The sequence below is a fragment of the Diceros bicornis genome, chromosome 6, assembly GCF_020826845.1.
Source record: "Diceros bicornis minor isolate mBicDic1 chromosome 6, mDicBic1.mat.cur, whole genome shotgun sequence".
Classification (NCBI taxonomy): Eukaryota; Metazoa; Chordata; class Mammalia; order Perissodactyla; family Rhinocerotidae; genus Diceros; species Diceros bicornis.
This window is the reverse complement of record NC_080745.1, coordinates 77,526,018-77,595,409: the sequence shown is the minus strand read 5'-3', so window position 1 is coordinate 77,595,409 and position 69,392 is coordinate 77,526,018. Positions and strand designations below refer to the sequence as shown.

At 37.8% G+C, this 69,392-nt stretch overlaps 1 protein-coding gene and 1 non-coding gene across 5 annotated transcripts; one reads left to right on the top strand and one right to left on the bottom strand.

Annotated features, from left to right (window-relative positions):
• Positions 1-9,834: 9,834 nt before the first annotated feature.
• On the top strand, positions 9,835-59,658 carry CCDC186 (coiled-coil domain containing 186). 4 transcript variants are annotated; one of them, XM_058544045.1, is made up of 17 exons: positions 9,838-10,007; positions 16,084-16,221; positions 19,113-19,808; positions 24,510-24,636; positions 30,955-31,083; positions 36,484-36,696; positions 37,647-37,766; positions 43,551-43,655; positions 44,381-44,479; positions 44,649-44,735; positions 45,615-45,757; positions 48,533-48,788; positions 49,429-49,618; positions 51,003-51,083; positions 52,663-52,870; positions 54,947-55,166; positions 55,850-59,658. In XM_058544045.1, exons 3-17 carry the CDS (start codon positions 19,126-19,128, stop codon positions 55,931-55,933), a joined length of 2,745 nt encoding a protein of 914 aa, XP_058400028.1. In that variant the 5' UTR covers positions 9,838-10,007; positions 16,084-16,221; positions 19,113-19,125; the 3' UTR covers positions 55,934-59,658. The 4 variants fall into 4 exon arrangements, with proteins under 4 accessions (XP_058400029.1, XP_058400028.1, XP_058400026.1 ...); XM_058544043.1 differs by having other exon boundaries at positions 16,084-16,224; XM_058544044.1 differs by lacking the exon at positions 16,084-16,221.
• Positions 59,659-65,071: 5,413 nt separating this feature from the next.
• On the bottom strand, positions 65,072-65,176 carry LOC131407756 (U6 spliceosomal RNA). The gene has a single exon (XR_009220622.1). It is a non-coding gene; the product is annotated as a U6 spliceosomal RNA (small nuclear RNA).
• Between the last annotated feature and the right edge of the window lie 4,216 nt (positions 65,177-69,392).

Genomic DNA, 69,392 nt, shown 5'->3' with positions numbered 1-69,392 from the left:
CACGCCCAAATTGAAGGGTCACACTGAGAACTACAATATTGGATGCAGTATGAAAAGAGAGAAATATTGTGAAATTACAAAAGGAAAATAACATCCAGGGGAAATTGGGTGGGGATACGAATATTGAGTAACTCGAGACTCTACAAGAAAGGTAAAGAACATGTATTTAAATATTAGGGTAACTACCACAACAACAGAAACAATGCATAACTTTAAAATCACAGAAGAAAAAAATGTCAATGCAACAGCAAAAGAAATCAAGCATGGTAAATAGAAAACATAAATAAGATGACAGAACCAAGCCCAGGTAATCTAAGTAGCAATGACTTACTCTCAATTAAGAGAGAAAAAGAGAGACCTAGGAAGAAAAACATCCAGCTAGACTTTATGCACAAAAGGCACACACAAAACAAAATTCTATGGTAAGGCTGAAAATAAAAGAACTAAAACATGTGCTATGCAAATAACCAAAATAAAGGGGGAATGCTAATATTAACAGCAGGCAAAATAGAACTTCAGGCAGAAAATATTGGGACAAAGAAAGATATTTCACATTGATAAAAGAAACACTCCAAGGAGAGAGAGCAGCCAGAATCTTTGAATCACAATAATGTCACTTTGAGATGTATAAAGCAAAAACTGACTGAAGGAGCAGAAATTCAGTCCAAGAAAGACACACCTGCCTTAGACACTAGTCAACAGACAGAAAACAAGCACTGATAAATATTTTAGTAACATAATAAACGATCTAATAGGGACCAACACAACCAAGAACATTCATTTTTCCAACACTGAGCATATATTGGACTAGAAAGGCCACCTCAACTAACTCCAAAAAACTAGTAACATACAGACCACGTTCACCCATCACACTTTAAAAATCTCCATCTCAGATTGTGCTTCCCAGAGAACCAGCCTGCAACAACCACACTGGAGGGTGAAGGGTTTCGTTTCTGTTTTTCGTTTTAGTTTAGAAGTGGTAAAATATCACCAAGGAAATTATAGCAAACATGATGATATAATCAGCCAAAAACTTACAGAAAACACTAAAGGGGCCAGAAAATAAGTATTATTCAATGACAAATTTGATACCTTCCAAAAAGTGGGTAAAGAGTAAAAACATACTGCAGCAGACAGACACTGTGGTTGACTGACCCAAACACCATCTTCTACCACGGATTTGCCAGCTTGAGTGACTCACTACATATTGGCCAAAATCAGAGTTCTCCTCGGCGGAGCTTCTCAGAAAGCTCTGTCCTTTCCTGAGGAACAGGGACAGATGTGGCTAGCAGGGTTCTTCGCCCCTTTTTTCCTGCGATATGGACCTGAGGCCTGAAGATATATCATCCATATTGCGATCAGAAAGCAATAAGCATAAGGAAGAAAGCACAACCTAAGAATGGTGGAGCAGAAAATGAAAAGAGCCTGGTGTCCCTGGTGACGTCCTAGAGTTGTCACACCAGCCCTGATCTACCTATGCATAGACGTGCTGTGGCATCAGACAAATAATAAATAAGCAAAAGCATGAACAGAATGCATAGAAAATGACAATTAGTTGATAAACATAAGGGGGAAAACAGTCAACCTCATTTGTAATAAAAAAATTCAAATTGAAATAATTGTGTATTATTTTCTGTATAGCATGGGTGCAATAAAGGACACTCATTACTGAAGGGAACATAAATTAATATGCTCTTTCTAGGAAACAATTTGGAAATATATAAATACACATATTCTTAAAAATGTTCCTAGCCACTCACCTGGTAACTCTGCTTCTACAAATCATACCATTAAAATAATTCCGAACATCAAAAAATCCTGCACAGGGGCCGGCCCCATGGCGTAGCGGTTAAGCGCCCGCGCTCCGCTGCTGGCGGCCCGGGTTGGGATCCCAGGCGTGCACCAAAGCACCGCTTGTCAAGCCATGCTGTGGTGGCATCCCATATAAAGTGGAGGAAGATGGGCACAGATATTAGCCCAGGGCCAGTCTTCCTCAGCAAAAAGAGGAGGATTGGCATGGATGTTAGCTCAGAGCTGATCTTCCTCACACACACACACACACACACACACACACACACACACACACACACAAAGTCCTGCACATATAAACGTCCATTTAAAAGGGGGAAAAAAAAGGAAAAAAATTAACTGTGATGCCTTTACTAGATGGAATATTACACTACCATTTAGAATCCTAGTTTTCAAAAACATTGTAAAATGTCTTAGAACAGCAAACGAAAAATCAGAAAAACACTGTACATTCAATATAATAACTGCAAAAAACTCCATGTAAAAAAGATGAATGAAATACATTAAATTTTAAATAACAATGAGTATTCTGGGGTTGACAGGTTGATGAGGGGATCTTTTTCATTTTCCAAATTATGTTTAAGGATAAATGACTTTTACAGGGAAAAGAATTTAAAGATTAAAATCATTGCATATTAAACTTTTTTTCCCTAAAGCGTGGTTAATTCTAAACCAAGTAAAGGATCATAGTAATATTTAAACCACAAAACTAGGGTATAGTCATCTTCTCAGGACACCAGTGGGATCCTCAATATGCAGCATGCAACTTTGTCCTAAATAGTGAGGCTGACAGTCAATCCACAGTCAGCTCCTTACTACCCTGTATTACAGTTACCCACAGACAGTTATGTCTGTCTCCGGATTATTTCAAGTTGCTTGAGTGCAGGCACCACATCTTATTAAAGAAATTAACAAAAAAACCTCTGATTTCCCATAGCATCTACCACAGTGTTTTGCACAATGAGGCATTCAAAAGATATTCATATGATAAAACCACTTAAAATGCACACTATTGCAATGTTTTCACGAAAACCTGGACAGGGAAAAAGAAATTCACTGTCTGAAATTACATCTGGCAGTCTTAAGTGGAGAATTACATCAGAGCCACGAGGTTTACTGAAATTTAATAGCAAATATTCATGTCTTACATCAACTCTTCTCAAGTCCCAAAATCAGTCAACATGTTTGACTTTGGGAACAACACAATCAGTCTTAGACCTAATGTAAAGTTTAAGCAGCAAATAACAAGGATTTAAGCTTAAAAGAAGCTCCACCTATGGTGGAATATTTAGGTTAGGACACCTCACCTGCCTCACCCTATTCAGGAATTTTCATTACAATGCTCAGGGCTTTTGGAGTGGCAGCCAGGACAACGGTGAGTACACATAAAGCTTGCAGTCACCTAAAATCTTTCTGAACGTAATTTTTTTTTAATGTGTAATTATCATACCATAAAATTACCTTTTTCTTTTGATTTGCAGTTCTATGAATTTTAACACATGTATAGATTTATGTAACCACAACTGGGATACAGAAAAGGTTTTTAAGGCTGAATTTCAACATTAAAAAAAACACCTGTAAGAATCCGCATTTATGCCTACTTGGTTTCATTCTGTGTCCGTCACTGGGCGTACTTGAATCTGGAGTGGGCAGGCCCTACACCATAATGCTGTGCTTCCCAACCTCAGACTGCAGACTCCTGCTATACAGGCACAGAGGTGTGACATATTGCTGCCGAGGGTCATGATACCTCACAGGCTAACCTCACCCACTTTTAAAACAAGCAGTTTCCCCCACATATAATCTATTATTTTTTACATGTTAATGGTGATGAATAATAATATATTTATAATCATCCTCAAATCCACAGAAATGAGCTGTTTCCTTAACTAACACACAGGTTAATTAGAAGGGTCCTCAAATGATGTAATAAAAGAGCAGTAGAATGGAAGCGACCAGCTTCTATAGTTCTACAGGCAAAAATAAAGCTTCAGCTTTGTATTGTCCTTCTGTTCTGTGCTTCATGCTTTCAATAAGACTTGCAACTCCCTAAGGGGCAAACCCTTTCTTTTACTCCCTTGGACTCCTGCTCCCCATTCCCTACGTGGCCAGGAGCATCCCAGGATACACTGCAAACAGTGACCTAGACGCTTTCCTTTCCTCCCTGCAGACCACAGCCTAGAGGCCAGGGTAAGCCCACAGTGAGTTACTCCTTTAATACCAAAAGTGCATGCAGCAGGTACTGAGCTGCAATTTTTTTTCTTCTCTAATGTTTACTTTTGTCTTCCGGGTAACCCCATTTATTCAGAGAGAATGGCTACTCAAAAAAAAAAACCAAAAAACAAACCACTCAGTTTTAAAGCTCTGAAGCTCAATGGTTCAGCAGAACATGAGCTTAGAAGCTGGTCAGACCCCAGTCTGAGCGAAATTTCATCTTCCTCATGCAGCTATGCACTCAGGCAAATCGCTTCATCTTTCTAGGATTCAGTGATTGTAAAACGTGGCCAGTAGTAGTAACGTCCTCATAACTCCTAATCTTACTAAGCACTTACAAGGCCGCTATATTTCTACTTTACTTTTATACCAGTCCCACACACAAAGAATTTCTTCCACTCATGTGGAACTAGTTTGCACACTGAAGATGGAAATAATTTGAGGATTAAAGTATTCCTATTTCTTTATTCCTACAGATAAGGAAAGGAGACCTGAGGTGAAGTAACTTGCCAACTCCCCCACTCCACTCCCATCCCTGGGCCAGCGCCCTTACATAGCTGAGATGAAAATCCAGGTCAGATGCCTAGCCCGCATGATTTCCCATTCAATACCCTGACGGCTCACTAAGGGAACTAGAACCATCTTCCCTACAGGCCAACAGAGCAAGCATATTTACAGCAGGGGCCCAAGTGCCAAAAAAAAGTCACTGGCACACAGCAGACATGTTAGAAACACTTGAACTAGTGCTGGCTTACCCCCATCTAAGCGTAAGCCATAGGGCATCTGCCTTTTCTGGATGAGGTAGAAGGCAGGGAAAACCTCTAGTAAGTATTAATATTGTTGGCATTGTAGCTTTGAGTTAAACAAATGCACTGAATCCACAAACTAGTTTCTTTTAGAGAGAAGGGGAAAGAGGTCCTCCAACGGGATGCAATTCCCACTTCTCTTGCCCCTCGCCCCAAGACAGGATCCTCTCACACCAAAATCTCCAACCCTAGACCTGCCCTTCCCAGCTGAGACTCAAGGTCTGCTCCATCCTTCTAGCCTCTCTCCACGTCCAGGGCCCTTGTACCGGCTCAACGCCCGACCTCAACGTCCAGCGCCGAACGTCCAGACCCCAACGACCGAAGCCCGGTAGCCCTCACTCAGTCCCTTTCCTTCCCCAATGCGCGTGGGAACCCTGACCTGGAAAAAGGTAGAAGGGTCGCCGACCCCTACCCGCATCTGAAGCCTGGCTGTGGCGGCGTCTGCCCGTACCCGGGAGGCCAGCCACCAAGGAGCGCTCTCGGCGCACACCTCGGCCCCGCTGCTCAGCCGGTCCTCCCGCGCCAGCGCGACGCCTGCGCAGTCCGCGCCCACGTGCGCCCAGCGGCGCCCACGCGCGCTCTCGCGGCAGCTGCGCTCTGGCCGTGGGGGCGCGTCTTTGTGCTCCAAGGGTGGTACCCGGCTGCGGGCTCAGAAAGTTCCTCTGCAGAAACTGAACGCAGCTGTTGTTCTAGTTTCTTCTAGAAAGGTGTCTCTGGAGCTCGGAGGGCAAATTTGAGCGCAAAGACATCGACTTTGTCTCACAAAGGTCACGGGTCGTATTAACCTCTTAAACAAGGTTTTTCAAATTACTCCATTGCTTCTGCCTGGTCTTGGAAACTAAACATCGTGATCACTTTTTTTTTTGTGACTGAGAGGATGTGATTTTGTTGCTCAAAGAAAATACTTAAAACTTTTTTTAAACTGTGGACTTTTCAGACAAATTAAGAAGGAAAATAGTACCCCCGTGTACCCATCACCCACCTTCAACATTTTCAATTCATGGTCAGTCTTGTCTGCATGTGTACCCCAAACACTCTCCCCGCATTATTTTGAAGCAAATTCCGACTTGTATCTTTTTAATAGATTTTATATTTTTACAAGTTTTAGATTTGTAGAATAAATTGAGAAGATGGTACAGAGAGTTCCCACATAAGCCACATTCAGCTTCCCCTATTATTAACGTTACATTAGTAGGTTATGTTTGTTACAATTAAGGAACAAATATTGATACATTATTGCTAAAGTTCATAGTTTATTGAGATTTCCTTAGTTTTGACCTATTGTTCTTTTTCTGGGCCAGGATCCCATTTAAGATACCACATTACATTTAGTTGTCTGTCTCCTTAGGCTTTTCTTGGCTATGGCAGTTTTTCAGACTTTCCTTGTTTTGATGACCTTGACAGCTTCCAGGAGTACTGGCCAGGTGCTTTGTAGGATACCACACTGTTGGAATTTGCGGGATGTTTTTCTCATAGTAACACTGGAGTTGTTGGAAGGAAGATTACAGAGGTAAAGTGCCGTTTGTATTGCATCATATCAAGTGTATGTCGTATAACGTGATTTACGACAGTTGATGTTTTCCATGATCACCTGTCTAGTGTTTTTAATGTTTCTCTATTATAAAGTTACTCTTTTTTTTCCCCTCCCTTTCCCATACTATACACTTTGGAAGGAAGTCATTATGTGCAGTCTACACCTAAGGAAGGGGAGTCACACTTCCCGTCCTTAAGGGCGGAGTACCTACAGAAATTAATTGGAATTATTTTGCATGGGAGATTTGTCTCTTCTCCTGCATTTATGAATATATTCATTCATCTACATATATATCAGTATGGAATCATGGATATTTATTTTATACTTTGGGTTATAATCCAAGACTACTTTATTTCCTTGCTCAAATTGTTCCAACTGTGGCCGTTGGGAGCTCTTTTGGCTCTTGTTCTCCTTTGACATACTCCCATCAATGTGAGGTTGTTTTTATTTCTTTACTTACTTATTTTGAGCACTTTCTTACTTTCTGGGACATTGTATCTTTTCATCCATACTTATTTACATTTCTTTAAAAGATTATGACTTTTCAAAATTATCACCAAAATTTATCCCACCTTTAAAACTAATAATTTCTTAATATTATAAAATTAGTATTTAAAAATTCCAGATAGTCTCAAATGATTTTTAATAGTTGATATGTTCAAATCAGGCTCCTATATTTGAGATTCTATATTTGTGTTCAGTGATATATTTTTAAAAACATTTCTCTTTTAATCCTTTCATCTTCTTGCAATTTATACGTTGAAGTAACTGCAGTTTTTCTCCCATTTGATTTTGTTGGTTGCATCCCCTCTGGCAAGAATCCTCCACAGGTGGTGGTGTGTTCCTCTATTGCATCACATCAGAAGATAGTTAATATCTAGTTGTTTTTCTCTGGGGGATATTAAAATTGATCTAGCAGGTTCAAGTGTTGTCAGCCCCATCATCCATCCACCATAAAGTTTCCCATCAGCTTTTTTTTTTTTTTTTTGCGAGGAAGATTAGCACTGAGCTAACATCCAATGCCAACCCTCTTTTTGCTGAGGAAGATTGGCCCTGGGCTAAGATCCGTGCCCATTTTCTTCCACTTTACATGGGACGCCGCCAAAGCATGGCTTGACAAGCAGTGTATCAGTGTGCGCCCGTGATCTGAACCCAAGAACCCCGGGCCACTGAAGCAGAGTGCGAGCACTTAACCGCTGCACCACTGGGCTGGCCCTCCCATCAGCTTTTCATCCAATGATTTTAGACTCACTAATGATCATTACCTAGATCCATTATTCCATTATTTTGCAAAATAGTGATAGTCTTTTTTCTGCATTTATTATCTGGAATTCTATAAAGAACTTTCCCACATCAACTATATGATTGAGATTCAGTTTGTAACAGGAAAGGTGGAATGCTTGATTCTTTTATCAGATTTCAGAATGTGATGATTCCTTGGCATCCTCCAAAGGTTGACCAATGACGTTTTAAAAAATCAACACACTTGTTGATTTTTAACATAGTAGATATGTTTCAATCAATTGCTATTATTTTTTATTTTTTTTTTTTGTGAGGAGATCAGCCCTGTGCTAACATCCGCCAATCCTCCTCTTTTTTTGCTGAGGAAGACGGCCCTGGGCTAACATCTGTGCCCATCTTCCTCCACTTTATATGGGACGCCGCCTCAGCATGGCTTGCCAAGCAGTGTGTCGGTGTGCGCCCGGGATCCGAACCAGCGAACCCCGGGCCGCCGCAGCGGAGCGCGCGCACTTAACCGCTTGTGCCACCGGGCCGGCCCCAATTGCTATTATTTTTGAATGCTAAAATTGTCCCATCTTTGACCAATGGGAGCACCTTCAAATTGGCTCCTTAGTCTTTTTGACACAACTCTTATTATCTTTGCTTTCTTCTTTGCTTTCTGGTACAAGCAACATGTCCTAGGCTTCCTTGTACATTTCTTGCCCCACCCAGACTTAGAATCAGCCCTTGAGCTCCAAGAGGAGCCCAGGTGACTTTTAGTGGGAAATTATAGATAGAGATGATAGTCTAGAGAATAGGGGTGTGGCACTGAGTTGATCACTGTTCTAGGCCTTTTCAGTGGACAGACTTTTTTTAATAAAAAAAATGCACCATGGGTTCATACTGATATTTCTAATTTCAAATTGCAGTTTTTACTTAATTTGATTTTAGATTTGTATTTCCTTTCTCCAATACCAAAAATCTTGGTTCCCAAAGACATAATTACTTACATCCTTTTACTAATATATATTTTAGAAATAACAATATGAATATTATTACTGACAATATGAGTATTGAAAAAAGTTTCAAGTTTGATTTTTTTTTTTCCCTTTGGAATAACATATCTCACTACGATTGGTCGATTTACTGGTTTAAAGTCAAATCATTTCTTTACTGTGACAGACACTTGAACTGCAAAGTGTGTTGTAATGCAGTATCTTCATTTAAGGAAGGAGGTGCCATTTCCTGTTAAAAAGGAAAGAGGAACAGTTACACAATGTTGTATTTTTTTAACTTTTTTTTTTGCCAGCAGTTAGTATCAAAGAAGTTTAACAGAACGGTAATAAGTTTTCTTTTACAAACTCTTGCATTGCTGACTCGTCAGAATTAACTATTTTCACTCATGAGTTGTGCATAAGAAGTCCTACACCAAAGAACATCACTTCACCGGACAGAGTAGGTTTGCAGAACCTCCACAGACTGAAACTGCTCTCCTTACCTCTCTGGACTGGATTAGGCAACTGTATTCATTACGCCCCCCGACCCCCATACACTTTTTCTTGCTAATTATTGAGAGCTCCTGCGTGTCAAACCCCACGCTGCGTGCTGGGTACCCAGCCGGGAGAGGACACTTCCCGCGCTCCAGGCGCTCACAGTCCGGTGCCAGAGACGAACGCAGCAACGCTTTATTATTAAACAGTGGCAGGAGGTGCCACGCGGTGGACACGAACGCGGTGCTATGGAAACCGCCAGAGTTTCTCCCAGGGATAAATTGTCAGGCGGGCAGGTAGGCTGCTCCTGCTGACTCCGCCCACGTCAGGGGCAAGGTTTGAGTTTTAGAGCTGAGAAGTCACAATTTCGAATTCTTTTATTGCTTTATGCCTATGACTAATGTGAGGAAAGGCCAAAGGGCGAGGAGTGATTATATCCAATGAGCGCGTCCTACGGAAAGAAAGAACCTGCTTGGGTCAGGGAGGGGCAGGAGAGGCAGGACAGGACTGTGGGCTGGAGAGCCACCTCGCCAGGTCAGCCAGGGCGTGGGTGCCGGCGAGTCTCGGCGCCGGGCTGGGAGCTCGGGCGGCCGGAGGCGGGGCTGCGCCGGCCCCGCCCACTGCAGACAGGTTACTCTGGCTCCAAGGTGCGTCGCGTCACACCGCCCTCGCCGCGCTGATTGGCTCCTCCAGGGAGCCCCGCCCCCTCAGCTGTAGCGGGGCTAGCTTTAGCGTTGCCGCCATCTTTGTTGATGTGTCAGCTCCGCGGGGCTTTTGGGAAGCCGCGACCGAGCGAGCGCGGTGTCCGCCCTGTTCCCCACCGCTGCGCCCCACACCTGCTGATCTTCTGGACCCCGCTATGGCGAAGTTGTCCCCTGAGCCGGAGCTTCAGCGGCCTCGTTAGGGCTGCGGCGTGAGGCTCGGAGAAGTGGGGTGAGTGCCCGAGGGGCGCCCGGGGCGGAGCAGGGAGTCGCGGTGGCGGCGCGGCGGGGCTCCCCCTCCCGCGCGTCTGCAGGACCCGGGGCGGCTCCCCGCCTGGCTTCTCTCGGGGGCGATGCGGGGAGGGAGCGCTGGGGGACGGAGTCCCTTCCTCTGCCTGCCTCCCTCCCTCGGACCCGGGCCGCCAGGGGAGGAGGCGGCCGAGAGGAGTCGGCGGGGTCGTGGGGGCCGCGCCTCCTGAGCGGTGCCTAGAAAACGGCCGAATTTGGGCCGGTCGCCTGGTCTCCCTGTATGAGCTGCAGCTAAGCCCCACCTGCTCAGCGATCTCTCGTAGACTCAATCGCCTTTTTCTCTTTTCGTCTCTAAGCTGACTGTGTGTGTTTGATGTTTACTGTTGGTAGCGACTTTTTACCCTCTTCCATGCACTTCCCATCACTGTGATTTTAAGTAACTTAGAAACGATTCTTTGGGATCGTGGATGTGAGAGATACTATTTATGGTTTTTATGTTGCCTTTTCTCTCAAGGCATTTGATAAACCTTGGCTGGTAAGGATGATCTTTCAAATTTGTGTCGCTATCAAGTGTGTAAAATGGTAAAGCCCCTTGTACATATGTCCGCTGGTGGCAAGCCTGGGGAACAGTGGAGGTGTAATTACTGGTCAGCTGTTAACAATTTAATAACTTTAGCTAATATTCACATATTGATTTTGTTTAGAGGAAAAAGGCCTGGATATGGAGTCGGAACATCTAGGTTAGAACCTGCCTCTGTCACTTGATAGTGATGGGAATTAGATAGGGTAGTAAAAATATGCCCAAGTACAGTCCCAAGCGTTTTGCACTTTTCTCCGTGTGTGTCGTGTTCCCTTGATGCCCAGCTCCTTTATTTCCTCCAAAAGGATAGGCCGGGAGTTTTTCTAAGGAAAATGTGCAGTAAATCAGTGAAGGTGTTTCAAGAGGTGTTCTGGTAGTCCTCCAAAAAAAAAAAAAAAGATCTGTTAAGTGTTTAGGTATGCTAGTTGTGGGTGTAGCCTTCCCAGCTATTAACTACACCTTCATGTTGGCAGTGTGGATCTTGTGGGAAAGATTAAGTTTCAAGAGACGTTGATAGTGAACCTGAACTATCTGCTTGTGTATAAAGTGTATTGTTCTCTGTACACCTACTTTTCACTTCTTTATCTGTCGTTACACAATTAGAAAACAGTGATGATTGGCCTGGTTGTTTTTTTTTCTTTTTGGTCTTTCATGTTGTAAATTCAGCGAAGGTATTGTGTTAACTTTTTCAAGATACAAATCTTGTAGTATAAAGAATTAAAAGTTTTTTACATTATAATAGGCAAGCATGTATAATTACTGAAGAATCTACGTGGAAATGCCTGGCTTGTGTTTATAGTGGTTTTATTCTTTTTAAGACCTTGTCTAATTCAGAATACTTGCATATAAATTTAGAGGTTTCTTTAAACAGTGGAGATTCCATAGTGCCTCATCAGTATTTCAGAGTCTTATTTATTGCCAACACAAAGGAGTTGTGTAGCACAGTAACCACTCTTTAACCTTTTAGTTCCTTTGCCTGTAAACGCAAGAGTTGTCCTTTGATGCTATACAATGACAGTATAGCCCATGATGATTGCTTAGTATTTTCCATTTAAAAACATCCGTTTACAGCTACATGCTGACATCATTGGGGTGAGGGTAAAACAGTACTCTTTAGGGAGAGATGATAGGTCGAAGCAGCCTTATTTAGAGATTTAGAAAAATCATCTTTCCCTTTAAGGGCAACTAGTAACCTGCATTAGTTTTACAAATTCATCTAACGGTTTCATGTTAAAGTAATAATCCTTAACCTGAAGTTCTGGTTTTTTTTCTTTCAATAAAATTTAGGTTTTTCTTTTATCCCTTATCTCGAGCTTTAAATAACTAAAGCCGATTCCTGAATTTCTCATAAACATGTCACTGGGCTTACAGTATTGCCAGTGTCACATTTAGTATTCATTTCAGGGCAACAGTGGGAGCATAGATAATTTCAATTTACACATAACCCTCTAATCTTATATTCTTTCAAACTTCTCCTTTGACCTTTATTTCTCAGCTACTGAGATTTAAAAAATCTGTTTGGGCTAAGAAGTAAACAAAAGGAATAATATTGGGAGTGAAGGGGCAATAGACACGAAATGGAAATCAAACCCAGCAAAGGAAAGTATTGGTTGGATTGTGAGTGTATTTGTCTGTCATTAAGATGCATGAACTGATAGTCTGCTGTAGGGATGATTATGTAGTCAGTGCTAATGAGTAATTTAATTTTTTTGTAAACTACATCATACCAAATGAACCAAGCCCAGGCCAAAGGTGGTTTCAAAATGTAAACATTAACCAGAACTCCTTAATATAAGGCAGACGTACAACTTATTTTTAATTGTTTTTTCTTTCTTTCTTTTGTTTTTTTTTTAGTTGTTAGCCTTCCGTTTTTTTGTGTGTGTGTGTGAGGAAGGTTAGCCTGAGCTAACATCTGTTGCCAATCCTCCTCTTTTTGCTGAGGAAGATTGGCCCTGAGCTAACATCCATACTGATGAACTAAAGGCTACTTTTAAAATTTAGTGATATGTTTCATGTGAAGGAAACTCAATGTATTAAGTTAAATTTTACCCAAAAGCTTAAGTAGAATTTGACTACTTTGCAAAATTTTTCTTCCTTTTGTTGGAACAAATCTAGAGTTCTTTTAAAGAGCCAGCTCAGTCTTTAATCTTTTAAACGTAGAATTTGATTTGCATAAATTCACCTTACTTGAACTTCAGTGTAAGATATTTTTATTATATGCAACAGGGTTTTCGTGTTTCTTACACAGGTTCTTTTCTATTATTTTATTCTGTTTTTAAAACTTTATCCAGGAAAGTGTTTGTGTTTTAAAGTTAATATCTATCAAAAATCAGTTACTTGGGAGTTGTGACCAGATTGTGTTGGACAATGGGTGCTTTTTTGATTTAATTTATTCCTTCTGACTTTAATTGCCATATCAGAACCTTGTTAGAACTGATCAGAAAGATAAGTTGTTCTTTTGTTTATGCTGCTTTCAAAGTGTTTTTGGGGAATATGGAAAAAAACTTTTGGATGTACTTATTTTTCCTTCAAAGGACAGTAAACCATTATATTGAAGAACAAGAGTGCTCTCACAGGCTCAACTTGCTTATCTTAACGGACGTTATTTGAGAAGTATACAGCTGGTATTATTTGAGATTCAAATGGTACAGTTTGTAATTTAAAAATTTGTAGTTTATTGTAAATAATATCTATGCTGAACTGAGTCAGATTTTTCTTTTGGACTTAAACCACTTAGGCATATCCTATATAGCTTCTGATGGAACACTGACAGACCTTCAAATTAAAATACCATAAACACAAGGAGTAAAAGGTTTAATGTCGAGCTATTGTATATTGGTCCATGGCCCTGGAATATAAATTCCATTAGGGGTGTTTGTGTCTTTCACTGCCCTGTTCCCAACACGTGGAACAGTGCCTGCACGTAAGACACGCTCAGTACATGTTTGGGGAGTGAATTAATATCTAGTTTGGAAATGTATTTCTGACTTGGTACTTTTGTATGAGGCTTGTTTGTTTGATAACCTTTTACCAAATATCTGTGGATTAGATTCATTTGTATCTGCAGTTTATTGAATAAGCTTGTTTGTTGTTGTTGTTTATACTGCTAATTACTGAGAAAACAAGAAATAGTACTAAAAGCTGTTAAAGACAATGTTTTCATTTATGTGGCTTTTGTATGGAAATTATTTTGTAGAAATGTGAGCGCTTTCGTTAAGAAATACAGTCCAAGGTGGATGATGGTTGGCTTTAAGGCAAATAAAAAATGTTTCTTGACCAGTTGCCTGCAGCTGATGAGCTCCAGTAAGAGCGAAACCAGTTCTCACTCCACTGAAACAATTTTGGAATGTGAATTGGTCCTGTAGTACTGTGTCAGAAACAGAAACAACTCTGAAAAAAAAGTGCTTGAATTAAGAGGAATTTTGTGACTGTGCTGTTTTAAATACTGTATTTTCCCCTAACGAGTAAGAGTTGCTAAAAAGTCAAGTAAGCTGTTATTTTTCACTTCAAAAAAGCAACAGATATTTTAATTTATAACTGTAATCACTGTATCTGTATATATGAGTGTGACTTTGATTTGTACAAGCACTTAGTAATTAAAAATCTTGTAAACAAATGTCTAGTTTTACATCCACCCTCTTTAATCTACTCCTAGGCTATTCCATCTGCAGTAGCTTTGATGACAACTCCCCCTTCAACCTGCCCCAAGAAGAAACTTGGATAGCAACCAAATTGGCCTACATCAGCCTTGCCAGCTGGAGGCCCACAAGAGGACTCAGCTGACTGTTTTTTCCCCTGGTTAATTGTGGGCATAATCAAGCTCATGGTGACCCTCCTCCCCCCGAGATTCTTGTATGGTTATTTAATCTTCAGTGATGGCTTTGTGACATACATACACATAGCTCTTCATTAATCCCTCTCCTTTTCCTTTTTTTATTTTTTAAATGTGTTTTTGTTTGTTTGCTTTTGTGAGGAAGATTAGCCCTGAGTTAATATCCGATGCCAATCCTCCTCTTTTTTGCCAAAGAAGATTGGCCCTGGGCTAACATCCATGCCCATCTCCCTCTCCTTTATATGGGACTCTGCCACAGCGTGGCCTGACAAGCGGTGCGTCGGTGCACGCCCAGGATCCAAACCTCTGAACCCTGGGCCGCTGAAGCGGAGCTCGAGCACTTAACCGCTACGATACCGGGCAGGCCCCCCGTCTCCTTTTCCTTTTGCTTCCAGTCAGTATTCATTTGAGCATCAAAAAACTAAGTTTACGAGCTGAGTGGTTATCAGATGCCAATTTATATGAAGACTTTTTCAGAGGTCATGGGCATATTACTGAGCAACAGTGTAGAAAGTACTTGTCTTTTGAGGTTAAACAAGCCCTCTTTAATTCACAAGAGGATAATATGTAAAACAGCCTAAGCTGAGGTAATTATAAAAACAGTTTGTTTTTTTTTTTTTACCTAGATGAATATCCACCAGAATGAGACAAATTTTTTGTTGTTCTGCACTGTCTTGCACATTGCAAGTCTTCTTACAACCTGGTTTCCACCTTAAATGCTGTTCACTCCCCCAGATCCTGTGTAAACCCAGTGGGTCCCGCCCTTATGGAGAACCACTGAATAGCATTTGCAAGAATGAGTGTAAATGTAGTAGAGAATATATTTGTTAGATTTATTTTTCTATTTATTATTACCATTATATGCTTGAGATTTAAGGAGTTTGATTCAGTTGAAAGTGAGTTCTTCCTCTTTGCAAGTACAGAGATCATTTAAAAGGCTGAAGACTGCCTTTTCAGAAAGGTCATGAGGAAGGCTGTGACTGTGTGCTTGATGGGTATAAATGCGGTATGTTTTCATTTACATGAGAGATTATTTTTGTACTTGGGATGAAGGAAAATTTGGAGGAAGATGTGGTGTTAAAATCAGTTTTTAAATATAATTAGGCTCTAGATAGACTAAAGGGAAGGACATTCTAGATGGGAGCAAAGCCATGGAAATGTTAATGTGCAGATTGTTTGGAGGAATCTTGAGTAGACTGGTCAGGGCCTGGTAGAGTATAGTGAAGTACTGGGATTTTAGGAATGTGTTGAGAGATAAGATTGGAAAAGTAGTACAACTGGTTTACTGAGGGATCACAACTCTGAGGTATAAACTTGAAATGGTTTTATTTTTTCGTTAAAGGATCTCCAATTATACTGTGTAAAACCCCTCCATCCCCTCCACTTCCCTCTGAAGTGCAGTCCCTTAATAACGTCTTGGTTTGATGTCATAACTTTTCAGCTACTTTTGATTACTAGAGAAAATTTACTTCAGAAATTAAGAAAGGTTTCAGTCATTTAAAAAACAAAAACAAGCAACAAAAAACATTAACCACAAACTTACTTTTCTCCCTGAAGAAAGGTTGAAGCTGTTAGTTCCCAGCTGCTTGGATTAAAGAAGAGGAGGTGTAATTTGTCTCTAAAATATATTCCCTCTCCTTTCTCTAGCTAGCCCTTTTGGAGTTGGGGGAAGAAGACCAGCCAGTGGAGGCAGAGTTGTCAACTCCTGAACCTCTCAAGAGGGAAGAGATAGTCCTGGCCTCACTCTGATTCATCTGGTTGCATTTGATGGTGGTCTCTGTGGAGGTGGTATGTGTGGATTTTTTAGGGGCAGTGTTGTAGATCTCTAGCCCCTTCTGCCATTGAGGACTCACTTCATAGGGTAGCTCCTGTGCCCCTGTGGCAGATCCAGTGTAGTACATACTTCAGCCTCTTCTCTGGATTGGGTGACACTTGCCTTGGTGCTGTCTCAGGTCATCTGCCCTTCCATTAACCTCTTTGCTCCTTCACTTGGAGTTGGAGGAAGGAGAATAGGAAGGAGGAATGAAGTGAGATTGAGAAACCAACAATTCACGTGTTCCAGGTGTGAAGTGGTCTGGCCTGGGTTGAGTTGCAGGTAGGGACAGTGACAGTAGGAGAGAGTATAATTGCAAGAGACATAAAATTGGTAAAAGAATATGAGGGCAAAGGAAAGGAAGGAGTCATGTCTAAGAAAAATGATACCATTGACAGAAAAGATTAGGGGTATACAATTACAGGAGCTATAATTATGATTTTGGATTTAGCCATCTTGAGTTTGAGGTTATGGTGGAACATCCATTGGAAATGCCTATATTCAGGTGGAGATTTTAATATAGATATGGAGATAGAATGATGGTGAAGAGATAATTCATTATCTGTAATTCAAGGACACAGGACTGAAAATAATTATTGTGGACATCAACTATGAGTTGTTGGTTCAAGTTATCAAAGTTGATGAATTCTAAGAAAGTCAAGTTGAGGACTGAACCCTGGGGAATATGAAAGTTGGATGAAAGGATAATAACCAATATTTGCTTAGTGCTTTTCTGTTGACAAAGTATGGCATACAGACAAGAGCCATAAAGTTCTCAAGTGATAAAATTTCTTCTCACTTGCTCTTATCTATGCTGGAAAGTCACAATGCCTTTATAGACTTATTCTCTTTTAAATAGGTTCTTTATATGCTGCCCATTATATTTTGGTCAGCTCTGAGTTCAACTTCAGTTGATATAGTGTTGACTAGTTGTGATATTTAAAACTACTCCCTTTATTAGGTTTTAGATTGATTTCTAAATTAAGATTTCAAATTTAGCAGCAACAAATTTACAAGTTATATCTTAAAGTGAGTCTTTGGGGTAGGTAATATAGATGGCTAATGCCCCTGTTTGAGAATTGTTTTACTTTATCTTAGATTTTGGAATAAAGCATACTTATGAGGCCTTTTATTACCTTACTGCATTTGTTTGTATTGTCTAAAGCAAGCCTTTAATAGTACTAGTGTGGGCTTTGTCTTAGTTATATATATGCAGCAGGATAATAATGATAATTTCTGTTTGGTTGTTTGGAAATATGTTATACAGATAGGTAACGTATAGTAGTAAGGCCAATGTCTATATTAGTTAATGCCCCAGACGGCAGTTTAGACTAAAAGACAGGATATTTAACAAATAAGCTGGTCATCTTTTTCTGTCTTAGAATTATTCTTCCTATTTTCTGCCTTCCTAGAATAATGTTTCTCAAATACTAGTTTTATCGTATCACTTGTGTGCTTTAATTAGGCATATATATGAGAACCTACTATCTGCTAGAAACTCTATAGTGTAATCAAGTATACAAGTCTATCATGGTTTATTGTCCTTTAACAAAATTTACTCCTGCATATCATTCTGAGGATTCTACTTGACCATCTTCTCTTACCTTTTTTCACCATCCTCCGACCAACACCTCCATCACATGACTGAAACACATATCTTTCTGTTAATTCAAAAATTTAATCTTCCTGTTTTGTTTTTCGTAAGTACACCTTCCGTTGGGAATTCTTTCTTTCCTAGTTTCTGTTAAAACTATGATCCGCCCACTTTTTTATCTAACCTCATATGACTGGTAACTCATCTACCTTATATGTGCTTTGTTGACATTTGACCAAAGAAGTTGACAATTCTTTTTCATCAAGATTCCTGGAATATTTTATATGTATCTGTCTCAGGATAATTTTTGGTGTTGACTAATTTTCAGAAAATAGCTAGAATAGTAACCCTCATAAACAGTATACAAATGTATTCTAATGTTGTTGAATTAGTTTTATATATGTTTCGTTTATGACCTAAGCAGTGCATATGGGTTCCCTTAGAGTTGCACTGAACATTGTTTATTCTTGATGAGAATGTTTGGAAATCACCATGGTGCTTCCTGGATTCCTGCCTGGATGAAAAAGGGATTCCTGTCAGGGATCCTTTACACCCTGACTTTTTTCAACTCAGCTTTAGGTGTCTGGGCTTTAGGTAGCTGTGTTTTGTTATTGTTTGGTTTTCCTTCTCAGTAAATTTTTATCATTCTTAATGTGCATTGTTGTATTATCTTGGTTTGTAATTTCTCTCCTAGTGTTTTCGTTGCTGTCTTATTTCCTCAACATTTTTCTAGTATTGTTTCATACCCAACATCTTTTTTTTTTAAAATAATTTTATTTATTTATTTTTTCCCCCCAAAGCCCCAGTAGATAGTTGTATGTCATAGCTGCACATCCTTCCAGTTGCTGTATGTGGGACGCGGCCTCAGCATGGCCGGAGAAGCGGTGTGTCGGTGCGCGCCCGGGATCCAAACCCGGGCCGCCAGCAGCGGAGCGCGCGCACTTAACCGCTAAGCCACGGGGCCGGCCCCATACCCAACATCTTTTGGGGGTGATTGGGGAATGCCAAACTGCGGCTGAAATGAAGTTATATGACTGAAGTAAAGGAGGAAAGAGAATGACACTTTGTAACACCTTACTGGTTGTGGCACACTTGAATTGGCTGTTCTGGTTTTTTTGTTTGGTTTTCCCTCAAGGAAAAGCTTTTAAAAGGATTATCAGTGGTAAAATTTGTGGCCTTAGTTATTCTACATCATGGATTGTGTGCAAATGTATCTGGGGTCTTGGTTTAAAAAAATATTTTTTAATTTTGATGTTTTGATTTTCTTAGATGTAAAACGAAGATGAGTAAGAGATTTGAAGAAATGCAGAGTGAATTGGTGCCAGTCAGCATGTCAGAGACAGAGCACGTAGCCTCCATTTCCTGTGATAAAAATATTGGGAAAACATCTGAAGTAAAGGAAGACTCATGCAACTTGTTTTCTGGTGATGAAAGCAACAGCCTAGAAAATGAGTCCAAACTGTTGTCATTAAACTTTGATAAAACTTTATGTCAGCCTAATGAACATGATAATCAAATTGAAGCACAGGAAAATTATATTCCAGATCATGTTGGAGATGAGGATTCTTGTGCTCAAACAGACACATACACTGAAAATTCTGAACAAATAGCTAATTTTCCTGGTGGAGATTTTACAAAGCAGGTTTCAAAAACAAATGAAACAGAACAGACAGTAATACAAATATTGGAGGAATTAAAGTCATCTACATTTACAGAAGCAGCTAATCAAAAGACTTATTCAGAAAGTCCCTATGATACAGACTGCACCAAGAAACTTATTTCAAAAATAAAGAATGTTTCAACATCAGAGGATTTGTTGGAAGAGATAGAATCTGAGCTCTTATCTACAGAGTTTGCAGAAGAACACCGAGTACCAAATGGAATGAATAAGGGAGAACATGCATTAGTTATCTTTGAAAAGTGTGTGCAAGATAAGTATTTGCAGCAGGAACACACCATAAAGAAGTAAGTTTTTATATTTGAGGGTGTTTTTCCCCACAGGAATTAAAGATTGAATTTTTTGAAGGACGATATCGTTTTGTCCACTTTTAATTCCACAATAGAGCCATGTACATAGTAGTTGATCAGCAAATATGTATTTACTGAATAATTGAGCAAATGTCAAATTTGTCTAGTTATTTAATATGTCTAAAAGAATAAATCTTTAATTAAACAGAGTAAGTTCATTAAAGATCTAGAAAATATTTATAAAGACAATTCAAATTTTTCAGTTTTGAAAGAACATAGAGCGTAATATCGTCAAAACTGAGAGGAATTCAAAAGGAAATGAGAAATCATAAAATTCCAAAAAATTTTCTTAAAATCCCCATTGTGAATTTATTAGTTAAAAAAATGAGAGGGCCAGCCCTGCTGGCCTACTGGTTCAGTTCAGCTTGCTCTGCTTCAGTGGCCCAGGTTCAGTTCCTAGGTGCGGACCTACACCACTCATCTGTGGCCATGCTGTGGCAGCGGCTCACATACAAAAAGAGGAAGATTGGCTGTGAATGTTAGCTCAGGGGGAATCTTCCTCAGCAAAAAAAATTTTTGGATTTAGAGAAAAGAAGAATTATCATTCAGTAAATAAGAACATAGTTGGATTTGTGGAGTTAATTTCTATTTTATCTTTTCTTATATCACCCTGTACTTTTATTCTAGGTTTATATATGTAAGTGATGCATATGTTTAGGTACTCTATTTTATAACCTTTAAGAAAGGAAAATAAAACACGCTAGCCGTCATTAAACTACAGACTGATTCTCTTTTTAAAAAATGATAATTTAAAAAAATTTTTGGAATAGGAGGTGTGTGTGGTGAGTAAAGGGGAAGAGGAAGTCTACATATCAGAGGAGGATGACAGAAAATATACCATAATCCAAACATTGCTGGATGTGTCGTTGACTTGTAATGATCCCCTTGCTTCTAGTCTTTACTCTTCCAGATTATCTTGTTAGTGACCAGTCTTCCCCAAACCAGCTCACCCTTCACTGGTTTATCTAATGAACTTTAATCTCTTAGTATCCAGAGCCCTTCTTTTTTTCTTTTTTTTTCTTTTTTTGTGAGGAGATCAGCCCTGTGCTAACATCTGCCAATCCTCCTCTTTTTTTGCCGAGGAAGACGGCCCTGGGCTAACATCCGTGCCCATCCTCCTCCACTTTATATGGGAGGCCGCCACAGCATGGCTCGCCAAAGCAGTGCGTCGGTGCACACCCGGGACCCGAACCAGCGAACCCTGGGCCGCCGCAGCGGAGCGCGCACACCCAACCGCTTGCGCCACCGGGCCGGCCTCTCTTTTTTTCTATTTTTATTTTTATTTTAAATTGTGACAAAATACACACAACATAAAATTTACCATCTGAACCATTTTTAAGTGTACAATTTGGTGGTGTTAAGTATATTTACATTGTTTTGCAACCAATCTGCTTAGCTTTTTCATCTTGCAAATCTAAAACTCTGTACTCATTAAACAATTCCCTGTTCCCCCTTCTCCCAGCCCCTGACAACCACCATTCTACTTTGTGTTTCTGATTTTGACTACTCTTGATACTTCATATCAAGTATTTACACACAAAATATGATACTTCATATCAAGTACACACAAAAAGTATTTACCTTTTTGTGACTGGTTTATTTCACTTAGCAGATGTCCTCAGGGTTCATCCATGTTGTAGCATGTGTCAGAATTTCTTTCCTTTTTTTTTTTATGAGGAAGATTAGCCCTAAGCTAACATCTGTTGCCAATCCTCCTCTTTTTTTTGCTGAGGAAGATTGGCCCTGGGATAACATCCGTGCTCACCTTCCTCTAGTTTATATGTGGGATGCCTGCCGCAGCATGGCTTGATAAGCAGTGCATAGGTCCACACCCAGGAGCCGAACCTGTGAACCCCGGGCCATGGAAGTGGAGCGTGTGAACTTAACCACTACGCCACCGGGCTGGCCCCCAAGAATTTCTTTCCTTTTTAAGGCTGAATAATATTCTGTTGTATGTATATACCACATTTTGTTTATCCATTCATCCATCAATGGACATTTGAGTTACTTTCACCTTTTGCCTATTGTGAATAATGCTACTGTGAACATGAGTGGACAAATATCTCTTGAGATTCCAAGGCCCTTTTTAATACTACCCCCAAACTGATGGCTTCTATTCCTACTCATACCCTTACTGGAATGCTGCAATTATGAATAAATTATATGATTTTGTACTTGAACCATTAGTTCTTCTGACATCTTGCTTTTTAGGGTAATTTCCTAGTTTTCCTGCTATTTGTACCTTTCCTTGAGACCTTCCCTTTGAGATTATCCCCGATGCTTCTTTCCACTTTCCTTAGATCTGGACTCTTACCACTTTCCTGCCTCTCTTGTAAATCATAAGGTGTTACACATTTAATAATAATAGCAGCAAACACTTATATGCTGTTAGTTATGTGCCTGGCACTTTACATATATTAACTCATGGAATCCTGACAACAACCATGTGTGGTGTGAATTATTATTATTATTCCCGTTTTACAGATGAAGTACCTGAGGCACAGAGGGATTAACTTGCTTAAGGTCACATGCTGGTCAATGGCAAAGTTAAAATCTGAACCTTGTTAGTCTGGCTTCAGAGGATTTTTAATGTGGTTATCTGAAATGAATTAGTTACAAGTTGTTAAATTTATCTAAAAATATTAAGCATACAGTAGAAAATTAATTATTAATTCCTCTTTTTTGCTCCATGTTGTCAGGACAGTGGCAGCGTGGTAGACTAGGGTAAGCACAGTCCTGGGCAGAAGCTCAGAGTTGGAAGATTCCCACTGCCACTAGCAAGCTCTGTTTCGTTGGCCAAATCAACCTTTCTGAGTCAAAGAATTTTCCTCTGTCTGAGGGGGATGATAGTTACCTGATGGGATTGTTTTGTGGACATTAAGGCATTATAAAAATGTCAGTTATCATCATTTTAAATCTAAGTTAATCTTTTGTTATACACATAATGTTTTTAATTCCAAGTAAATGCTTTGTGACTCAGGTTATGTCTAAAACAACTAATTTTTTTCTTTTGCTTTCATTTAATTTTCTATAAAGAAAACTACCTTTTAGTTCCTGTGGCTTAAATTTTCATGAATGCATCTATTTCCAAATGTTTTTGTTTATACATCCGTTTCCCTATTTTCTAACATCAATATTATTGTCCAAGGTCCCGACTAGAATTCTTAATTAGGAATAGTTATTTGTGTATAGGGTGTGCTTTTTGGCTTCTGAGAATAAGTTTGAGGGCTTGCTGTTCTTTGCTTCTCCCTTCCTAAACTGTTTACTTGTGAACTGTAGCCAGGATTCTTGTGTTTAACGTAGTCCTCTGCAACAAATTGAGTTATACACCTTAATCACATAATCTAAGTTAAACCACTGTGCCAGAAAAGGCTTAAGTAAACTCGCATGCTACATTTTTCTCTTTCCCAAACATTTGCATAACTTGCTTCTTCACTGCATTCCTGTGCTCCTCGGAGAAGCCTACCCTGGCTGCCTTATCTAAAATCACAGCTCAAGTCACTCCCTCTGTCCTCTTTCCCTCTTTTAGTTTTCTTAATAGGACTTAGTCACTACCTGACATTTTATTATATATATTTGTTGTTTATTTTAGATTTCTCCCTTAGAATGTAAGATTCATGAGGGCAGGGACAGTTTGCTGACGTACTCCCAACATATAGAATAGTATAGGTACATAGTAGGTACCCAGTAAGCATTTGTTGAGTGAATGAGGGATCTTCAAAGTAGAAGATGGAAAGGCCTGGGCTATGAAGTTAGACCAGGGTCCAAATTTCGGTTCAACCGCTTACTAGTTGTATGACCTGGAACAAGTTCTAGGCTTCATTTTTTTTTTTTTTTCAATTCATAAAACAGATGATAATAATTTCATAGACTTGAATATTAAATGAAATAATGTATGTAAAGCTAAACTTAGTAATTGTGCAATAAATGTTAGGTAATAGCTATTAATAATCCTAAAATGATAGCTGTTAACCTTCTTAAGTATCTTTTTTTATAGTTCTGAGTACTTTGTGGGTAGTTTTTAAGGTTTTATTTATATTTTTCTAGTGGACTCAATGAAATTTCTGCTTAAACTTTTATTTTACATTTACTACTCTTTTATAACTATTAGAATATTATTAAAATATTCTTAAACTCTAAAGCAAGATTTCTGAACTCAGCACTTTTGAGATTTGGGGGCAGATCATTTTTTGTTGCTGGTGGAGCTGTCCTCTGTGTTGTAGGATGTTTAGCAGCATCGCTGGCCTCCACCCGCTAGAAACCAGGAGCAGCCCCCACCCCTGTTGTGGTAACCATAAAACGTCTCCAGACAAATGCCTGGAGGGGCAAAGTTGCTCCTGGTTGTGAACTGCTGACCTGAAGGGGTTCAGGTGCTGACAGGATGAAGTGCACAGCTGAGATGCTTGAAGACATAAACTTAAAGAGTGTGCTTTTCTTCCTCTGATTATATTTCACTTGATTTGAAATATACAAATTTCTAGGAAAAAGTTTGCAAAGTATAATCTATCTTTACAAAAGGGCTATTTAGAAATGTTGATTGATGTATCGTAAGTATCTACACCCTAATCTGCAAACAGGTTATATTCCACATCTCCATTTTTCATTATGTTTTACTTATACTGCCCTTTTTATGTTTAGGTTAATTAAAGAAAATAAGAAACATCAGGAGCTCATCTTAGGCATTTGTTCAGAAAAAGACAATTTAAGAGAAGAACTAAAAAAAAGAACAGAAACAGAGAAGCAGCATATGAACACAATTAAACAGGTAAAAAGACAAAAATCTTTAAAGACTATACTTCAGTTTATAAAATAGTATAAATACGTTCCTGAAAATCTGTCTATAAATTGGAGTTCTGTAAGTTAAATCGTATTTTAAATACAGAGGATTGCTTGGTATGTAAAGCATTCTCTTTTATGAAGTGGGAGTTGTAGCCTGATTTTTTTTCTTTTATGTAAATTTGTATTTATATATGTGTGTGACTATATTCTGCTATATATATAGTAATAGAAATCTGAGAAGAAAAGACGATTTGATTTGGCAATCAAATAGGCTGTTTTTACCAATTAAGGGAAGAAGCAATATATACCTATAAGTTTATGTCTTGCATTAGAATATTTTTAAGCTCATAGTTGAATATGGTTTCATTATCAGTATTTTGTGAACTACACTGTGAAGATTGCCTCTCCCACTTAGATTTTATCTGTCTAGCTGGCTTCCCCAGCCTCGCCTTTCCTTTCCTTTTCTTTCTTTTTTTTTTTTTTTTTAATGTACTATGATGTATGGATCAAGAAAGTGAATATTCAGACTGGTGGCAAAACTGAGCTGCTCTTTCTCTTTCTGAGCTGCTTTTCTTCTGTGGACAGAAGTAGAATCATTCTGGCCTTAAAAAGTCTTTCCTTTTGGGCCAGCCCCGGTGGCCTGGTGATGAAGTTTGGCAAGCTCCGCATTGGCAGCCTAGGTTCAGTTCCTGGGCACAGACCTATACTACTTTGTTAGCGGCCATGCTGTGCTGGCGGCCCACATACTGAAAAACAGAGAAAGATTGGCACTGCTGTTAGCTCAGGGCAAATCCTCCTCAGCAAAAGAAAAAAAAAAAAAAAAAGTCTTCCCTTTTGTCTCACCTTCCCAGAAAGCTATATAATGAAAATAACAGTAAACAATTGGTAATAATATAATAAAAAATTAAACTAAGTTTCACTTACTTGTGCCTTGGTATACTTAATGAACCTTTGCACAGTTGGAAGGTGACTGTATTTGTAAAATTTTACATATTTAATCTTGATTTTTTTGTGGCTGAGGAAGATTGGCCCTGAGCTAACATCCATGCCCACCTTCCTCTACTTTAAATGTGGGATGCCTGCCACAGCATAGCTTGATAAGCAGTGCATAGGTCCGCACCCGGGATCCAGGCCTGCAAATCCCGGGCCACCAAAGTGGAGCGTGCAAACCTAACCAGTACGCTACCGGGCCGGCCTCTGTTTAATCCTGATTTTTATGTGCTCTGGGACCACCAAATGTAAACCGAACTTAGAGTTTTAAAGTTCGAGGGAGCCTTAATATTAGGCTGAATCCATGTTTTGGTAAACAGATCACTGCTAATGACCAGAAACTTCAGACTGAGTAGATGGGAGAGGGCCAGAGCTGTTCCTTTCCCGAGCTTGTTAGTGGTTGTGCCTTTTTTAAAGAGAAAATTGGACTCACCTTTCTTTTGCTGGCCAGTATAACAGGATTTTCTTAATTTTATCTCTAGATCTGCACAATTCAATATGGCAGCCACTAGCCACATATAGCTATTGAGCACTTGAATAGTGGCTAGTCCAAATTGAGGTGCTGTAAGCGTAAAATACACACTTAATTTTGAAGACTTAGTACAAGAAAAGGTAAAACAGCTTAATTTGAAATGATATTTTGGATACATTGGGTTTAATAAAAACATACTATTTATTTCACCTGTTTCTTTTTGCTTTTTAAAATGTGGCTACTAGAAAATTTAAATTACACCTGTGGCATGTATTTCTATTGGATAGTGTTGCTCTAGATAATTTTGTCATGAGGAAAATTAGTACACGTACTGTAAGCTAACGTTTACGTTTTTTTAACAGCTTATTGAGATATAATTCCTTACCTACCTTACAGTTCACCCATTTCAAGTGTACACTTCAGTGTTTTTTAGTTGTGCAACGTTTATCACAATTTTAGAACATTTTCTCACTCAAAAGAAAAACCCTATATCCATTAGTAGTCACTCCTCATTTCCCTCCAACCCCTCTCCTCTCCCTTCCCTGAGCCTTAGGGAACAACTAATCTACTTTCTGTCTCTCTATATCTGCCTGTTCTAAACATTTCATATAAATGGAATCATACAGCATGTGGCCTTTTGTGTCTGGCTTCTGTCACTTAGCATAATATTTTCAAGGTGTTATTCAAGTCATAGCGTGTATCAATACTTCATTTCTTTTAATGGCCAAATAATATTCCATTGTATAGATAAACAATGTTTTGTTTATTCTTTCATCAGTTCATGGATATTTGGGTTGTTTCTGTAGTGTGGCCATTATGAATAATGCTGCTATGAATATTCATATACAAGTTTTTGTGTGGACATATGCTTTCATTTCATTTGGGTATATACCTAGGAGTGGAATTGTTGGGTCAAATGATAATTCTATCTTTAACTTTTTGAGGAGCTGCCACACTGTTTTCCAAAGTGGCTGTACCATTTTATATTCCTATCAGTAGTGTATGAGAGTTCCGATTTCTCCACATCCTTGCCAACACTTACTATTATTGGACTTCTTGATTATAGCCATCCTCATGGGTTTGAAGTGGTATCTTGTGGTTTTGATTTGCATTTTCTTAATGACCAGTGAAGTTGAACATCTTTTCCTATGCTCGTTGGCCATTTGTATATCTTAAATAGATATTTCTGTGGAAATATCTAAGTCCTCTGCCCATTTAAAAATTTTTTTTATTGTTGAGTTGTGATAGTTCTTTTTATATTCTGTATTCTAAACATTTATCAGATATATGATTTGCAAATATTTTCTCCCATTCTGTGGATTGTGTTTTCACTTTTTTTTTTTTTTTGGTGAGGAAGATTTGCCCTGAGCTGACATCTGTTGCCTGTCTTCCTCTTTTTTTTGCTTGAGGAAGGTTAGCCCTGAGCTAACATCTGTGCCAGTCTTCCTCTACTTTATATGTCGGACACCACCGCAGCATGGCTAGTGAGTGGAGTAGGTCTGTGCCCGGAAGTGGAGTGTGCAAAATTTTAACCACTCAGCCATGGAGCCAGGCCCTGTTTTCACTTTCTTGATGGTGTGCTTTGAAGCCCAAAAGTTTTAAATTTTGATGATATCCACTTTATTGTTTTTCTTTTACTGCTTGTGCAATTTGTGTCATATGCAAGACTCTATTGCCAAATCTAAGATCATGAAGATTTACACATACGTTTTCCTCTAAGAGTTTTATAATTTGGCTTTTATATTGAGGTCTTGATTCATTTTGAGTTGGTTTTTGTATATGGTATGATGTAAGGGTCCAACTTTATTCTTTTGTATATGGCTATCCAGTTGTCCCCGAACCACTTGTTGAAAAGACTATTCTTCCTTTACTGAATGGACACTCAATTCTGTTTCATTGATCTGTATGTCTGTCATCATGCCAGTACCACACTATCTTGATTACTGTTGTTTTGTAGTAAGTTTTGAAATTTGAAAGTGAGAGTTCTTGAATTTTGTTCTTTTTCAAGATTGTTGGACTATTCTCAGTTCTTTGCGTTTCCATATGGATTTTACTGTCAGCTTGTCATTCAACAGTGAAGCCTGCTGGGTTTCTGTTAGGGATTGCTTTGAATCTATAGATTCATTTGGGGAGTACTGCCATCTTAATAATAGTAAGTTTTCCAATTCACGAACATGAGATGTCTCTCCATTTATTTAGATCTTTAATTTCTTTCAACAATCTTTTGTAGTTTTTCGAGTGTAAGTTTTGCACTTCTTTTGTTAAATTTATTGCTAAGTAATTTATTCTTTTTGATGCTATTGCAAATGGAATTGTTTTCTTAATTTCATTTTCAGATTGTTAATTACAAGTGTAGAAACAGTTTATTTTTTTATATTATATCCTGTAACCTTGCTGAACTCATTTATTAGTTGTAAAAATTTTTTTGTGAATTTCTTAGGATTTCCTATATACAAGATCATATTATCTGCAAACAGAATTTCACTTACTTCTTCCTTTCTAATCTGGGTGCCTTTTATTTCATTTCATGACTATTTGCCCTGGCTGGATCCTCCAATACAATGTTGAATAAAAGTGGCAAGAGTGTGTATCTTTTTCTTATTCCCGGTCTTAGGTTTTGAGAAAGCATTCAGTCTTTGACCATTAAGTACAGTGTTAGCTGTGGGTTTTTCACAAATGCTCTTTATCAGGTTGAAGAAGTTCCTTTTTATTCGTAATTTGTTGAGTGTTTTTATCATGAAAGTGTGTTGAATTTTATCAAATGCTTTTTCTGCATCTATTGAGATGATTATGTGTTTCTAGTTCTATTGATATAGTGTATTCCCTTAATTGATTTCCACATGTTAAATCAGCCTAGCCTTACTAGGATGAATCCCTTTTGGTCGTAGTGTATAATTCTTCTTATATATTGCATGATTGGTTTGCTAGTATTTTGTTGAGAATTTTTGCATCTATATTCATAAGAGATATTGGTCTTCTTTTCTTGTGATGTCTTTGTCTGGTTTTTCTGTCAAGGTAGGACTGACCTCATAGAATAAGTTGGAAAGTGTTCCTTCCTTTTTGGGGAGAAGAGTTTGTGAACAATTGGTATTAATTCTTTAAATGTTTGGTAGAATTTACCCATGTGGTCAGCTGGGCCTGAATTTTTCTTTGTAGATAGTTTTTTTTAAATTTTTTGATTACCAATTCAATCTCTTATAGGTGCATTCAGATTTTCTATTTCTTCTTGAGCCACTTTAGGTAGTTTGTGTCTTTCTAGGAATTTTCCATTTCATCTAAGTTAAATTGTTCATAGTATTCATTCATAATTCTTTTCATTTCTGTAAGGTCAGTATGTCCCTCTTTCATTTTGATTCTAGTGATCAATCTAGCTTAAAGGTTTATCAATTTTGTTGATCTTTCCAAAGAACCATTTTTTGTTTTGTTGATTTTTGTCTATTTTTCTACTCTTCATTTCATTAATTTCCTCTCTAATCATCATTTTGGCCTTCCTCTTGCTGGCTTTAGGTTTAGTTTGCTCTTCTTTTTCCAATGTCTTAAGATGGAAGTTTAGTTTATTAACTTGAGATCTTTCTTGTTTTTTAATATAGGTGTTTATAGCTATAAATTTCCTTCTAAGCACTGTTCGGATGCATCCCATAAGTTTTGGTGTGTTGTGTCTTTATTTTCATTCATCTAGTATTTTCTGATTTCTCGTGTGATTTCTCCCATTGGTTATTTAGGTGTTGTTTAATTCTTACATGTTTGTGAATTCTCAGATTTCTTTCTGTGTTAATGGGTTCTGATTTCATTTGCTTATGATTGGAGAAGATAATTTATTAATAATTTCAATATTTTAATTTATTGAGATTTGTTTTATGACCTAACGTATGTTCTATCCTGGAGAATATTCCATCTGTACTTGGTGAGGTTGTATATTCTGCTGTTGCTGGGTGGAATGTTGTATAGATGTGTTAGATCCAGTTGTTTTATAGTTTTGTTCAAGTCTCCTATTTCCTTGTTAATCTTCTGTCTCGTTCTGTCCATTATTGAAAGTGAAATATTGAAGTCTCCAACTGTTACTGTTCAATTGTCTGTTTCCTCCTTCATTTCTGTAAGTTTTTGCTTCATGTATTTTGGTATTATGTTATTAGGTGCATGTATATTTATAATTGTCATGCATCTCTGCCAGAGTGACCCTTTTATCATTAGGAAATGTCCCTCTTTATCTCTAGTAACATTTTTTATTTTAGTCTATTTTGTCTGATATTAATATAGCCACTCCTACTTTCTTGTGGTTGCTGTTTGCATGATATATCTTTCTCCATTCTTTTACTTTCAGTCTATTTATATCTTTGAATCTAAAGCAACTCTTGTAGACAGCATAGTTGTTGGATCTTGTTTTTTATTTCAGTCTGACAATCTCTGTGTTTTGATATGATTATTTAATCCACTCGTTTAATGTTATTATTGACAGTTGGATTTATGTCTACCATTTTTTAATATTCCGTATGTCTCCTGTCTTTGTTCTCCTATTCTTCTTTTACTGCTTTCTTTTGCACAAGTGACCATGTAACATTTAAATTTCTTTCATGATATTTTCACAATATTTTTTTGAGTTATTTCCTTAGTAATTGTGCCAGAACTTACCATCTATCTTATCAGAATCTGCTTCAGATTTATACTGTCTTAATTCTAATGAAATATAGAAACATTGCTAACGTCTACTTTCGATTTCTATGGTTGAAGTCTATTCATTGCATTCTTTATTTTTGTTTAAGTTGTTTGTCTTTATTTTTGAGGTATTGGTGGCCTGTTTGATATAGCTATAAAAATAATCTAGAAATAATTTTTTTTTTACAGTTAGAATCAAGAATAGAGGAACTTAATAAAGAAGTTAAAGCTTCCAAAGATAAACTAGTAGCTCAAGACATTGCAGCTAAAAATGCAATTCAGCAATTACACAAAGAGATGGCCCAGCGGATGGAACAGGTATTTTTCAAGTTATTATCATTATTAACTTTCTGATGACTCTTTCTCGTTTATTAACATAAACTAACCCTATTAGACAATTTTGGAATATTAGGAATATTAGGAATAAGTAATTTTATATAAAAATTAACTTTTTTTAAAAATGCTAAAGCAATACATAAATACATGCTAACTACAAGAAAATATTTAATAAATTAAGGAAGTGTATAGAATAAACAAAGTCCTCCTTCATCTATGCTTCTCCCTTCCTGCCCCCAATCCCTTTATATCCCATTCCTTGTTCCATAGCTAATTATTCATATTTTGGTTATGTATCTTGCCACAGATGTATATATGTCACACATGCTTATGTGTATCTATTCATATACGTTTTTCCCCTACTTGATTGGAATCTTACTGTACATCTTTTTTTTTTTGTAACCTGCTTTATTTCTCTACTTAATATACCTTGGTAATCTTTTTGAGTCGGTATATATGTTTTTCAAACGAGGTCATTTTAAACAATGCTTTTGTATGATTATTATTGCCTGAACTCCTTAAGGATGAGATCTTAGTCATCTTCATTTCTGTATCCATAACACCCAGCACAGTGCCTAACAGTTGGTCCTCACAGTGAATTGAAACAGAGAGGGTTAACTGACTGCTTACAGTGTGAGTGAGATGGATCCAGTCGTTTTACCCTGAAGCTGCTACCGTAGGTGGCTTTCAGGAAGAACTTTAGGAAACAGATTGTCTTCAACCTTTATTCTGTTATTCTTTATAATATACTGACCTTTGGTGTTAGAAATGTGTTATGTATTTAAAACTCATACTATCATTTCTCGAACTTTTTGTACTAATTGGAGGGAAATATAGAGGATAAGACCTTAAGAAGTTGTTAGTTTTAGTGGACCCAAGCATAACTTCATTAGAATCACCTAGTAAGCTTTCTTAATTTTTTTGATGAGGAAGATTGGCCCCAAGCTAACATCTGTTGCCAATCCTCCTCTTTTTGCTTGAGGAAGATTGTTGCTGAGCTAATGTCTGTGCCCATCTTGCTCTACTTTATATATGGGAGGCCGTCGCAGCGTGGCTTGATGAGTGGTGTGTAGGTCTGTGCCCAGGATCCGAACCTTCGAACCCCAGGCCGCCAAAGCAGAGCGTGCGAACTTAACCACTATGCCACGGGGCTGGCCCCCTAGTGAGCTTTTTTCAAAAAATATTCTCTGGAGGGCCAGCCCCGTGGCTTAGTGGTTAAGTGCACGTACTCTGCTACTGGCGGCCCGGGTTCGGATCCCGGGCTCTCACCGACGCACCGCTTCTCCGGCCATGCTGAGGCCGCGTCCCCATACAACAACTAGAAGGATGTGCAACTATGACATACAACTATCTACTGGGGCTTTGGGGAAAAAAAGGAGGAGGATTGGCAATAGATGTTAGCTCAGAGCCAGTCTTCCTCAGCAAAAAGAGGAGGATTAGCATGGATGTTAGCTCAGGGCTGATCTTCCTCACAAAAAAAAAAAAATTCTTTGGAGATTATATTTTAAAATAAAAACAAAGAGTAACATGCACGATAACAATTCAAACAATAAAAAATAAGTCTTCTTCCAAACCTTTTCTCTCGTTTGCCTCTTCCCAGAGTCAACCACTGATGCCAGTTTCCTGTGTATCCTTCCCAAAATGTTTGTTGCATAGACAGGCATTTATATATTCCCTTTCTTCCCCCATTCCCCTTTTTTTAACAAATGACATCATATTACACTCACTATGGTGTATCTGTTTCCTCCCTAATGATGAAGAGTGGAGGGGAGGTTAATAATGGTAGCTAACGTGAGTTTTAGCTATGTGCCAGCCCATGTTCAAACACTGGACAAGCATTAACTTATTTAATATTCACAACAACCCTAAGAGATGGCTATTATTAAGTAGATTTTGGAGACTGTTCCATTTAATTCTTTATAGATCTGCTTCATTCCTTTATTCCCCTAACTTTTCCTCTCAACTTTTTAGTTTGAGAATTTTCAGGCCTCTAGAAAAGGTAAAAGAATAATAAAATGAACACTTGTTTACCCTTTACCTAGAGTCACCAAACCTGGTAAGTTTTATTTAGAAATAGATTCCCAGCATGAGTGTGCATGTGTTCATGCACACAAACACATACACTCCCCAATTTAATTTTCCAGCTTGAGGTTTCTTCATTTCTCAGACCAAATAGGTAGAATGAATTTGAACCTCACACTTACAGGAGGGTGGGGTTATGTTATAAATTCTCTGGGACTTTATAACATGTCCCACTCCTGCCCCTGTGGCCTGGTACTGCTAAATGAAGGTTTCAGCCCTTCCTGCTTCCTCTTAGATTTTTTGGCCCTGGGGATTTCTCTGACTTTCTCTTGAGCTCAACTGTACATTAAAAGGATGTTTGTTGTATTTCATCTAAAATTTTTGGTGTTTTGAATGGGGAGGGTTAATCTGCAAGCAGAACTTCTTAGATGTTATCTTAATTTTTAGCTGATTGTTGAATGCTATCAACATTCTTATTCATGCTTTATCTTCATCCACGTCAATGATGAACATCTTAAACTGGTCAAATCCAAAGACTTTTACTGGCTTGTCTTTCTTTATCTATACCATAAATGGACTGACTTTCTATAGAAGCTTAAATAGTAGTCACTATATTATCTTGTTTAATATTCCCAACAATCCTCTGAAGGAGTTGCTGCCGTTTTCTGAGGTGGGACATAGAAATGTGAACTTTTAGCACCCAGGTTATTCCTTTGCAACTGACCCACAGATGACTGAGTAACAGGACATTCTGGTGCAGAGTCCCTGCTGCCGTCAAGAGCCTCATAATATTTTACTTCTATTGTAGTTGTCTTTTTTCTGGTTTTTCTGCTTATCTCTCAACTTCAATGAAGCTTTCATGCTGCCACCAGTTATCTTACTAAAACACACATTTAATAAAAGGTTCTGATTTATAAATCTTTTTTTTGGCTTCCCATTGCCTATAGGATAAAAGTCTCAAATCATTAGCGTTACAAGAGAAGCCCTTTTTCCTTTCAGGATCTAATCTCTACCTCTCTTTCTGTTTTATAACTACGTGCTACCCACTCCAACCAACACACCAAATTTAAACCTTACCAAATGACTCGATATCCTCTAAGTATATCATACTATTTTATACTTTTAGGCATTTGCACATGATAATCACTCTAACCTTGAATTTCTTTCCTTGACTAACCCCTTGTCTTCTATTGAATCCTACTTAACCTTCAATGTCTAGCTCAAGTATAGCACCTCATTCAAGTAAAGCATCTTTCACTGTTAATGCCAGCTCTTCCCAGGGTATGTTAGTATTTTTGTGTTTTCAAAGAACTTTGTACACTCATTCACTAGAAATTACATTGTATTATATGTTTGTTTATATGTTGTTCTTACTAGGTAGTGAGCTCTTCCAGAACAGAAGCCACAAGTTATTCTTCTTTGTGTTCTCAAAAGCTCATACAATATCTGACCGTTAAGTTGTCATGAAACCAGACTTCTTTTAAAGTTGACATTAGCATTAATTGACTTCTTCTAAGTACAGTTATTCAGTTATCTAAAAGTCTAGCTAATTCCATTAGCCAATTCCAGCACAGTTTTCTCAAGCATATTGTCCACAAGCATATTGTCAAATCCTCAGAGATCTCTGATATCCCTATTCCAATATTTTCCTTAGTTTTTCTTGAAAATTAGTAGGCTGTTTCAGTGGGGGGAAAAATCCCAATTGGACGACTAAAAAAAAGTACTTATATGTATATGTATAGTATTCTGAGTGTTTACTAGGTGTACTTATCACCTGTACCAGAACTTCATGAAACTTTGTCATTAAAACAAAGCTGCTATCCTTCATTAGAGCATAGGAGCTTTTCCTACAGTATACCGTCTTCAATTCAGTTACAGTATCAGTTGGCGTTTACCACTAGACATCATTGAAAGTCCCTGAAGTTTAAGATTCTATCCTCTATAAAAGAAATATGTACTCTATCATATTTGCAAACTGTGAATCTACTTAAATGAAAGGCTATCTGTAGAAGTTTTCATTGTATGAAATTTCAGAATATAGAGTACTAGCTTATAGTAATGGAGAGTTATTTTTTTAGGAGGATTGGCCCTGCGCTAACATCTGTTGCCAATCTTCCTCTTTCTTTTTTTTTTTTTTCCCTCCCCAAAGCCCCAGTACATAGTTGTGTATCATAGTTGTAGAGTTTCAGCTCTTCTGTGTGGGACTCTGCCTCAGCATGGCTTGGTGAGCAGTGAGTAGGACCGTGCCCAGGATCTGAACCAGCAAAACCTCCGGCCACCGAAGTGGAATGAGCAAACTTAACCGCTACGCCATGTGGCTGGCCCCAGTAATAGAGAATTTTAAATGAGTATATAGATGTCACACTTAATCCAATTAGGTATTTCTCATTAAGTGCGAAATACTTTAAGAAGCTTTTCTTATATAGGAAATCAAATGATCATTAATTAGCACATTGTTACTCTTTTTGAGTGAGCTAAGATTATAGATTTTAGAAATTGTCATCCATACAGTCAGCGTCCTGGCAGAAAACAGAAACTGGTGATTTGAGGAGAATTTAATAAAAAGACTCTTTACTCAAAGGTATGGGCAAGATTTAGGGAGCCCAGCAAGGGAAAATGCAGGATTCTGGGTCTGCTGGAGAAGACATTATCACTCTTTGGGCTAAAGGAATAAGGAGAAGACACAGGTAGTGCAACCCAGGGAAGGTAGTTGTATAGAGAGGGCACCTGACAGGAGCAGGGGGCTTCAGCCAACCTGTGGTGACTCTCGAGGAGCCAGATCCCACTCTCTGCACGCCCCCATCTTCTGCCTAGTGACCCCTGTTGGCTGAACCCAACTGGAAGTATGAGGGTAAGGAAGTTTGTTGATCTAGTCCCTGAGGGTCACTTCCTGGAGCACGGGGTAGGATAGGAAAAGTGGAAAAGTGGATCTGGAGGAGTAAACAGAAAAGAGCAGCCATACCAGCCAGCCAATAGTTTTGAATTTTTCCTTTCGTTTTAAAATTTCATGACAAGGCCAGCCCCGTGGCTTAGCGGTTAAGTGCGCGTGCTCTGCCGCTGGCGGCCTGGGTTCAGATCTCGGGCACACGCCGACACACCGCTTCTCCGGCCATGCTGAGGCCGCGTCCCACATACAGCAACTAGAAGAAGGTGCAACTATGACATACAACTATCTGCTGGGGCTTTGGGGGGAAAAAAATAAATAAATAAAATTATTAAAAAAAAAAAATAAAATTTCATGACATAGGTACTGGGAATGTTATGCAAAAACCAAAAGATACCTTGGTAATATTATACAAAAATATTATTTATTTTGATTTGAGAAAATGTTTTTTATTAATACTAGATATTTTTTCAAAGGCCAACAAGAAATGTGAAGAGGCACGCCAGGAAAAAGAAGCAATGGTAATGAAGTATGTAAGAGGTGAGAAGGAATCTTTAGACCTTCGAAAGGAAAAAGAGACGCTTGAGAGAAAACTTAGAGATGCAAATAAAGAATCTGAGAAAAACACTAACAAAATTAAGCAGCTTTCTCAGGAGAAAGGACGGTTGCACCAGCTGTACGAAACAAAGGTATAACTTGTGCTCTTGTACCTCATTGGAACGTTGTTCTCTTTGCTTTTCCTTATTTAAGCAAGTAATCATAACTTAACATGGTTAAACCACTATTAGACATAAAGTTGTTTTTATTAGTTTGCCTTCTGAGAACGTGAATGCTTTAGTAATTCCAGTATCTCCTTACCTGTCTGCAAAAAGTGTTTGCTGAGAAAAGATGAGATATTGACACGTTATTTGTTAGATAACTCTATCTTGATAGATTTTTTTTAAGAACTTTCTTTTAAAATTTTTGTTGAAGAAAATGAGTTTGTGCCTCAAGGGAAGATTTTATTTTGGTAGGATATATGCATAGTAGTATCAAAATAGGAATAGTTTTTGAGCCAAAAGTATAATTTGACCAGAATCTTAATATAACACTTATTCATCATAGAACAGAATTTATATTTTTCTTGCAAAAAAACATACTCTTCTTAGATGCTGTCCAAGGAGATTTAATTACTGAGCTGTTTTAGGTTCAGAGCCCTTGCTGTTAACTAGCAGCCTCATGGCATGGTCTTGTTTCCAGTGGATTATCATTTCTTGGTGATGAATGTTAGTTTTTATTAACTTTTAGTTCAGGAATGTTGTCATTGTTCTCAGGAATTCTGGCAAAACCAATTTAATTCACATTTTACCTTAATGTCAGCCAGTTGAGAAGAATCATAAAGGTATGCTTGTACTCGCAACCTATCTAGCTGATTAAAATATATATATGTTAATCACCTTACGTCTTACGTCTGTTAATTGGATTTAGTGGTTTACTGCCCTCTTTATGATTTGAGCTTTAAATCAGTTTTTTGGCTTTTAAGCCATAATGTGCCAGCCCCTGAATTATAGTGTTATTGCATTATTTTGAGGAGGTATAAAAGGTACACTAATTGCTTGATTGTTTAAATGAAAAATATGACCTAGTGATGTTATTTTAGGAAGGTGAAACTACTAGACTCGTCAGAGAGATAGAAAAATTAAAGGAAGATATCAGCTCTCACATCATTAAAGTAAAATGGGCACAAAACAAATTAAAAGCAGAAGTGGATTCACACAAGGTGAGTACTGTAAAGCAATGGAAAAATTATTAGAATCAGTTTTAAGGGCAAATGCAGTAATAGTTAATGAGGCGCAAAACTTAATTTAGTGACTTCTTTAGGATAGCTTGGGCCTGAATATTGGTGATTGTAAAAAGATATTTCTTTGCATAATTTACATATTAAATTGGATAGAATGTTAAATTTTATTATTCATTGTTTACAACCCCCAAACTGACTTTGTTCTTTAAGCATTTTTTGGTATGCTATATTTTATATTAAACGTTGTCAGAAATTCAAGGAGAAGAGGAGAATCTGTAGGATATCAAAATTGAAAGTAAACTCTGGAAATTTTTTAAATGATCAGTAATGCTTAGATTCTTACAATCAAGAAATATAAATTCTTGTTTGAATATAAATGTAATATAAAGATTTTAAGAATAAATTTCCTTCTCTGTTTATTATGAATATAAATCCATTGGTATTGTGCCTAATGAATGTCATTTTATCAAAAGATTAATATAATGAAAAGTGATTATAAAGACTGGTACCTGATGCCATAATTTGCAGCACTGCCTGAACTGGTATGAGAGGTAGTAAAAATCTGAAGATAATAGGATGTGAGTGAAGAATAACTCTGAAATGTGGCTTAAATGGAAGAGCAGTGTTATGGAAAGAAGAATTTCCAAGTTTTCAAAAAGAGGCGTAATGATACTGTTTGAAACTAATCATGAGTTATCTCATTAAATAATTCTAGTCAGTAGGACTGTTAATAACGTTTGGATATTTGTATATAATATTATCAAAGTCAAGTGTAAGGAGACTTGTCTGTGTTGACAGTGGTCAAAGATAGGTTAGAGGATGGTGGGTTTCCCTCAAGTTCTGAGCTAACTACTGATCAGCGCATGAGTGTTGGGAAACTACAGAGGCAGAGAAAGAACTACCAGAAAGGAGCAGGGGCAGCAATCCCTGGACCTCAAACAGGGCTACTACAAACCGTTTCAAGTTTTCCCTTTACTTTGGGTTCCAGGATGGGGAATTAAAATGCCAAATCCTGTGGCATGGTAATGATTTCTAAACTACCTGAGTTGCCTCAAGTTCTGAGCATAATACCCGGTCACATCTAATGTCTGTGGCACTTTCCTTGTCCTCGTCTATGGTCCTAAGAGACAGGGTCCTAAAACCTATTGGAACACTATCATTAAGGAGTAAAAGGCCAGTTAGGTCTTCTGTGTTCTGAGCCATATGTGTTCAAAGAATGGGTGATAACAGATTTAATGGCAGCTTTGCAGTCAGATGAGACCAGATACTTTGTAAGTAGGTTTAAGGCTGACGTGATAAGGTTACATGGTGTAGATTGCTAGGAAATGAAAATGTCAAGCATATTGACCTGGTATGTGAAAATTAGAAATTTACCAGTTCTTTTTAAAAGCACTTATTAACCAGCCAGCATTTTACTAGTTCTCCATCTGTGCACAGCACTGTATTAAACAATATGGAGGATATAAAAGCCATAGAAGACACAGTAATTGCTTTCAAAGAGTGTCTGGGATGGGATCCTGGTTACCTGTTGTACATATTTACCTATTGGATGTGAGAGGGAGTCTCTGCATCAAACGAGAGAAGATTTAATCACGATCTGGGCAGTGTAGGCCAGCTCTTGAGATGTGGACAAGAGCCAGGACTCGTAGTCAGGCTTTCTCCAGGCACCCTTTCCAATTTCTAGTCCCTGCCCACCAAGTCTTAGGTATTAATACTGGAGTCCTGGAGGTTACTGGATTCATTGTGATCATTAGCTTCTGATCAGACCTCCAGGGCATATAACCTGAACTTAAGTCTTAGACTAGGTAGACTGGATACCCTGATCATCAATGGAATCAGCAGTAGGGTCAAACAATAGAAACCACTTATTTGTTCCCTTCCCTAAACTCCCTTAGAGGTTAAACTGAAATGTGTTTTTAACACCTAGCCTCTAAAAACAAAAGCCTTTTGAGTGTAGTGAATAAAGAAGAAGGACTTTCCCCCAGTGTACCTCACTTACCCAGTTGCCACCTATTTACCTGGTCTCAGGATAGGACAATCTCACTGGAGCATAGATATGGCTGGCAACAGATGTGGCAGTAGAACTTTGTAGACCGTGGTGTGACTGTGCTGGGTGCTGCCAGATATTTTTGCTTCAGAGCAAACTAGAACACTGGAGTCTTAGGTATTAAGGCAACATCCAGACCAGCAGGATGTAATAGACTGTAATAGACTGCATACCTAATGCGTCACCAGGGGTCGGTATATTTTATGTATTCCCTCAACAAGACTGCCGCTTCCTATGCTCTTCTCCCAAGGTTACATGTTGTCAGTGATAGCCTCATTCTTAAATGGTTTGTTTACTCATAAGGCCCACTAATTAGAAGCTAAGGCTCACTTTTAATTAGCTTTGCTTTTATCTCCCTTAGTAAAACTATATTCTATGTTGTGTTCTATAACTCTTCTGTGCTATAAGTATATTCTATTGCATTATGGAGTAACAGCATCCAGATTTACCCTCCTACCTTAAAAAACTAAAATATATATATATATGAAACAAGGTTTTTAGATTTGGGACAATACAGACAGAATAGGACAGTCATCTCTGAGAGGAGGGAAACAAGCAAGATGTAATACCTGGAAAGTTTCCAAGTTACAGCAAAAGAAAAGGAACCCAAACAGAGTCTAGCAGTCTCCCTGAATTGAGGAGACAGAATTTGAAGTATGGGGAACAAGGCAGAGTATCAGAGAGGAGAAAGATATGGAGATCCGTGGTATGTTCCCCTCAATTCTTTAGCTCACTGCTAATCAGTATATGTGTGTGAGAAAACTACAGAGGTGGAGAAAGAACTATCAGAAAGGGATAGGGACAACAATTCCTAGAGCTCTAGGAACAGTTCATGTTTCCACCAGCCAAGAGAAAACCCTCTTAACACACAAGGCATCAGATGGTCCTTAGAAGGGTGTTGCTTTAGCAGTGGGGTCTAATTAGCCATAGAATAAAGTCTGTTATGGACCCACCTAACAAAGCTTTAAACGAAAGCCTTGAAGCAAATTATTTCAAATAACTTAAGTATGTCCGAGAACAAAGCCCTAGACTATTTAAATGAGTATGAAAATCTCCAGGATCTAAAAGCATAAAATTCATAATGTCTGGTATCCAATAAAAAATGACCAGACATGCAAAGAAGCAGGAAAGTATAGCCTATAATGAGAAGAAAAGAATCAGTCAATAGAAACAAAGCCACAAATTATATAGATGATAGAATTCGTAGACAAGGATGTTAAAACAGCTATTATTAATATACTCCATATATTCAGAAATATAAATAAAGCATGAGTATGTTAAGGAGAGACGTGGAAGATTTGAAAAAGGCCAAATTGATATAATGTCTGAGATTAAAAATACATTGGATTGGGCCGGCCCCGTGGCTTAGCGGTTAAGTGCACGTGCTCCGCTGCTGGCGGCCCGGGTTCGGATCCGGGGTGCGCACCGATGCACCGCTTCTCCGGCCATGCTGAGGCCGTGTCCCACATACAGCAACTAGAAGGATGTGCAGCTATGACATACAACTATCTAATGGGGCTTTGGGGGAAAAAATAAAAAAATACATTGGATGGAATTAACAGAAGATTAGACACTGCAGAAGACAAGATTAGTGAATTTGAAAAACATGAAACTTGAGAAACATATATGAAAATATAGCCGTAGAAAACTATGTACTAGTGACTCCCAGATTTATAACTTCTACCCAGATTTCCAGATTCATATATTGAAGTGGCTACTTGACATCTGACATCTTGGATGACTTACAGGCATCTTCAACTTAACATGTCTAAAATTGAGTGGATAATGTGCCCATTCCCTCCATCACTTCCCCATCTCAATAAATGGCAGTCCATCCTTATAGTTGCTCAGGTTAAAAGCCTTAGATTTATCCTTGAGTTATCTCAGTCACATTTTCCAGTTCCTTAGCAAATCTTGCTCACTTCTTTCAAGTCTTTACCATCTATCACCTTCTCAGAGACTTTCCCTGACTACCCTCTCTAAACTTTCAACACCTCCCCCCAAACTTTCTCATGTCCTTACTTTATTTTTATTCTTTAGCACTTGTGACTATCTAATATAATTTTTTTACTTACGTATTTTACTTACTATCTATCTCCGTTACTAGAATGTCAGCTCTATAAGAGTAGAGATTTTGTCTGTTTTCTCACACTACTATTTCCCCAGAGCATAGAACAGTGCTGGGTACATAGTAGGTTCTCAATGAATACTGAATGAATCAATGAATGAAGCATAGTCAGTACCTTAACCAAAACACATTTAATATGATTCTCACTTTTCTTTAATTCAATTATTTATTTATTCAATAAATATTTATTTGGCACATAGGCATCTCTCAATTGCTGTTTTTTGAGTGAATGGAGTACCTACGATGTGCTAACTCTGTGTTAGTTATCGATGATATAAGACAGAAAAAAGCCAGAAAAAAGTGTCTGTCTCTCTCTCCTCTCATCGAGCTAATAGTCTAATGTTTAAAAAACCAATATTTGAAAAAGTCTCCAAATGTTTATATTTTAAAAGTGATACCTATTAATACAAGTCAAATTATTATTAAAAGACTAGCAATTGAAAGTATATAACTAAATACTTAATTGTATGGTAGATTTATCCAAAAACAAAATGACATATAAGAAGCAGTATGTGAAGGATAGATGCAGTTTAGATGGTTCAAGAGATGAAGGGAAAGGCATTCCATGTGGAGGAACAACAAGAAAAAAGCAAAAAAGGGAAATGAGTATTCAGTGTTTGGGAAGACCAACATAACTAGAGCAGAAAGTTTATGTTATGTATTCGTTCATTAATTCCACAAATATTACTTGAACAGTTAATATGTGGCAATTACTGAGCTAGCTGCTGTCCAGAAGCTGTATCCTCAACAGGGGAAACACATAAGCTACAGTACAGTGTATCTGTACTGTATGTACAGTGTATCTGTACATCTAGGGATGCCCTGGATTCAATCTAAGGGAAAGCAGAATAGCAGCATCTGCCCCTTTCTGAAGGGAAGCTACTAGGAGGAGATGATACCTAAACTCTCATAGTAGCTAAAACCATGGGACTGGATGGATACTCTGAAGGAGAATTTTGGAGAAAGAGCTGCAGGGCAGGGCTGTATCTTGGAAAATTGCCACAGGAAGTAGAAAGCCAGTCAAGGAGATGGAGAAGGCAGCAACGAAGAGGGAAAAAACAGGAGTATATTGTCTTGTAATGGAAACAGAGGACGGATATTCAAAGTCAGGAGTGGTCAGAACGGGAGCAGGTAAGTCAAGAATAAGAAACAAGAAAAAGTAATTGAATTTGATGAGAGAGTGTCCCTGCAAACATTCAGAATTGCTGTTTTAGGAGTGGTTAGGTACAGAAACCAAATTGCAGCATGAATCTATTAAAAAGCAGTTTTGCATAGATACCATGGACATTAACCAAAGAATTGTCTTTCATGTGTGTGTCCAAATAACTTTGCTCTGCTTATCTTATCAGGTTAGTGTCTTCTAGTGATTTGCTGAAAACTATCAAATTTAACTTTATGTAATGTCTATCAGTTAACTGCATAGGACACTTTAGTTTTTTGTCAGAAGCGTAAAATGTTATTACTAGAATAATATCAAATCCCTCAGTGGCAGTGCTAAGACAAGAACTTTCCCTACTCTCTGGTCATTGTTCTTACCAGCCGTCAAATCAGTGTGCCCAACCTTGTCGCTGTGTTTTTGTCAATGCAGGAAACCAAAGATAAGCTCAAAGAAACAACAACAAAGTTAACCCAAGCAAAGGAAGAAGCAGATCAGATACGAAAAAATTGTCAGGATATGATAAAAACATACCAGGTATGCTTAACTTTTCAGGTAGATTAGTAACAAATTACGCTAAATATCTATACTACTCTTGTTTTGTTAAATTTTTGTATCTGCAACATTTGAAGTGTGGAATGTGTTTGGTAGGGCATTGAAATAAAATACAGGTTATTTCCTATGTTAAAGTACTTGCAGCTTCAGTAGAGATCTTATGAGAGAAGTTTTTAGCAAAATAAAAATACTAGAAAATGTCAGAAGAATGAAGAGTACAAGAAAATGTATAATTTAAAAAAGAGGGCCTGGCCCCGTGGTCAAGTGGTTAAAGTTCCACGTTCTCCACTTTGGCGACTCAGGTTCGCAGGTTCGGATCCTGGGCGTGGACCTACACAACTCACCAGCCGTGCTGTGGCGGTGTCCCACAAACAAAAAAAATGGAGAAAGATTGGCACAGATGTTAGCTCAGGGCTAATCTGCCTCAAGCCAAAAAAAGAGGAGGATTGGCAATGGACGTTGGCTCAGGGCTAATCTTCCTCAGGGAAAAAAAATAGAAACTACTCTGTATTATGTTACATGTCTTAATATGCTGTTCTTGTTCATGCAAAATTGACGTATTTAAAGTCTTTCAATGTAGTCATCATTTTTAGATAACTTAAGCTATATATTTCACTATTAGTAAACTTAATTGCAAAAGCCTTCTTCACTTTTCTAAGTATAAAACTTTAAAAATTGTCATACTTGTTAAATTTCTTTTCCATTAGGAGTCAGAAGAAATTAAATCAAATGAGCTTGATGCCAAGCTTCGAGTTACAAAAGGAGAACTTGAAAAACAAATGCAAGAAAAATCGGACCAGCTAGAGGTGAGTTTTGCTTTTTGCATACTCTAGACTGTGTAATAAATACAGAAGGAGGGAAATCACAAGTGCTTATTGTCATCCACTTTTAAGGCCTTTTGGAAAGAGCAGGCAACAAATTTTAGATCTGGTTTAGTACATAATGATTTGTAGTTTCTTTTAAACTTTTTAAAAGATGCATCATGCCAAAATAAAGGAACTAGAAGATCTGAAGAGGACATTTAAGGAGGGCATGGATGAGCTCCGGACACTGAGAACAAAGGTAATTAAATCTTCAGTCATGACTCCAGAAGAAGGGTAAATATCTTTAATTTTGGAGTCATTCTGATTTTTAAAATGTTGGCGAAAGGATATTTATATAGAATTTTTCCAAAATAAAAGAACTCAGAGTAGAATATCAGTTCCTCAGCACAAAATTGACTCTTTTGTTGAAATGAAAGTGTCTTCCACTTCAGTCCCTTTGAAGTGTTTGCCAAACGTTCCTGTTCCACAGCACATTTGCTGTATCTGTGACTTCTCCTCGGGCCTCTGATCTAAAAGCAGTCTCATCAGCAAATTAATTGGAAAGATAGATAGACTTTAAAACTGTGAGTGTCAGAAAATAATAGAAAGACTTTCTTTATATTTCTCCTGGATATATTTAATAGTCTTGTGTACAGTTTTAATTTCTAATAATCACTTAAATCCTTTCCAGTGTTTATAGACTTTATCATAAGTTAGGATCCCTTTTAATATGAATGTGAAATATATTATAATTGTATATCATTCATTTATTTAGCAATAGGCTTTTAAGTAACCACCTTGAATTTGCGATCACTTAATAATTTTCAAAGTGTCTGTCATGTATCCTTCTATTTGTTCTCCCTGCCAGTCCTTTGAGGTGGGTAGGGAAGGTATTTCCTCTTTCAGGAAATGGAGAGTCAGCAAAAATAAAGTGACAAGCTAAAACTCCCGTGACTAAATCATGAGGAATCTGAGACTGAAACCCAGGACTGTTAACTTCCCTTATATTTTCTTCACGTTAGTTAATACTGCTTCAGAATTCAGCCTACATTATTAATATGTAACCACTGTCTGAAATAGTTAATAAGGGGCAGGAAGATATTGTTTGTAGTTGAACTTGGTTATGATTATTTGACAGGTGAAATGTCTAGAAGATGAACGATTAAGAACAGAAGATGAATTATCGAAATATAAGGAAATTATTAATCGCCAAAAAGCTGAAATTCAGAATTTATTGGACAAAGTGAAAATTGTGGATCAGATACAGGAGCAGCATCAGAGGTATAAAATGAGCAATTTCTGTTTGTGCTAATCCACAGGCTTTTTAATTCTGTCTCAGGTTTCTGTTTTTAAATGCAATTATTGCATTAAACAAGAATAATTTTACAATTTTACTGGCTAAAATATTTTTAATTCTTATCTTCATTTGAACTTTTTTGAATTATCTTTGAAGTTCTCATCATGGCTTCTAAAAATCAAAGTTTATATTCCCTAAACATTGGCAGTAGCATTTTATAAGACAGAATGGATTTTAGTTTCTTCATCCATTCCTTAGCTTTCAAGTTCTGTTACTTATGCACCATACTTACATTTTCTTCTAAAAGGTGGCTATGTCTCGGTATCTGTATCTTTGCATCTATGTAGCTTGAGGTCAGGAGCTGACATTATTGCTTGGCTTCTTATAAAACTATTTAGCTAAATTCTACTCATGACATGACCTGGTAGAGCCTGGATTCAGGTTGAATCCAAATATCTTCTTTTTCATACCCTACTGATACCCAAGCTGCTTAGTGTTGCTAAAGAAATCCTCACCATCATCCATCCATGCTGCTATAAATTCATGGTTAGCAACCTCAACTGGGAATGTTAATGCACCTCTAATCCTACCGTATGTCCTTAGTCAGAGACTTGTCCTCTATCTTCTTAGGATCTATTCCAAACCTTACTGCTTGCCTCACACTTAACGGTCTTCCCCCTCACGTTGCTGTTTACTCTTGACAGGCAATTACCTCTTACTTCACAGAAAAAATGGGAGCTGTTAGGTGACTCTTCTCTCAATCTCTTGCTCTCAGTCCTATGAACTTGCCTGCATCTGCAGCCATTCTTCCTTCTTTTCCTCCTGTTCTGATAGAAATGTTCCTGTTCCTCTCTGAATCGAACTGTTCTCTCTACCTCTGCTGTGGATCCCATGCTCTTCTGCCTTCTCAAGGTCTTGCTTGTTTATTCTTGATTATTCCTTCCTTATCCTGTATCTCTTACCTCTCTTTCTACTGATTTTTTTTCTTTCTCCATTTAAATATTATTATATCTTAAAAATGTCAAAACTCCTATGACCTTCCCGTACCTTTCTCCTTTCCTTCGCTACCAAATGTCTTGATAGAATCATCTGTGCTCCTCCTCCGCTTCTTCATTTCCTTTGCTCTCCTGTTTCTCTCCACTTCATTCTAGCTTCTACCCCAACATTCCATGAAAAACTGCTAATGTCTCCTTAAGTCTGGTAGACACTTCTCAGACTAAGCCTTGCTTGAATTTTCAGTACTATCACCACTGAGTCCATTATCTTGGTGTGCTCTGTTCCTTTGGCTTTATTTCTTCCTGCTCTACTGGTGTTTCTCCCTACTTCCTGGCCACTCTTTCTCAGTCTCCTTGGCAGCCTTCTCTTTCTGTCATAAAACTCTCTTTTGTTCTTATTTTATTGTACCCCTTGGTGATCCTAACCATTCCTATAGTATGCTGCAGGACCTTCACATCATTACCTTCAGCCCTTTTTGCTGCGCTCCAGACACACGAGTATCAAAGACACTTCAGACTGTAACGTGTCTAAATGGATTCATCTATTCTGCATACACGTGCTGTTCTGATGTTCCTGAAAAGAGTGATGAGTGTAGCATCCACATGATTCTCCTGGGCATCATCCTGGGCTCTTCTCTCCTTCCCCTCACACATATAACCAGTCACAAAGTATTGTTGATGCTAACTCTTTAATGTCTTTCAAGTCCATTTACTTTTCATATCCCCACTGGTGCTGTGTTGTCCAAGGCATTATCAACTTTCATCTGGAAATCTGCCACAGCTTCTAAACTGGTTTTTGCTGATTTCCCTTTTAATCCATTTCCCACACTGTGATTAGCATAATCTTTTTAAAAAGGAAGTCTCAAAACCTTTCAGTGATTTCCCATATCTCAAGGATTGTCTAGTGAGGTCAGATGCCTTAAACATGGCTTGAAAGATCATTAGTAACCTTGCTTCTCCCTCTGTGCCTTCTCTTCTTTCACTTTTTGTGTTTCAGCAATAGTTGATTAACAAATGTTGATTGATTGTCTTCTATGTGCCAAACCTTGTGTTAAGTGCTAGGGATACAGTGCAGTCCTTATCCTCATCAATATTGAACATCTGTTTGTTAGAACCAACAAGAAGGCATTCTCTTGTTCCCTTCCCAGCTTTAGCACATACTGTTTCCTCTGCCGGGAACATATTTTGTTCTCCCACTCACTCACTCTTTTCCTTTAGGTCAGGAGTTAGCAAACTATGGCCCACGAGCCAAATGCAGCCCACTGTCTCTTTTTATAAATAAAATTTTTTTGGAACACAGCCACACTCTTTCCTTTATGTATTATCTATGGCTGCTTTCACACTATGGTGGCAGAGTTGAACAAAGGCCATATGCCCCAGAAGCCTAAATTGTTTACTATCTGGGTCTTTTACAGGAAAAGTTTGCTCACCCCTACTGTGAGTATTAGTTGAAGCATCGCTTACACTGGGTTAGGTGACCCGCTCTGTACTTTCATCATCAAAAATGTTGTATCCTGCTCATATAATTTCCCTACTTGACTAAAAGCTCTTTGAAAGCAGGGGCCATGTCTGTCTTGCTCACTTATATTCCCGGCTCTTAGTTCCTAGCATATATTAGGCATTCATAAAAATCCAAATAAATATTTGGATGTATGAATAAAAGTACCTTTATAAAGCATTTCATTCAATGAAAATTCCCAAACCATTAATTTAATGTCTTTTAATAGTTTAATTTTTTTCTTAAATATAAACTTTGTTTTTTAGAGGTAAACAAGAAATTGAAAATTTGAAGGAAGAAGTGGAAAGTCTTAATTCTTTGATTAATGACCTACAAAAAGACATCGAAGGCAGTAGGAAAAGAGAATCTGAGCTACTACTCTTTACAGAAAAGCTCACTAGTAAGAATGCACAACTTCAATCTGAATCCAATTCTTTGCAGTCACAGTTTGATAAACTTTCCTGTAGTGAAAGTCAGTTACAAAGCCAATGTGAACAAATGAAACAGACAAATATTAATTTGGTAAGTATAAATGTACATTTGACTTTTAGAGCAACATAGCAAGAAGCACAAATTAAATTTCCCTAGTGGTAGTTGATTGAAGCTCTTTTTTTTTTATTGACACTGACTTTCTGGTAATTTCAAATGCTGTGAGAAATACCAGTTTTTCCTTTCAATTTATGTAATTTATAATAAAATTTCTCCCTACAGTGGTTATGAAGTAGTGTTTCACATTTGAAGATAAGAAAACCAGGGTTTTTGTCATTCCTAACTGGAATTACTATATATTTTTTTAAAGTACTTTAAATTTCTATATTTTTATAGTTTAAAAATGGTTTAGTATTTCCACGTTATAAGAGTGTCTTCAAGTTACACTTGAAAGTTACACTCAAAACTAATTTGAGACTTTAGTCCAAAAAATACAGAGATCCTGTATCGCATGTTGTTTTGCATGCATAGAATGGCAAATGCATTAATATATCCCCCTGCATTACTAGATGAGGAATTTGAAGAGCTCAGTAAACAAAACCTGGTAAGGAGTGATGATAGAACAATCTACTATCACAGACCTTGTATTTTTAAGGTTTTGAACTGTGCGCAATAATGGAAACAAACAGTTATTAAAATTGGTGTTTTTTATTTTATCTTATTTAATATTTAGGAAAGTAGATTGTTGAAAGAGGAAGAACTGCGAAAAGAGGAAGTCCAGGCCCTGCAAGCTGAACTCACTTGTAGACAGACAGAAGTTAAAGCACTGAGTACCCAGGTTGAAGAATTAAAAGATGAACTAGTAACTCAGAGACGTAAACACGCCTCTAGTGTCAAGGATCTTACCAAACAACTTCAGCAAGGTATAAAATTCTTCCACCCGTAGACCTCGCATGTTTTTGTTTCTTTTGAGCATTAAGGATTTATAGAAAAAAATAAATTTTACATCAGGGTCTACCACATTGATGAGAGCTGTATGTTCTTATTAATGTGTTGGTGTTTGTAAACCAAATTGCTGAATTTCTTGTAGTTCCATGAGTAGTCTATAGCATCTTCTATGCTAAAGGACATTTATTGACAGAACCACAAAATGTAAGAATTGGGAAAGTACCTTAGGGCAGTACTGTCTAAACTTTTTTGATCACATACTTCTATCAGTAAAAACTATTTAAGCATTTGTTCTCCAATTTATGTATATTTATTTATAAATTTTAAACATGTATTACTCTTATGTACATTAGAAAAACGTGAAAAATAGAAATTTTAAAAGATCAGATTAAATATAAGTATAAATAGAAGTTCTAATATTTTCTCCCTATAAATGTTTATCACTTGTTTTGTGCAGCATCTAGGGTACCTGTACCCCACCTTGTAGACCTCTAGCTTAGAGATCTTTAAACCCTAACCCTTCACCTGATAGGAAACTGAGACCCAGAAAGGTTATAAATTACCCAAACACAATGATTAGTAGCTAGAACTGGAACCCAGATTTCTTTCATTTAAAAATTTATACAATTATTGGGAGTCTGTGGTATGTTTTTGGATACAAAGATAAATAAGATATGTATTCTGACTTCTTGTCTCTACCCCCACTGCTTTATTTGTATCAAAATAGGGTAAAATGTAGTAGTAAGGTAAAAGAAATTTAGCATTTACTTAATAGGAATATATTGAGATGTTTACCATAAGAATTCAGTTTGTTTTTATCGATGTAATTGAAGGGAAATTTCTGGTACTGTATAGAGATCTGCTCAATCTTTCAGGACTCCACAAGTTATGTTCACTGTGCCTAATTGATGCCAGTATCAGTTGTTATCATAATGTTTCTTCTATATCTTTTGTATTTGACCTGCACATTTCTAGATGTCATTTTTTTTTTTTAAAGATTTTATTTATTTATTTTTTCCCCCCAAAGCCCCAGTAGATAGTTGTATGTCATAGCTGCACATCCTTCCAGTTGCTGTATGTGGGACGCGGCCCCAGCATGGCTGGAGAAGCGGTGCGCGCCCGGGATCCGAACCTGGGCTGCCAGCAGCAGAGCGCATGCACTTAACCGCTAAGCCACGGGGCCGGCCCTCTAGATGTCATTTTTATGAGTGACACCTACAGTTCTCCTGTCTAAAATATGGATTCAAGAAATTTGTTTATGCCATTTTGGCCTAAGTGATTTTAGCAATTAAAATCAGAGACACTGGGGGCAAATGGTTGTGATCATTGTCACAAGTAATCCATTTATTTTCCCTATAGCACGAAGAAAATTAGATCAGGTTGAGAACGGAGGCTATGATAAAGAAGTCAGCAGCATGGGAAGTCGTTCTAGTTCATCAGGTAAAAAAACTAATGGTTTCAGTTGTTATTCAGTGATTGATTTTAAAAAGAAATAGCATTGTTTGTTTTAAAACCTATCGATATGCTTTTCTTTCATTTTGAATTATGAAAAGGGGTAGTTGTACATAATTATATTGTAAAAAATATTTTCTGTTAAATGTTTACGTTCTGATCATTACCCAGGGTTTCAAGTTTGTCATGGGTTCTGTATCATTTTTTCCCTACCTCCTTTTTTCTTACCTGCTGCTGCTTTATCCTGTGCAACAGTTTCCTCTTCCATTTTTTATTTCAGATTTGTATCCATCCGTATAGAGAGATTTAGTGTAGTATGGTCTCTCTTTTTCTTTTACTTTTATGTTACTTTTAACACCTGAGAACTAATGAAATGGTCATCATTATATGTCAGATTTTTTATGTATATGTGTGTATGTATTTTTAATCTTTTAGCTTTTCTCATGGTAAATATGCCTATGGTCTAAAGTGAAAATGAATCGAGTCTATAAAATGATGATTAATAGCATTGTGAAAATAATAATTAGGGAGATATCAGTGTATTTATCATTTTTGGAATGCCATGAACCATGCTAAACGCTTTAAACATATCATTTACTCTGCCAAACAGTCATGTGAGGTAAGTGTTATAGTTCCCATTTTACAGATCAGGAAACTAAGATTCAGAGTGGTTCCATGACTTACTCAAAATCCACAGCGACAGAACTCGCAGACTCTGGAGTCCTTGCATGCCACTACACTACACTGCCTCCCAGGAGTTGAACATTAGGGGGAAAACATCGTCAACTGTTATAATACTGAGAAAATTGTGTAGTAGAAAGAAATGGGTTTGAAATTATACATAAGTATTTAAGTCCCAGCTCTGCCATTTATTAGTGTGTGACCTTGGATAAGATATATTACTTGTCTTAAATCTACAAAATGGGGTTGAAAAAAACCATACCTTTGTAGGGTAAAGAGGATCAGAAATTCTCAACTGATGTTGGTAAAAATAATAGCTAACATTTACTTATTGCTTACTATATGCATTGTTCTAAGCACTTCACATATATTAACTCATTTAAATAAGGACAACAATCCTATGAGGTAAATAATATTACCATTTTAAGATGAAGCGATAAAGGCACAGAGAGTTAAGTAACTTGCCCAAAGTCCCACAGCTAGAAAGAGGAAGAGTGGGATTTAAACCTAGGGAGACTGGCTTCAGAGCTTACCCCACTGGCTGTATTCTGTTTTCTCTCTCTGTCTGTGTCTGTCTATCTGTCTCTATCTCTCGGTTTAATTTTGGTTCTCACTTCAGACTTATTATTCTGACTTTTTCTTGAGTTTCTTGTTTCTCTATTGCCACTTCCTCATCCTGTTCATGAGAGACATAACAGACCCTTTTGGTATTTCTACCATGAGTGTATTCAGAAATAAGAACTCATTCCAGGTGTGACTTGTGTTGTGTTCTGTGCCCAACTCCGTGAGATTGCATATTTGAACATGATGCTAGAAGAAATAATATGTGAGGTTAGAGATGACTGTAGACTATGTACAATATCGAAACTGATTTTTTCATCTTCAGGGTCCCTTAATGCTCGAAGCAGTGCAGAAGATCGATCTCCAGAAAATACTGGGTCGTCAGCTGTGGATAACTTTCCAGAAGTAGACAAGGCCATGTTGATTGAGAGGATAGTAAGGCTGCAAAAAGCACATGCTCGGAAAAATGAAAAGATAGAATTTATGGAGGATCACATCAAACAGTTGGTGGAAGAAATTAGGAAAAAAACAAAGTATGTATTATTATGGTAATGTAATCTGTGTTTGAAATACCATTATTTGTATGGTAAAGTTACTGTTTTCAAAATTAATCATATCAAGAGCCTATGTTTCAAAAAATAATTCTTAATTATAGTCATTCAGTTCCCAGTCTTTTGTTGATCACTTATTATGTTCTAGGTTTTGGGAATAGAGAGGCTAAGGAAAACACAAGTCTTTCCTTTAAGGTGATATAAGTTTAGTAGACATTAATTTTTTTAAGATACTAAAATAACTTTGGACTTAAAAAAAGATAGTGCTACTTAGCTTTTTATTTTCATGACAGTGGTTCTAAGAGATACATGTGGTTGTGGATTATCTTTCCTGTTGGGTAGGACATAGTGGGGTAATTTATTGGGCACCTACTCAGTACAAGGCACTGTGCTGGTGACCTAAGAATATCTCACTGATTTCTTACAACTGCTCAGGGAGAGAATGAGTTCTCAGTTTAGCAGATAAGTTAACGGGGGCTTAGGTCAAATTATGAAATGTTCCAGAGTTGCCACTCATCCTGTAAGTGAAGACCGAGAGCTGGAGATCCAAACCCAGCTCTGACTGACTCCAGAGCCTGTGCCGTGCCAAATTCTTCTCACAAATACCATATTCAGTTAATATTCAGTTAAGAGGTTTTTTTTTTTCATATTACAGGTCTTTACGCATAACTTTTTTTTTTTTTTTTAATTTTTGATGAGGAAGATTGGCCCTGAACTAACATCTGTTGCCAGTCTTCCTCTACTTTATATAAGGGACGTCGCCACAGCGTGGCTTGATGAGCGGTGTGTAGGTCCGCACCCAGGATCCGAACCTGCAAACCCTGGGCCACCGAAGCAGAGCATGCAAGCTTAACCACTACACCTCCAGCCCAGCCCCACACCCATGACTTTTTAATTTTTATTTTGAAATAATTTTAGACTTATAGAAAAGTTTGCCTATGACTTTTTTTTTTTAAATAGTTTTATTTATTTATTTATTTATTTTTTGTGAGGAAGATCAGCCCTGAGGTAACATCCATGCTAATCCTCCTCTTTTTGCTGAGGAAGACCGGCTCTGAGCTAACGTCTATTGCCAATCCTCCTCCCTTTTTTTTCCCCCAAAGCTGCAGTAGATAGTTGTATGTCATAGTGGCACATCCTTCTAGTTGCTGTATGTGGGCCGTGGCCTCAGCATGGCTGGAGAAGCGGTAGGTCGGTGCGTGCCCGGGATCCGAACCCGGGCCGCCAGGAGCGGAGCGCGCGCACTTAACCGCTAAGCCACAGGGCCGGCCCTGCCTATGACTTTTAAAAGAAAAAGAGTAAAATACAGTTCTACATTTAATAATAGGAAAATAGAAAATATTAACTGAAGTCGGAGCAATAAAGAAATTTCCCAAATGTTTTGAATAAAGTAAGAAGGAAAGAAATAGAAAAGCAATGTTTATATATTTTTAATTTAAATACCATGTTAGAACAAAAATGGGATCATTTAAGAAATAATCTGAATAAGGAAAATTCCTTTATTTTCTAATGTACTTCTATTATTAACCTAATAAGTATTTATTTTATGCTAATTATCTTTAAGCCAGCCCTAGTGGTCTAGTGGTTGAGTCCGAGCTCTCACTGCCGTGGCCCAGGTTCTTTTCCTGGGCAGGGATCCACACCACCCATCTCTTGGTTGTCATACTGTCACAGCTGCATGTTGCTGTGATGCTGAAAACTGTGCCACTGGTATTTCAAATACCAGCAGGGTCACCCATGGTGGACAGGTTTCAGCAGAGCTTCCAGACTAGACAGACCAGGAAGAAGGACCTGGTCACCCACTTCTGAAAAATTGGCCATGAAAACCCTATGAATAGCAGTGGAGCATTGTCTGATATAGTGCTGGAAGGTGAGAGGATGGTGGGAAAAGACTGGGCAGGGTTCCACTCTGCTGTACACAAGGACATTAGGAGTCAGAATTGACTCGATGGTACTAACAACAAAATCATCTTTATGCTTATGATTAGTTGACTCTTGCAAATTCCACTGTTTTTAATTCTGCAGATATATAACTGATAGTGTTATTTTATTTTGCAGAATAATTCAGAGTTACATTTTACGGGAAGAATCAGGCACACTTTCTTCGGAGGCATCTGATTTTAACAAAGTCCATTTAAGTAGACGGGGTGGCATCATGGCATCTCTGTATACATCCCATTTGGCTGATAGTGGATTGACGTTGGAACTCTCCTTGGAGATCAACCGGAAATTACAGGCTGTTTTGGAGGATACGTTACTAAAAAATATTACTTTGAAGGTATTTTTATTTCTCATTCATTTACCAACCAATAAACATGGCAAAATGGTGCCTTTTTCCTAGTTTGATCCAGCATGTAGATGGACTGTTTCTGTAATGCAAGGTAGCCATTTTACCCAGAGATAACATTTTTGTATTTTTCTCTTTTTGAAAAGTACAGTTTAACTAGCAAGGAAAGAAAGAAATAGCAAAAAATCAGTTTAGCTATTGGATAGACACTAAGGTGAGTTATTTACTTTGCAATAGATGGCCTTTTACATATAATTAGTTTTAATTGATTACTGAGACGTTTTTTAAGATTGAGGCATTTTTTTCCTAATGTATTTTCCAGCTTTATTTTATTTTTTGCAGCTGTTATCTGACCCAGCTATTCTATTTGTGTTGTGTTTGGGCCTTGATAGTTAGTGATGGATTTAAAAAAATAATTTTTTAAATCTAATAAGTAATAATTTTATGCACTGAAATTTATTGTAGCTTCAGTAAAAAGATTAAATATTTAGACTCAAATGTGCAGGACTACTTTACTGAAAATGACTGTGTGCCTAGTTTATATCTCACATAGCATTTAAGACTAATCATCACTCTTTCAGTTTCAAAATTTACGCAAAAATAGTTCAAACTGAATCTTTTTACTTATTATACTTAGTACTGTTTTCTTTTCCCTGTTTTTCCAACTGGTAAAGGAAAATCTACAAACACTTGGAACAGAAATAGAACGTCTTATTAAACACCAGCATGAACTAGAGCAGAGGACAAAGAAAACCTAACACAAAGCTCTTGCTCCGTGAACAGGTGACGAAAGCCACACAAGGAACAGGTGCCACTGCCCAGTGTCGTGGGAAACTTTTCCCTGTTTTGTGTGTCAACCAGTAAAAAATTTGTTTTGCTCTATCTGTATAAAAAAGTATCCTTTTACAATACGAACGCATTGCTGTTACTGTGAGAGTAAGCTTTGATGAAATTTGTTTTTGTATGGTGACAGCCTGCCATTGGATCAGAACAACTTAATTTACTAACAGTCATATGAAGTGCTGAACATTGCTACAAGGGCTTTTGAAAACCCCTTCTCCATATTTCTTCTTTGTAAAATACATGTCAAAAATGATTCCGCTTTTTAAAATTAATGCATGAAAGGACAGGTATTCAGTAATATGCTTTTTCTCCAACATGAAGAAAACTAAAGAAGTGATAAAAATTTTCATTGTGACATTCCAGGATAACATTTGGTTGTGTTTTAGGGATGCCATTGAGTCCTTAAATCTTTTAATTTTAATGGAAGCTGATAGGAAAGCTAGCTCTTGGTAACTGGCAATGATCAGGCATTGTATGCCTCTGTCAGATTTCCTTACCTGTGCTAGGTACATTTTTTCAGATTTGAATTTTTTGAGTTAATAGTTGAGTTTTTCTAATCTTCAGTTACTTAAAATATGATTTTAAATAACATGCCCATTTAGAAAATTCCTGTGGACTTCAGTTATATTTTAAAATGTGAAATGGATTAGTCATTAGAACAGAGAGATGAATAATGAATTCTTTGAAACTGAAATACTTTAGTTTTACTGACATCAAGTATAAAGATAAATGTTGAAGATATTTATAAAGAACCGGTTTCCAAGAGAATGCCACATATGGCACTGCTAACCATTTCATTTGAGCACCGTTCTTTACCGTTGATATAATTATATATTATAGTGGAGTGATCTCATAGTCCCCAAATGTGGTGTGTTGCAGTATATGTATTTAAAACACAAAATAATTACATTTTTGTAACCAAAGAAATTTTAGAGCCAAACTTATGTATCCTGTTGGATTTATATAATATTTATTTAAGATGTGCACTTAAATGTTGCCAGTCATAGTATTACTATTTCTGTCATTGAATTTTTTTCTCACCTCTTGTAATTTCTCCCCTGTTATAATTTCTGTGTGTGGTTTTCACATTTCCTGATATTCAGATCATATCTGTAAGAGGATACCTTCACTCATATGCAGATGTTGCAGCAAGACTCATTTTTGTTTTGGATTTTTGCATCCTTTTTTATTGCCTTAAGAGAAGTGAGCTTTGGGGTAATGGATTAAAAGCCTTTAAAAAATTGTATGGCTCTAAAAGTTGGGCTCATGGTGGCAGTGTCCCTTTAATGTATTTTAACATTTTTTTAAATCAACTTAACATTGTTTAAAAAGATCATTTACTAAGGATTAGGTGATTCAATGTGGTGTCTTATTTTTCCTGTATATTGTGTTATATGTTGTCATCCAAAAACAAAGTCTTTTTACTTCAAAACAGAAATATAAATTCAAAAACATTTTATTTTTAAATAGCTGTAAAAAGTATTAGTCTTACCATAATGTGTCTTGTTCTTTTTACCAATAATAATTTATCAAAATAAAGAAAATAAGAGGGTAAGTGCAATCAAATCTGAATTATTTTCCCATTTGTTTCTAGACATACTATTGTGCTAAAAACTACTCGAAGTAGCCATAATTAAATTTTTACAGCTTCTTATATGTGATACAGATTCATACACTACAATATTTGTTTTTTTCCTTCAAGACACAAAATGTATTAATGGAAATGAAATAATGATTAGATCCATATGTCCTAGGTCTGTACGCTTTTTAAAAATATATACATTTATCACATACAGAAGTGAACATTCCAATATTAACATTTGTGCCACCATTCATTTGGAGAAGTTTAATGGTGAAACAATTTTAGAAAAAAGCTATTATAAACCATATTTTGACTTGTTACTTTTTTCCCCCATAATGTAAGAAACTGTGGAAAACTTTGGAAGAAAACGCTCTATTTTTTTTTTTTTTTGTCCTTTAGTTTCCACTGTATCCTTTTGTATATGGATCAGGACTGAGCAAAGTAATGTACAAAAATGTGCATATATCAGATCTCTATACTGATTCACAAACAGCTCCTTGCGTAAGGATTTAGAGGCCTTCTCCTCTTACTATATTGAACATATGGAGAGAAGAATGGGGTGTCCAGAAAAGGAAAGTGGTCTGGATAAACCTGAGATCTTGGGGAAAGTGTATTTTGTATGATCATTATTATTTGTACACATCAAAGGCTGTTTTTGTTCGTTAGCACTATGTAGGTTTCTTTGGGCAGGAAATGACTTGTGTGTGTGTATACATGCATACACTTAACTAGGTTTTAATTTTAAGGTGAATACTTACTGTGACTCCCTTTTTCCCGTACCACTTCAAACTTTAGCCTGTTAAGTTTTAAGGATTAAAAATACTGGGTTTGGGCAGAAGAATGAATTTGAAGTTTGGTGGGTTTTTTTTTCCCCCCTATCTTTATAATCATTTATTTAAAGTGATTTATCTTGAAATTAAATTTTATCAGGCTACCATCATGTTATTTATTCATTTAATAAACACATTTACTGAAAACCTACTATTGCCAGGAACCATACAGGGTATTGTGATTATATTGGTGAACAGACCAGGTAGGGAGGGCAGTTCCTTCCTCATGAAGCTTATGGTCAGTGAAAATAGCCGGGAGGCAGTAGGAGCCGCTCTTTGAGCCTCTGCAGCTCACAGCCAGCTCCTGTGGGAAGAGAGTTATTCCACTTGTGCAAGTCAGTGACCCAGAAGTCTCACTCTGACACGAAGCTTTGGCAAATGAATCCTTGCTGAGGTACACTGAGAGCAGATTGCTGTTTTCATGGTGGTTCTGTACATTTCTTAACTTTTGTCACAGATGTTTAATTATTCTTTAAGCAAAAGGAAAAAAAATCCAAAGATGATAAAATGGCATCTGATTTTTGCCATTTTAGTAAATTATTAATGCCTACTTGATGCTTATGAAGATGAATCTAATCATGTCATGTGTGTTTCCAAACTTTGTTTTGCAGTATATTATTTTCTAAAGATTTTTACATAGAAATTTAGACCAAGATTTACCAGTAGAAGAAAAAACATTAGAAACCGTTAATTTTTTAAATGTTATATATGCTACCCTGATGAAATATTTTTATCAATCATGTTATTCACTATGATTCATTTGCCTTATGAATGTTGACTCCAGTAGCCTATTTTCAATGACCTTTTTTTTTTTAAAACAAAACCATTCTTTTTTGACACTAAGATTGTTAATTTTTAACACCAGTTGGTGGCACTAGAAACCTGAAACTTTTCAAGGCTGAAAAAGAGAAGATAATTGAAAAAGTATCCAAACATTAAGAATATTCAGCAAAGTAAATGAAAAATATGATTGTATATTAAAGATGTATTTTTCTTCTGGAGTGGAATCCTTTTTTAAAATGCATATGGCCGTCCATTTTGACTACAATGATGAAACTTGTTTCTCTTCCAAAGTTCATATTTATATATGTGTACACTGTACAAATAATCTTTAATTTGATCACACTGTTCATTTTGTAAATATGTTTCTGTATAAAATGAAGCTTTTCAGGAGAATTCTATGTATATATTGTACTTATTAAATAAGTAATGCCTGTTTACCAAGTTATATTTTAATGGCATCTTTGATTATTTATTTACGTACACCACTTGCTTAACAGACTGATTCTCCAGACTGTTGGCAAGGCTGATTCAAATCGCTTGAATTTTCTTTTTTAAACCAGACCAGGAATTTTTTCTTTTTCTTTTCATGTTCGTCTTTATTCTACCAATTATCATTAGAAGTTAATGAACAATAGTAAGCAGATTAAATTGAATGCCAGGTTGTATTTTAAATTTTTGTTTAAATTATTGATAGCAAAATTTGGCCTTTTACAAAAGGCAAATTTTTACATGCCTATGTGAAAATTTCTCCTTGAACTTGATGAGCCATTAATATATTCAGATTTTCCACAAAACTATGGAACTTATTTTGCCCAAGTTATCTGGCTTTCATAATAAAGATCTAATATGTTCAATAAAAAGATTGAAATGGCATTAATTTCATGAAGTTGATTGTGTGATGGATATTTCACATCACAGCGTGTTGTTTTCCATTTCTCAACAGTTCTGGAACACTTAAAATTATGCCACATAACTTAGTGAGTTCACTATTGGGAAGAATCCCCTGAAATCAGGATCCTTGGAATAAAGGTGAAATTAATAGAATAATGGAAGCTTTCCTGACACCCCTGATAGTCTGCTTTCGGTAGCCTGTGGATTTGTTTACAAGAAAAAGGAATTATAGATGGGAAGAGGATGAGTTAAGGAAAGAGATACTGGCTAGTGATTCTTAACTGGTCATTGTAACCCTCAGTCATGAGATTGGAAAGACCATTCCAATGAACTTATGTTCAAATCTGTTCTCTATAAAGTCTGCTTCAGTCAGTGAATGTAGAATGAGTACACACTTCTTCAGGACCAGCAACTTGGGAGGATGCCTCTGGCCGACCAGTGCTAATGCCGTTTTAACGATTCTGAGAACAGTGTGACCAGACTTGACGTTCCTGCCCCTGCAGTGGACATGCACTATTAATTCCTAAGTTACATTTAAGAGACTGTATTCTTATTTTTTTAAAAGAAGCATGCCTTTAACAAATATTCTATTTCTGAGGAATTTTCACCCTTTTGTTTTGATTGCCTAGAGGCCATGCTTTTTGCCAGTCAGACTATCTGCCCCTAATTGCACTCCAAAAAAGGGAATAGATGTTATATTCAAGAGAGGAATCTGTACCATTTAACCCAGCGCAAAAATAGTTCTATTGAAAGTTTAGGATCCACTGAAATAAAAAACTTAGCTGCTTTTTAGTCAACTTCTAGTTATATTAACTTGGAAAGTATATTAAATACTAGAATGGCTTTCCACATCATCCATTTCACTGTGTAGTTTTGTTTGTTTTTAATGACTAACTAAAGGCCCAGGGGCAGGAAGTGGTGTGTGTATGTGTTTTCAGCACCCTCGCACTTGACTTGTCTCAGGAAACATCCGTTAAACCTGCCACACTACCTAGTGTTCCTTAGTAAGTCAAGGTCTTCTTTGTGAACTCTGACTAGGGAAGACACCCCCAAATGCCCTCTGCCCCTGCTGCCCTTGCTCTAGGTCTCGAGCTGTGTTTCTGCCCACCTGCATGGGAGAAACACTTTCAGTGTCTGCTCCCACCAGAGCCCCCGTAGATCCCATCTCTCCAACAAACCAGGTCCTTAGGAGTCCCTGCTAAAGGAGGGTGCTTCTTTGGGCTCTGAACTAGCTTCTTCCTGGATTTTGTGTTTTGTTTGTGTGTTAATTTGGGAGGGTGGAAGGATTGGAGGGAGACCCTGTGAGACTAGCAGGACTGGAAAAGCTGGTGTCTTAATTGGAATTCAGAGCTCACTTTCTCATAGACATCGTACTTTAAAACTTTAAATCGTACTTAAGTCTAGTTGAAATTTATAGGTATAAAAGGCTTTGTGTGCTTGCCTGAAACATTTATTACTTTTTTCCTTTACATTTATGTGGTTAAATGCCTTCTAAGCTCCAAGGCATCTATTTTCAAAAAAAAGGTTGAAGCAGAGGCCTGGAGGCACAGCATTGTGGTGGAATGATGTTCCACGTGCTCAAGTTCACGGTGCCTTCTGAGAAACTGGAGGATCCAATCCCACAGTCTCACAAAGGTGTTCTGATGTTTAAGTAGTTAATACTAGTAACTTGTGTGTTCAAGCCCAAGCCGTAAAGCACAAGTGTTGCTCGTGATTTTTAAGAAGCATACTCTACCTGCAGGTATGATGCAATTCCCATTTCAGCAGCAACTTGGGTATAGGGCAGAAGACAGTCCTTCCTTTTGTCTCTACTCCCTCCTCCCTGGCCCTCACACACACACCACACACAGACACACACACACCCCAGACATAGACCCAGAACACTTTACCTGTCCAGAGCTGGTTTTGCCGTCTCTGGGTTTCCAACCTTCATTAATTCCTTTGTCATCCCGCTTAGATGAGCTTTTATTTTCCAGGTTGGTCAAGTGAGGAAGAGATGAAAGGGAAAAGAGGTCAAGTTCCACAAGATTCCTTGATACATTTGTCAAATTCTGATTTTGATGATGGAAGTGCTCCATCTCAGATGGGCTTTGCTGTGCTGTGGACCGTGTGCCACAGGAAGTGGGACTGATGTAACGTGGCTATTTATGTTCCATGGTGATTCCTGAGGACTTCCAGTTTTTAAAGAGTATATTCAATGTAAAGTTGACTTCTATGAAAGTTAAAAAAAAGCCATAGATGCTCAATAACAGATAAATATGTGGCACAGAGTATTGTAGGCTGTGAAATTGAGAAGCAGAGACCTTATGAGATTTTTTGAGCGGGGAGAGGGTGGAGTGGGATAAGGACCAAGCTGAAGTAAAGGTGAAGTCTGCAATGGTGGATATTTTAGCCCAAGGGCCATGGTTCTTACTTCCTGATGCAGCTATCTTCATGGTCCATCCCACAATGAAGTTAAAGGCACTCTGAGTGGTTCCGGACACCTGTTCTCAGCAGAAGAAAAGTAGCTTCATATATGGACACGGTTTGTCTTGCGAGGTGCTATTGTGTGTTTTAGGAGTTTACCCAATGCTAGATTTACTTAAAAAGCCTAGTAGCATTTAGGAGCTATTCTGGTCACAAACAAAGCAAATACAATGTACTGTATTGTTTATGTATTTTAAGAACGTTTGTTTTCCCTTTGAAATGATAAGGAACACACTTGAATTTAAAAGACAAACACATCAAGGCAGGGACTGGGAGCAAATACTAATGAACTGCTTTGAGCGAGGCTCAGACGACCCAGTGAGGTAGGAAATAGGCGCCAAGTGATTCCCAGGACCTTCCCGCGAGGGATTTGTTGGGCTGGAATTTGAACCCAGTCTGGGAGCGCCTTTCACTCTCCACTGCTCCCTCCCAAAAGTCAAAGTTGTAATACCTCAGTGAGTGGGTTCAAGTCGTATTTAGATTCTTTTTCTTTGCACTAATATGGTTTAAACAGAAGACCGATAATCTATTCAAGAAGATGCACATGTGCTATGTGTGATTTAGCAGACTTGGAGACTTGATGCCTCTTTTCTTCCTCTTTCTGAGTGTCTTTTGACTAAGCTCTTCCTCTAACTGCAATCAGAGAAGAACAGAAATAAAATCAGTCATTTTGTTCCCTCTTAAACTCAGTACAAGTTTGGTGGGGGAGTCACAGTTGATAGATGATATTATCATTTTCTTGATGGTCTGGGCAATAAATAGATATTCCTTAAGTTTCTGAACTACCTACAGATATGCCTTTCCATGCTGCCCTTTTGCTAACTGTGACAGAGCCTCCCTTTCCTGCCCCATCTCTGTCTAAGGCCACCAGAGAACTCTGAGGGCTATAAAGCACACTGGACATGGACTTGAACCATCCCTCCCCACCACTGATTGTGAAACTTAAGACACGTCACTTTGCCTCTTCGAGCTTTAGTTTTCTCAGCTGTAAAATGGGGATGATAAAACCTACCTCGAAGAGCTGTTCTGAGGACTAAATAGAATAATGCATGGGAAAGAACTTTGTAAACTGCAAAGCTCTGAGATAGGAACATATAAGTGAAATCTTTCAAAATAAAGGAGTAATTTCTCTTTCTTAAATACTGTTATTAAAAATGTTGGAGGATGCATATATATGTGTAGTGTAAAAATTATTGCTTTAATAGAATAACCTTTACAACAAAGTGAAAAAATACTGTTATATGTACAGCCATGTGTTTATGAAAAGAAATTTTCTGAATGGATACATATCAGACTCACCAGTGGTTTCCCCTGAGGAGTGATGTACTTTCATATTTTGCTCTATATTCTGTTTCTAAAAATTGTTTCAACGAATATGTAGTCTTTTTGCCATTTAACTTTTAAAATTTTATTCTGAGAATCATTTCATGTGCCTGGCACTATAGGAGTGCATAGTAAAAGAAAGGGGGGAGGTGTGGAGATAGCATCTGTATGTACGTATTTATCATCTCAAACGATCTTATTGTTCAATTCTGTCATTCTCGTGAAAGAGACTGAGTTTGGAAAGCAGTAGGAGAAGGTTGTTGCCAACAAGGAGCAGCATTCCTCTGAGCAGCATCCCCTGAAGAGACCTGTAATCCAAGTCTAGTTCAGACTTTCATTTTACTTGCAGGTGGCTACCTAAAGACACTTGAAGCCCAGTCCCATTTCTGAAGGTGGAGCCGTGGGCGCAGCAGCTGTGTCGTAGAATAAACACACTAGAGGAATGCAGGTACCATGTGCACCTACCACTCATTTCAACCCAACCCCATCCTCTTGTGTGCAGCCGCCGAGCTGTCAGCAGGGGGCGTGTTTAGATGGCTGCGGCCGTTCAATGAATGCTTGTTTGACCTTCTCACACAGTCTCTGTCCTGAGGGCCTGGTTCTACTGTGAACACACTGTGAGTGGTTTACCCCTTCGTAGGAATGAGGAAGAAAAGGGAGAACAGCACTGTAGGGATTGGAATTTTACTAATGCCAACAAAAGGAGGTTTCGCATGAATTGCATTCTGTAATGGTGTTTCCAGCCACCCTTTGTTTGGTACACAAGCAGTGGTGTGCTGATCAAGCTAGGAGGGCAGACAGGTAGCTGACACCTAACCACCTGTCACCCTTGGGGTGTGGGTGATTCTCATTCGCTGAAGTTTAGGAAAGCTCCATCGTCAATATTTTGTTTAGTTTCTTTGGTGCTTTCAAAGCAGTCTAGGTAATTCAAGCACTGCTCCCAACTTGGATAATTTGTGTTTTGGTAGAACTCAGGCTGTTTGCTGCCACTAAGACTCGGCCATTATGCTAAGCAAGATACATACACATAGATACACACAATTTTTCCACTCTTGTCTGGATTTTCTGCCTGCTTTTGGATTATTTTGTATGATTCGATTATATTTCTACTATTGGATTATGAGTTATGCCTCTTTTTAAAATGTTTTAGTGGTTGCCCTAGGGTTTACAAAATATTTAAAAATATGAACCGCTTCACGTATTTTGAGTCATTATTGTGCAGGAACCATGCTAATCTTCTGTGATAGACCCAAATTTGTTACACGTGCTGCTGAAGGGGGCACCTTTTCTCGATTTTCTTCTGTCTGCTTTCGAGTTAGATGAAGAGAAGCAAAGACCAAGAGGCCCTTTAGAACCACAGATCTCAGAGATAATGTCTTGAGAGAGAACATCTAGTCCCAGAGTGACCAGAATTTCAGGTTCCACAGATTAGTAAAATTTCAAAAACAAAATTCTGAGCTTGCTGACTTTTATTTTGCTAAGTAAGGATCAAAAAGAATTATCATTTGTCACCAGAACTTCATAAAAGACAGGATGTTTTAACGCTAAAAAAAAGGGTTGAAAGGTTCAACTTTTAAATTGAATGAGTTGAGCTCTACGAAACACTGTATTTGTTTTTCTCACCTTGCTGTAGCCTGGTGTTTGAAAACCACTGATCACTCCAAACTCTCAATATAGATGAGGAAAGAGGCCCTGGGGAGGAAGTGGTTTGCCTGAGGTCACACCTATTCAGCCTTTTCCTTGCTCTACAGGCACTGATGACTTTGATAGTGCCTAAAACACGGTTAATACCAACACCCTTATGGTTCTCTAGGTCCTTGGAACCAAATGAATTAAAGAAGCTCTGAAGGTGGAAAGGGTGTGGGTTATTGATTTAGTGCCTCTCAGCTCCCGATGCACTCTTTACTGTCTGCTCTGTGATAAACAAGAGAATTCCTTTAACCATTTCTCCTGGGCATGGTGTTAAGCTTCCTCAGTAGAAAGCATAGAGGCACATTACAGGAGGAAGACGCTTCTGGAAGTTTCTGGCAAGGGCTTGGTGTCAGCCTCAGGCATATGAGGACATCCAGTGGAGCCTGTCCCAGCCATACCTCTGCAAGCTTGCAGCCTCCACTTGGTGATAACCTTTCCATGGCTCTCTTGACATGGAAACCAAAGCACCCACATGGCTACACACAGTTACTTGTGGTCCAGAGGGTCACATACAGTATGGCCACTGCACATCCATACCACCGGAAATTTCATATATAATTTCCTTATATCTTATAGTTATTCTTTTATCATAGTTAATAATTCTTTCTATTAAACGTCTGTTTAGCCTACTGTGTTATTTCTGTCTCCTAATTGGACCCAGATTGCTACTTATGGTGAGTGTGAAGTATGTCATACAACCTTCTGAAAAGGCACAAAGAGGTTGCTCTTTCATATTCAAAAACTTAATGTTTAAAAAATTTAAGAAAACATATCTTCTCATTCTATTATTTAACAAACTCGCACAGCATCATTATCTATGTGCAAGGCACCATGAGAGATAAGACAAGTGCCATGCTTGGACCAAGAAGAGATGAGACCAGTGCCCTAAGATAGCACTGATGGGGGTCAGGGAGGACCACACTGCCTGGAAGAGATAGCATCATTTGAGAAGAGCCTTCCCGGATAGGTAGAAATTGAACATGTGGAAGGAAAATGAGAGGGGAAGTCCAGGGGAAGAAACCTCCATGCCTTTTGCTAGGGCAGTACAGGTGTTGCAGAGGTAGTAACCGGGAATGTGTAGAGGGAATAGCTAACAGTTCTGTTTGGCTAGAACTTGATCTGGATCATGTTCTTGGCACAAAAAGATGGAGTTTATTTTGCTATTGCCAACCTTTATCATGTTCAGCAAGCAAGGGGAAGACCCATGGGAATGAAAGGGACCTTAGGAAGTTATCTAATAGCAGTCAGGCTGTGAACAGCCTTGAAAGGTGCACACAATAAACTGAGTACTGGATTTGCCAGAAAAACTGCTTCAATAGAAGGCCACAGATCAAAGTCCCATCCACACTAGTATTTTGACAGTCCGGTCACTATATTAAAAAAAAAAAAAGCACATATCCTAAGTATAAAGCTTAATAAATTGTCACAAATGAACACAACTGTGTAATCAATACCCAATGCTTGCTTTCTCCCGATTGGGTCCTGACCGATACACCCCAAAACCCTCCTCAAGCTCTCAGTCATTACCCATCCCTGCAGGGTGACCATTATTCTGACTTCTAATAGCATTGATTTATTTTACTTGATTTTTGGGTACTTGATATAAAAGGACTAATATAGTAGGCGTTCTTTTGAGTCAACATTTTGTTTATAAGAATCATGTATATTGTTGAGTACAGTTGTAAGTCATTTATTCCCTTTGCTGTATAGTATTTCGTTGTGTGGATATATCACAATTTATCCATTCTGCTACTGATGGGCTTGGGGTGGTGTTTCCAGTTTGGGGTTACTATGAAAAAAGCTGCTATAACATTCTTGTACATGTCTATTGCAAAGCAAATGGATATATTTTCATTGCACGTATGCCTAGCAGTGGAATTGATGGGTTGTAAGATATGCACATGTTTAGCTTTAGTTGATACTACCAGTTTTCCAAAGTGGGTTGTACCATTTGCACACCCACTAGCTGTGTATGAGAGTCCCAGTTGCTCTATATCCTAGCAGACACTTATTTCCCATAGACATTACTTTTCAAAGGGGACACTGGAAATGTGTGGATCATTCAGAGTGGGTGACCAGGAGAATGAACACTTAAAACCATTTTCTTAAGAAATTATTGAAAAAAATAAGGTCCTTTTTAGCCTGGAAAAGAGAAGATTTGGGGGGAGATATGAGCACAATTTCCAGGTAAAGAGGGATTAGATTGGTCTCTGTGGCCCCAGCAAGTAGGAGCAATCCCATCAGGTTCAGGGACCCATCGAGGCCTTGCCACAGGTGAAGATAGTGCAAGACTTGAGTCCAGGTTGGCCTGTCCTCAAAGCCCATGTACTTTTTTTTGTGCGGAAGATTAGCCCTGAGCTAACATCTGTTGTCAATCCTCCTCTTTTTGCTGCGGAAGATTGGCCCTGGGCTGACATCTGTGCCCATCTTCCTCTGCTTTATATGGGATGCCGCAACAGCATGGCTTGACAAGTGGTGCGTTGGTCCGCGCCCGGGATCCAAACCTGCAAACTCTGGGCCGCCAAAGCGGAGCACACAAATATAACTGCTACACTACTGGGCTGGCCCCCCATGTTCTTTTTTTTTTAGTGCTCATATATCAGTTTTATTTTTTTAAACAACTTTATTGAGATATGTTTGACATATAAAAATTGTATATATTTAATGTATACAACTTAATGTTTTGATATATGTATATATTATGAAAAGATCACCACAATCAAGCTAAATAGCTCATCATAACTTACAAAGTTACCATTGTGTGAGTGTTGAGAAGATTTAAGATCCATCCTTTCAGCAAATTTCAAGTATACAATATTGTATCACTAACTATTATTGCTTTCCTCATATGGCCATTATCTTATCAGAACTCATTTATCTTGCATAACTGAAACTTTGTACCCTTTGACCAACATCTCCTAATTTCCCCCCTACCCCTGGCAACCACCATTCTACTCTCTGCTTCTGTGAGTTTGACTATTTTAGTTTCCACATATAAGTGAGATCATGCAGTATTTGTGTTTCTGTGTCTGGCCTACTTCGCTTAGCAAAATGTCCTCCATATTCATCCATGTTATCACAAATAGGAGGATTTCCTTCTTTTTTAAGGCTGAATAATATTCCATTGAATATATATACCATATTTTCTTTTTTTTTTTTTAATTTATTTTTTCCCCAAAGCCCCAGTAGATAGTTGTATGTCATAGTTGCACATCCTTCTAGTTGCTGTATGTGGGACGTGGCCTCAGCATGGCTGGAGAAGCGGTGCCTTGGTGCACGCCTGGGATCCGAACCCAGGCCGCCAGTAGCGGAGCGCGCGCACTTAACCGCTAAGCCATGGGGCCGGCACTATACCATATTTTCTTTATCCATTCATCTATTGATGGATATTTAGGTTATTTCCATATCTTGGCTTTGCGAATAATGCTGCAATGAACATGAGATCCCAATTTCATTTCCTTTGCATATATACACAGATGTGGGTTTGCTGGATCATCTGGTAGTTCTATTTTTAATTTTTTGAGGAACCTCCATACTGTTTTCCACAGTGACTGCACCAATTCACATTCCCACCAACAGTGCACAAGGGTTCCCTTTTATCCACATCCTTGCCAACACCTGTTATCTTTTGTCTTTTTGATAATAGCCATTCTAATAGGTGTGAAGTGATAGCTTATCGTGGTTTTGATTGCATTTCTCTGAATATTAGTGATGTTGGCACCTTTTCATGTACCTGTTGGCCATCTGTATGTCTTCTCAAAGCCTAATTTCTTCCAATAAGACTGGTTCCTAAAAGTCTGAGGACGT

Excerpts from the sequence above, each read along its gene's own strand:
- CCDC186 (XM_058544044.1), top strand. The coding sequence starts at position 19,126 with ATGAGTAAGAGATTTGAAGAAATGCAGAGTGAATTGGTGCCAGTCAGC. Across the intron at positions 43,656-44,380 it reads ATATGATAAAAACATACCAG|GAGTCAGAAGAAATTAAATC; the intron begins GTATGCTTAACT and ends CTTTTCCATTAG. Across the intron at positions 44,480-44,648 it reads AAAAATCGGACCAGCTAGAG|ATGCATCATGCCAAAATAAA; the intron begins GTGAGTTTTGCT and ends ACTTTTTAAAAG.